This window comes from Cryptomeria japonica, chromosome 1 (genome assembly GCF_030272615.1).
Source record: "Cryptomeria japonica chromosome 1, Sugi_1.0, whole genome shotgun sequence".
Lineage (NCBI taxonomy): Eukaryota > Viridiplantae > Streptophyta > Pinopsida > Cupressales > Cupressaceae > Cryptomeria > Cryptomeria japonica.
Window position 1 is genome coordinate 46,559,385 of NC_081405.1, and position 72,089 is coordinate 46,631,473.

At 37.2% G+C, this 72,089-nt stretch overlaps 1 pseudogene; it reads right to left on the reverse strand.

The window, feature by feature from the left end:
* Positions 1-36,671: 36,671 nt before the first annotated feature.
* Positions 36,672-48,859, reverse strand: LOC131027372 (putative pectate lyase 21; annotated as a pseudogene).
* Between the last annotated feature and the right edge of the window lie 23,230 nt (positions 48,860-72,089).

The following is a 72,089-nucleotide window of genomic DNA, read 5'->3' on the forward strand; positions in this document are numbered from 1 at the left end:
AAGATGTCATCATTAGTCACTTTGTAGTATAATTTGTTTTCAGCATTACCTTTAGTGTAACCAAGCTTCAAAAGATATTTGTCCAATCTAGCATACCAATCTCTAGGAGCTCACTTCAATCCATATAAAGCTTTCCTTAACCTGCAAACCATATCTTTGTCATCTATCAAAGAAAATCCATCAGGTTGTTCAATGTAAACTTCCTCTTCAAGATCACCATTCGGAAATGCACATTTAACATCCATTTGATATACTTTATAGTTCTTGTGTGTTGCAAATGCTAGAAATAATCTGACTGCCTCAATTATAGCTACCAGTGCAAAGGTTTCATTGTAATCAATTCCTTCTTTCTGTGAATATCCCTTACACACTAATCTTGCTTTGTTTCTGATTACCTTACCATCTTCATTAAGTTTATTTCTGAATACCCATCTAGTTCCAATAACATTTTTGTTTTTAGGCCGGGAAACCAATGTCCATGTGTTATTCTTTTCAATTTGTTATAGTTCATCTTCCATAGCCTTAATCCAATGTTTATCTTCACATGCCTCATTAATAGTTGCTGGTTCAATTTAAGAAATTAGACATACATCTTCATTTGCCAGTCTTCCTCTAGTCATTACACCTTGATACTTATTTCCAATTATCCGACTTTCAGAGTGGTTCAATCTTACATACCTGGGTGTATTCACTTGCTGATGTTCTTCAGTCATTGTGGAATTCTCAGTTGATGTTGGTGTGACTGGATCAACATTCTATACCAGTATACTCATTGTAGGTTCATTTGTGATTATCTCAACTACCGGTTCAGAGTCCATAGACCTTGAATTACCTCTAAACCGTTCATCAATCTTCACATTTGCACTCTCAATGATTTTCTGCAATCTCTTATTAAAACATCTATATGCCTTGCTCTTAGATGAATAACCAAGAAATATTCATTCATCACTTCTAGGATCAAATTTGCCAATATAATCATCTCTCCTAATATAACATTTGCTTCCAACTATTCTGAAATATTTAAGAGTAGGAGTATTAGCAAACCATAATTCATGAGGGGTCTTATCGGTTTCACCTTTGATGTGAACTTCGTTGAATGTGTAAGTAGTTGTATTCACTGCTTCTCTCCAATACACGAGGTAGGTTTTCTTCTGATATCATTCTTCTAGCTACATCTAGAGTAGTTATGTTCTTCCTTTCCACAACTCCATTATGTTGGGGTGTCCAAGGTGCTGATAATTGTCTTCTGATTCCATTCACTTCACAGAATGTATTAAATTCCTTAGATGTCAATTCTCCTCCTTGATCTGGTCTCAAACATTTGATTTTCTTACCGGTTTCATTCTCTACCATTACCTTAAATAGTTTGAATTTCCCAAAAGCTTCTGATTTCTCCCTGAGAAAAGTAACCCAACACATTCTAGAATAATCATCAATGATTAGCATAAAATATCTATCTCCTTGTAAACTTATAGTTCTTGCTGGTCCACATAAATCAGTATGAATTCAATCAAGAACATTATTGGATTTTTCTGGAATACTCTTGAAAGTTGCCCTAACTTGCTTTCTGATAGGGAGGTAGGGCAAGGGGGTTGCCCAATAGGCTTGTATTTTTTTTTACTAAGTGATAGGTCCTTTGCTAGTTTCAAGGTGTAGTCACCAAAATCAGAGTGCAAAAGGTTTATAGGCAACCTAGCAACTCTCCTTGATCCACCTCCCTAAGTCAAACACTCCCTGGTTGCTCAAGGGCTTTAACTCCATTGTTGTAGGCTTTCTGGTCTAACTCCTTACTCTCTTAGTTGGAATTAATTTCCTCTATCCCTGATCTATTCTTAGATTTCACAAGGTCTGCTTTTGATGAATTACAAGTTTGTGTCAAGTTTTACCCCCATGGGTGTCTTTGGTCTTCTATGGTTTGGAGCGTAGTGATCCTTCACAAGTGCTACAAACCGCGTTATGGAGTCTACCTCACCAAATGTGTTAAATACATGCAAGATCAACTTGTTTCAACTAGATTTGATGGGTTTTATGCTTTACAACCTTCCTTTGTGTACCCGATTTGACAAAAATCCAAATTTTAGGCCTAAAATGGGCTACAAGGAATTAGCCCTCCTTTTGGGGTTTTTTGCTCACCCTACTCCAACGATGGACTTCCAGACAAAAAGAACCTTATATTAAGATACCCTTTTGGAATTTATTGAGGATTTTCTAGGTTTTAGGGTCCATTAGGCCTCCTCCATGATTGTCCCAAAAATGGGTGCAAACAGAAGGGTTTGCAAGGGTTTTGGTGGCAAGAATCAACTATAGAGCAAGAAAACTTCAATGTGAGTCATGCAACCTTAATTATACCATGCCACATACTGTTTAGGCCAAAATGAAGTAGTTTTACACCTTCAAAGGTTAGAGAACAAGATTTTACAAAAGATGCTCATAAGGAGTGTGCAACATTGACAACTTTTCCATTCTTGCTTTCTACAAACACATCATGTGCATGAGTACCAATTACATTCAAATCATGTAAACATGTCTATCATTAGAGAAAAAAGAGAACCACATTAGCCCTACACAAAAGGGCATTAGGAAATTACAAAACAATGAGTCATTCACTGTCAAAACTAATTATCACTGCACTTTGCCCTTTCACTGCTTTTTCACTTTACCCTGCATTTACCACTGTCAAAACTCCTTTTCAAAGGTCTGATTGGTGCTTTTTATCAATTATCTATCTTTTGATTTTTGTTTTCCTTCATACCTTCTATTTGCAAGAGGAAGATTGCAAAAACAAATCAACCAAAAATGCAAAAATCAGTCATAATTGACTGTGACAGCCAGCTGGGCGTTACAACTTTGCCTAAAGGATCATTAATTGATCTTGGCAATCTCAAAACCCATGGGAAGGGTCAAAAACCACTCATTTTTCTTTTTTTCAAACAAATAGAAGGAGGTACAAGGCTTTACAAACTCCAATATATGGTGGAGAGTAAGCAAATGAATGGAAACCAACACTAAAACAGTGACTCACTATTTTTTACACCATTTTCACAAACTGAAAATGCAATCATTCGTATCATGGCTTAGAAAGCCTCTTTGCCTTTACATACAACCTTAAAACATCAAAACAATTCTATCCATCTGATGAATGCATTTTTTATAGAAGAGCGAAGCATCAAACTTCTTCAAAGACCCTAGCCGAATGGCACACTTGCCTAGGGCTCCATGGCCACAAAACTTCTTGCACCTGCATTCTTGAAATAAAAACATGTATTTACATATATTACAAGTTGACAAACTGGTTCTTGGGAAGCCATGAACATTTAGGGCTTCAAGAAGCCAAGTTGGTCAAGCATCCTTGCCAATTTCCTTGACAAGGCAGTGAAACTGTCAAAACCAAATAATTTTGCTCAAAACTCAAAACTTAATGAAATTTGATGCCACCAAAGGGAAAAGCTTCAGGAAGCATAAGATAATCTGAAAATGTAAAAATAGTATGGCCACGTACAACAAGTGTACGGACTGCTGCTCACATGGAGCTAAAACATAGAGAAAAACAAGGTAAAATTAGTGCAAACTTTCAAAATGCTTGATATCTCCAAATGATCAACCCTTACAATGGTTCAAACAGGAGAATAAATACCTCTACAAGTCAGTTATCCTCCTGTACGGATAGGTACATGTCCAAGAGCACTCAAATTTGACATTTCCATGTCTAAAATGACAACTTTTAATGCCTAGATGATGCAAGGTTGATCTCAAAGACTACCAATCACCTAAAAACACTACTCACACCTAAAAACCAAACACAAAACATGTCTAAAAACTTTTCAAAAAAAAAACACATTGAAAACTCACTTTTTCCAACATTTTGCCAAGCAACTCCAAACTGGCAACTTTGAGCAAAAAGATGAAAACAGGAAACATGACCACACAATGAGTTCAAAACTCATCCAAACAACTTAGAACAACTCAAAAACATCTTAGACAAACTTTCCAACTCAAGACTAATAAAAATCAAACTTGGTATCAAACCTGTGATGAAATGAAGCTAGGTGCTCCTGCACCACTTTCCAAATTGACATTCCTTACATACTGGATTGTGAGGTTTTATAATCTTAGGTAAATCCCTTACTGCCTTAGTAGTACTGATTTTCACAATGCAATCAAAATTTACATGACAAAGTCTTTTATGCCATAACCAACTTTCATCAATATGTGCAATCGAGCATGTCTTCTCATTGTTATTCAAATGAAAGATATTACCTCTAGTCTGATTACCGGTTGCAATTTCCAAACCGGTTCTATTCATGATTTTGCATTTACCATTCTTGAATTGTAACTGAAATCCCTTTTCAACTAATTGACCAACACTGAAAAGATTATGCTTCAAATCTTCAACATAATATACGTTGTCAATATTGTGCTTACCATCAAAAGATATAGTGCCTTTACTTCTGATCAAACAAGCTTTATCATCCCCAAATCTTACTAGACCTTCATTGTATTCCTAAAAGGTTAAGAATTTACTTTTATCACCAATCATATGATGTGAACATCCAGAATCAATGATCCATTCATCCTTTTCTTCAATTTTAGCTGCTAGGGCATGCTCTACTGGTTGAACAGTATGTGTCAATTGATCTTTTGTTATTGCAACAAAATCCCGTCCATTGTCTACCGGTTCCTCACCAAAATCATCAGTAACTCCTTCATCAATATAGTAACATGATTTGTCTCTATTCTTCTTAAATCTGTATCTCTGATATTTAAGGTTAGGCTTAAATGTTCTTTTAGCTTCTTCTTTCAATCTTGGATGTCTATCAGGACACCTAGATGCCATATGACCAATTTTATTGCAGTTAAAACATTTAAATTGTGCTTTACCTTCATACTTACTTCCAACTAGACCTTTAGGCATTTTCCTTGCAAATAGTGCTTCAAGCTCTTCAAGTTCTTCATTCTATCTTCTGATTTCTTCAAGTTCTCTAGCATAGAATGCTTTCCAATCAGATTTTTCAAATGATGACGATGATGTTGCGGATGATGAAGCTTTGAAAGCCAAATCTGTCTTAATTGTAGCAACAGGACCAAATTCCTCAAGTTCAAAAGCTGAAAGTTTTCCAACCAAAGTATCTCTAGATACTGATGTATTAGCCATTGTTCTCAATTCATTAATAGCAGTTACTTTCATTTTGTGTGTTGGTGGAAATGCTCTTAAAACTTTAGAAACAATTTCATCTTCACTTAAGGATCCTCCACAACATTGTATACCCAAAACAATTTCATTAACTCTTTCCATAAAAGCATAAATCCTTTCATCTTCTTCCATTTTTAGATTTTCATACCTGACCCAGAAGCATTCCAGTTTTGAAATTTTGACAGTGGTATCACCTTCATTCAATGTCTCCAATTTATCCCAAATAGCTTTAGCAGTAGATCAATATGATAATCCCATGATTTGTTGATCTGACAATGTGCTCAAAAGTGCTTCTCTTGCTTTGCAATCATTCTCCTGATCTTTAGCCAAGGTAGGTGGATTAGGTTGACTCTGTGTAGGACCAACATAGCCATTCTTTGTAACATCTCATATATCTTTTCTAATGCAATTCAGATGTGTCTCCATTTTGATCTTCCATATACCATAGTTAGCTCCATCAAGCTTCGGACTATCCTTCTTGAAATAGTTAGTTGCCAAAGAATCTCCTCAAGTTGTTAAACTTCTGCAAAAGAGGACTTAGCTCTGATACCAATTGTTAGGACCTGGAGGCAATTGAGAGGGGAGGGGGTGAACCAGTTGTCTATTAATTTCAACCCAAATATAACTTAACCAAACTTAATGCATAATATTGGTAAACCAAACTTAATGTCAGTTGACAATTTAACAGTTAATAATAGTACCGGTAAAGTTTAATGCATGAAACAGAAAGACAAATAACATCCACAACACATGACACATATATTTGTACATGGAAACCCTATAAGGGGAAAAACCATGATGGGAAACCTTACCCACAATCAGATGATACTATTGCAGATAGTATGTGTGTACAAATGGGGTCTGCACATCCAGAAAGGCCAACTTCCTAGAGCTCACTGCTCAATCACAAAATGGGAGTCACAATGACTACAATTGGATGGTTAGATCGAATGATAATGTACTGCTCAAAATAGCATCTTCATATGTTGAATTCAGTACCGGTTAAGCTCTGATTGTCTTCTTTATACCTTCCTTGAATCTTCAAATGACGTCTATGTGTATATCTCTTCTTATATTTGCATATACCTTATTACAATCCTCTACCACACCTTACACATAATCTCACAAATGAGATCTTACATATATACCAAAACCTAAGACCAAATGTGTAGGTCAGCTCACTAAGAATATTACAATTAAATCAATTACAAATGAATCAATATGTGATGCATCATGTCGGATCAATGCATTTACAATAATAACCAATCAATAAGACATCTCCATAATGTGTCGTGTTGATCTGGAATAGATAACGCTTGTCGGTCCATAACCTAGACCTATTTGCCGGTAACAGCAAATATGCAAACTCAATTAGACCAATAACCAAATCACCAAAACCAAGTGTCCAAACAATGTCTTCGACATAACCAAGTAATCTCCAGATGATAACATATCATCCTCAGTGCCAGTGAACAATATAACCTGCCAGTGAACCAGATACCGGTGACTGTGCATAATTCACTGAACATGTCAGTGAACATAACAAAAGATCTTTGGTGCTGATAAGTGTTCACAATTGTTGATAAGTGTTGATATTAATGACAAAACCAATACAACACATCCATAATACCAACAAAAATCACTTTGACCGATTTAATTCATTGTAAACAAGGTGTTAAAGAAAAAGTGGTTGATTTCATTGGTAGATATAAGAATTTGTGTGCTCAAATTTATTTTCATGTACCTGATAATGATATTCAAAGAATTTTTATTTCTAATTTACAAAAAGATATTAGAGAAAAGCTTCTTTTGTCTGAGTTTACTTCCTTTCCGCAGTTGTGCGCAATACTCCATAATTATCAACTGGTTATGAGTCAAATGGAGCAATCCACTCCTATGGTCCAAGTGATAAGGGGGAGAGTGTTCAACAACCGTTTGTGAAGTTAAAACCAACAAAAATCTTCATCAAGTTCAATGATACAATCAACAACCACAATGTGAATGCTACAACATGTGTGCCTTCTATTTCTAAATTTTTCCAAAGAGAAAGACAGTTTAATTCCTTGAATGAATATTTACATAGTATTATGTCTCAGTTATTGCACAAAAATGTTATCAAAATCCCTCCTATAAAAAAAATTTATCCTTCTAAACTTGCATCACCTTATTTTGAAAACAATTCTTTTTGCCAGTTTCATCGTCAACCAGGTCATGATACCAAAAAATGTTTTGCATTGAAGAATAAGATTCAAGACTTTATTGATAATAATACTATATTTGTGGCAAGTGTGAATGATAAGGGGAATAAATTAGTGGCTCCTCCTAATCAAAATCTTAAGATTTTCACTGATCCCTTGCCTTCTCATACCTCTAACGTTATTAAGATTGTGCCTAATACTCTCTCTTCTGTAGAATTCACCTCTATGGCTCAAAACTTGGTTAATATGGTAGAAACACAAGATTCACCTAAGGATCCTTGTATTACATTTGACCCTAGCGAGACCATTAGAGAACCTGATGGCCCTTTATACATAGTTGCAAAGGTTAAGGATATCCCTTGTTGTGGCTCCTTGATTGATCCCTCTTGCATAGTTAATGTCATAACTGAAGAGTATCTTTTTACTTTACGATTGCATAAACCAATATATGATGCTTCTAATGTGGTTGTGAAGTTATTTGATGGCTTCTCTTGGCCTACCACTGGCTCTATCACCCTTCCTGTTGAAGTTCATACTAAATCCATGGATGTTGACTTTGTTATCATACCTTCTTCTGAGTAATTCCGTGTGAAGTTGGTTTATCCTTGGCTATCTTCCATGAAGTCTATTGCTTCTCCAATCCATAAGTGTTTAAAATTTCCTCACACTAGAGAAATCATAACCATGAACCATAGTTTATTTTGTCCATCCAAAAGAAGCCCTAGTGTTCCTATTGATTTCTTTTGGCCTGGACAATTTTAATATCTTCCATCAAGGAACGATGCTCTTTTTGAATCTTATCAAAAATGGAAGAATGATATGATATTATCCTTAAGTCAACCTAGATATCCAACACTTGATATTCTTATTATTCTTCAAGATGAGGTTCTTCCCCTCATGGATAGAACTAATCTCCCTCCTAAGGAGGATCATCAACCTATACCTATGGATGTGACTTTACCTTCTCTTAAGGAGAACAACAATATTCCTCCTAAGGTTAGACCTATGCCTCCTCATCATGATGGACCTCATCTACTTCCTACACCTAATATTTCTCCTTTCTATGGCATAGTTCCACCTCCTTCCTCTTATCAAGAGAAAAGGTATGCTTCTCCACTTGTTCTACCAAAAATACCTCAACCTAAACCTTCAAGTATCAAGGAGAGAAACATTCCTACTTTTTCAAGTGTTCCTCCTCCTTCTCAGCCTTCCACTAAGACTCTATGGAATCATTGTGCAATAGAATGCTGACAAAGACACCATGTTTGAGCTTGTGAAGCTATCCCTCAAAATACTCAATCTCCTCAGACTCCAATAGTTGACTTGATTCACTTTTCTCCTAAGCAAGATGTTCAACCAACATCTCCAAATCATAAGTGACACAAAACATGTGATGGTTTTACTCCTATTCATGTTCTTGCTCCTCTTTCTCTAAACTTTTATGAAGAAATGGGTGAAAATGTTATTCATAATGGCAATACAACTCCTAATGCTTCTGATAGTGAGTATGAGTATGTTGATGTGGACAAGCATTTATCAACTGAATTTTCACAAACCCTAATCCTAGCTCCTAGAATTGAACAAAGTGACTTACAACATGAGCATAGTCCTTGTTTGGATCTTGTGCTCCATCTGCTATGCTCGATGTCTCTCCTTTGGTGTGTTTCTCGCCTTCCCGAAATAGTTCATTTTCAGGTTGGTCATTTTTATTTTGAACAAATGAATCCACTTCGTTCTCCTTTAAGATCATGTGGATTCTGAACTTCCAGGCTGAAAAATCATCGCCACCTCCGAGTCTGTCTTCAAATCTGATAGTGCTGGCCATTGGAGAAATGTGATGTAGTATATAACCTTGTTCTTAAATTGTTCACAAAATTGAATAGTCTCAAGTTCGATCAACTTGGCTTTGATACCATGTAAATGTTATTGCAATTTCCAATTCAATGAACAAGTTATATGCTAGATTGTGTATTTTCAATTTTAGTATTATTACTATGACAATAATATTATTGTATTTCTTTTCTGCAGGTCTGAAGGATGAACATGTATCGATTTCAATATTCTTCATTTTCTTTTGAATGATGTATATATAGCAAGGCAGTCACGATCAAGTGGCACCTTGATCGAACATGTCTTTTAGACATGTCCGACCAAGATCGATTCACTTTGGTGTTTATGATAACAACTCGGTGCCATTTGTATATGTTAACAGTTTGATATAAACATACCTGATAATGAATCGGTGTCAAAGCAAAGTATGATATAAATGCACCCGATAATGAATCGGTGTCAAAGCAGATTATGATATAAGCACACCCGATAATGAATCGGTGTTAAAGTAAACAATAACAATAACTAATAGCATTATATGCTATCGGGTTAATACCCTGATAGTATATTAATGCCGATTCATAAATGAATCGACATTAATATGCTATCGGGTTACTAGTTCGATGGCATTTAGATCGTCGCTTAACTATGTTAAGCAGGTCGTCGATCTAATCCATCTTTATCCAATATCAATATCATAATCAAGATCAAAGTTACAGTCTGATAAACATATTCAGTTCAGATAATCTAATAGCATAGATGAGTAAACCAGAATAGAGGAGATTAATGAGTTAGGAAAATATTATCTTGTAGAAGCTACTAATGCATTAACACTCCCTCTTAGCTTTGGAAGATAGATAAATTAACCTGCATCACATTTCTTTTTCCATAATGTCAGTCTCCAAGAATATATATCATCAATACATATGATATGAAGTATCATCAGGACATAATATACAAATATAAAAACATCACTCTAAGCATGTGACATAGAGTATCACCTAACCATGTGATATAAAAGGTTCATCATTTTATTATGATAAGATATCACCTAAACATGTGATATCAGTATTTCCTAAACACGCAATAGTAAGGATAAACATATGAGGATGTTTAGATTCTCATCATATCCAGGTTGTGATATGTGCACAAACATTTTATACAAATATTTTATCACAACACCATCATGGCACATCCATGACATACCAGAGATCCAACCTGATAACTGGTTTAGAGAATCATAAGATCGTCACCTTATGATGTCTACATACAAGTGTTCATAATTTGAGAGATCATCACCTCTTAGATATGAACATAGGGGGTAAAATCCAGAATGTCCCAACATGACAAAAGAAGTTTACACATTAAACATCTTGTTTAAAAAGTAGATTACCTTTCTATCATACCTAAACCTTTTCTGAAGTCATCAACCTTCACTCTGGAAAGTGGTTTGGTCAGAATATTTGCAGTCTGATCTCCTGTGCTAACATATTCCAATTTGATCACATTTTTTTCTACCATGTCTCGCACATAATGGTATGGAATCTCAATATGCTTGGATCTGTCATGAAATACTAGATTTATAGAAAGCTTTATGTAGCTCTGGTTGTCACAATGAATGACAGTGGGTTTCATAGGTTCACCAAATAGTCCCACAAGCAACTTCCTAAGCCACACTACTTCTCGGGCAGCCATGGAGGCTGCAATGTATTCAGCCTCAGTGGAACTTTGCACTACAGAAGATTGCTTTTTGCTGATCCAGGATATCATGGCTGATCCCAAACTGAAGCAACACCCAGAGGTACTTTTTTAGTCAGTCACACTTCCAGCCCAATCTGAATCTGTGAATCTGTGTAGATTAAGATCAACTTTCTCATACTTGAGACCAAGACTTAAGGTGCCTTGTAAATATCTCATAATGTGTTTTACTGCAACCAGGTGTATCTCCTTTGGCTCACACATAAACTGACTCAAAGCATTTACTGCATAGTAGATATCTAGCCTTGTATTTACCATGTACATAAGAGACCCAATCATCTGCCTGTATAGAGTGGGGTTAGTAGAAGGTGATTTTGCTGCTGCTTCTTTAAGTTTATGAAGATTGGTTTCCATGGGAGCAATCATGGGTCTGCAGTTTAGCATTCCAAATCTCTTCAGGATGTCTAAGGTATACTTGCCTTGGTTTAGAACAATGTTATCAAAATTCTGCCATACTTCCAACCCTAGGAAATAATGAAGGAATCCCAAGTCCTTCATATCAAATTCTTTGGATAGCTCTTTCTTGCATTGATCTATAAGGTGATCTTCTCCTATGATTAATAAGTCATCAACATATAAAATCAATATAAGCATATCACCTTTATTCTGTTTGTAGTAGAGATTAGGATCTGCATCATTTTTAGAGAAGCCCAGCTCTGATAGATATGTGTCAATTCTTTCATACCAGGCCCTGGGGACCTATTTAAGCCCGTATAGAGCTTTCTTGAGTCTACACACATGAGACTCTGCATGATGAATCTCAAACCCTTCAGGTTTCTCTAGGTATACTTCTTCAGATATCTCTCCATTAAGAAACACTGTCTTTACATCCATTTGATGTACCTTCCATCCCTTTGCTGCTGCAATGGCTAGCACAGTCCTTACTGAGGTATATCTGGCTACTAGAGCAAATGTTTCTTCATAGTCTATTCCTTCCTTTTGAGAGAACCCTCTGGCTACAAATCTAGCCTTATGTTTTTCAATACTACCATCTGTAGCATGTTTGATCTTAAAAAGCCATTTAGAAGAAACAACAGATTTCTTAGTTGGCCTAGGAACAATCTCCCATACATCATTTTTCATTATGGATTGATACTCTTCAAACATAGCATCCTTCCATACTTGATGTTTAAGGGCATTTGTTACATTATTAGGTTCGTTTTTAGATAGATCATTCATAAGAGCAACATAGCTAGTGAATTTATTAGGCCTTTTGCTTTCTCTGAAGGTTCCTGAAGGAGCAGCAAACCTTTGAGCTTCTACTATTTTGGTGGCCCATAGTGGTCTTTTCTTGATATTTCTAGGTGAGTGTTCATTTTCATTTTCAGTTTCATCTAGATTCTCCCTCTGAAACTCAGGAGCAGGATCTTCATCTAAGTTAGAAGTAGGGACATAAATTTCAGGTTCTATGAAGCTTTGAGCTCTTTTGAAGGCTAAGTCCTCCTCAAAGATTGCATCCCTACTTAGTTCAATATTTCTTTGGCCAGGTACATAGATTCTGTAGGCTTTGGAGGTTTCACTATATCCTACAAGCAATCCTCTTTTTTCAGAAGGCTCTAGTTTTAGTCTTTTTTCTTTAGGTACATGGATATAGATAGGACACCCAAATATCCTAAGGTGGCTAATATCTGGTTTAATTTTAGTGAATACTTCCTCAAGAGTTTTGTCTTCAAGATGGGAGTGAGGGCATTTGTTCTGTATATATACAACGGTGCTGGATGCTTCTACCCAAAGATTTGAGTTAAGGTTTTGATCTAGAATCATGGCCTTGGAAGCTTTGACTATAGTCCTATTTTTCCTTTCAGCTACCCCATTTTGTTAGGGGTTATAAGGTATAGTAAGCTCCCTCTTAATCCCATTATCTCTACAAAATTCTTTAAATGAATTTGATGTGTATTCTCCCCCATTGTCAGTTCTTAGGGTTTTAACTTTGTTTCCTGAGTGGTTTTTAGTTAGTGATTTAAATTCTTTAAACCTAGAGAGGATCTCTTCTGATTCTTTACTTTTTAGAAAGTAGATCCAAGTCTTCCTAGAGTAGTCATCAACAAATATTACATAATCCAAGAATCCCCCTAGAGAGGATACGAACATAGGTCTGCATACATCAGAATGAACTAACTCTAGAATTTTACTAGTTTTCCTAGTACTATTTTGGAATGCACCCTTGGTATTTTTACCTAGGGCGCATCCTTTGCATGCCCCTGAATGATCTTGCTTGAACTTGGGTAAACCTGTGACAAGGTTTCCCATTGAAGATAAAGCCTAAAATTTAGATGGCCTAATCTTCTATGCCAAACTTCATTTGCATTAGTGGCTTCATGGATTAAGGCTAGGTTGGGTTATGTGCACAACTCATACAAATAGCCCTATCTCTGTCCAATGGTCTTTGCCTTCTTGATGGAAGAGTTCTTTGGCCAAGCCAATACTCTGTTGTCCATGAATGTCACTTTGTATCCGTTATCTTCCAATGCCGATATAGAGACTAGATTCCTTTTGATGTCGGGGACATATACTACTCCTTTGAGCTGCAAGGATATGCCTGTCTTCAATTTAATGGTGCAGATTCCCATTCCTTTGACTGGATGTGTGGAGTCATCTCCGATGGTTACTTCCTCATTACTCTCCTCTGTCATGGAGTCAAGTACTTCTCTAAACCCTGTGATGTGCCTGGATGAGCCATTGTCAATCACCCATGAGTTGATCTTGTTAGAAGCTTGGCTTGTGAGTGATGAGTAGAATACATATTTTCCGGAGTCATCTTCCCCTTTAGTCTTTCCTGCTTTGGCAAATGTAGCATGTTTCTTGGTTCTTTCCGGGCACTTTGCAACATAGTGTCCGAATTGATCACATCTATAACATTGGATGTGAGATAAGTCCTTCTTTGAAGTATTCTTGCCTTAACGGCCTTTTCTCCTTCTAAACTGCCTTTTCTCGTTTTGCTTGGTGGAGTTAGTGTTTAGGACTTGTAGGTCTTCATCTATATTCTTATGTTTTATTCCTATTTTGTTTAATCTTGATTCTTCTTGTAGACAATTGTCCCTTAATCTTTCAAACTAAGGATATTTGGACCTTGCACTGATGCCTTGGATGAATGTACTCCATCCACTAGGCAACCCATCTAGAGCAATGAGTGTTAACTCTTTGCTTTTGATCTCGTAATCCAGAGTAGCTAGTTCATCTCTTAGAGTTGATATCCGCATAAAGTAGGCGTTGATTGTCTCCCCCTTGTTCATGGTGATATGATTTATTTCTTGTTTTAATGCCAGAGTTCGACTTGCATTCGAAATCTCAAATGTGCTTTCAAGTGCTTTGAACATTTTATAGGTTGTCGGATGTTTTCCTATGATGGGAATTATGTTTTTTGTCACCCCATAAACTATTATTTTGATGGCTTTTTCATTTCCTTCAATCCATGCCATTTTGTCAAGTTCATTTTTAGGTTGGTCATTTTTAGTTTGAACAAATGAATCCACTTTGTTCTCCTTTAAGATCATGTGGATTCTGAACTTCCAGGCTGAAAAATCATCGCCACCTCCGAGTCTGTCTTCGAATCTGATAGTGTTGGCCATTGGAGAAATGTGATGTAGTATATAACCTTGTTCTTAAATTGTTCATGAAATTGAATAGCCTCAAGTTCAATCAACTTGGCTCTGATACCATGTAAATGTTATTGCAATTTCCAATTCAATGAACAAGTTATATGCTAGATTGTGTATTTTCAATTTTGGTATTATTACTATGACAATAATATTATTGTATTTCTTTTCTATAGGTCTGAAGGATGAACATGTATCGATTTCAATATTCTTCCTTTTTTTTTGAATGATGTTTATATAGCAAGGCAGTCACGATCAAGTGGCACCTTGATCGGACATGTCTTTTAGACATGTCCAACCAAGATGTCACTTGGTCGTGATTGTCTACCGATTCACTTCGGTGTTTATGATAACAACTCGGTGCCATTTGTATATGTTAACAGTTCGATATAAACATACCCGATAATGAATTGGTGTCAAAGAAGAGTATGATATAAATGCACCCGATAATGAATCAATGTCAAAGCAGATTATGATATAAGCACACCCAATAATGAATCAGTGTTAAAGTAAACAATAACAATAACTAGTAGCATTATATGCTATCGGGTTAATACCTCGATAGTATATTAATGTCGATTCATAAATAAATCGACATTAATATGCTATCGGGTTACTAGCCTGATAGCATCTAGGTCAACGCTTAACTATGTTAAGCAGGTCGTCAATCTTATCCATCTTTATCCAATATCAATATCATAATCAAGATCAAAGTTACAGTCTGATAAACATGTTCAGTTTAGATAATCTAATAGCATAGATGAGTAAACTAGGATAGAGGAGATTAATGAGTTAGGAAAATTTTATCTTGCAGAAGCTACTAATGCATTAACACCTCATGTTGTGTTCATTATCCTTGGATTTATTCCTTGATTGGGGGATAAATCCTTGTGATAATGTGTTCCCTTTGTTCTCTCTCTCACTTGGGTGTATTCAACCTTAAATAAATTGCTCCCGATAAAGAGCGCGCGATCACTTTAACGTGGGGGCATACATTTCGCTCATATTTTCCTTCTTTTATACTTAGAATTACTTAGTGAACTTTGTTTTTCTTTGTAATATTTGGTATCCTTTCTTTCATGACTCATAGTGAAGGGAAATTCGCTACTTGCAATCATGGTTGCCTCCTTGACATGGTAAAAGTCGTTCAATCTTGTTTCCTTGTACTTTACCGACAGTATTGGCGTACGCTTATACTCCCGCTAAAGTGGGGGCTAAATGTAGGGTCATGAAATTGTGACCCTAGCAATTTTTGACTGCATTAGGGTCCTCACGCATGCAAGTTTGAATCCTCTAGCGTGATCGAAGACTAGAGATTTCTCAGCCCTCAAAAATAGCTTCTCTCTTGGCCTCTGCATCACCCCGTCCGCATTTTGCCTTGGAGAAAGGGGTAGGATAGGGGTGTGGCACCATTGTCCCCTCTTGGATAGGGGCGTGGCTCCCTTTTCTTCCAAGGACAAGGGTGTAGCACCCCTATCCCTATCCTATTTTGGGGCAGGACCCTTCCTAGGGTTGCATTGTTGGTTGTGCATTAGGCAGGAAACTCCCCTGATGTCAGCCTGTGACAAAAATCAAATCCACTAATATGTATTTAAGGGGCATTTGTCCTCTCATTTTCATAAGCTAAATAGGTTGAAGTTAGATAAACTCAAGTTGCATAAGCAATCAAGCATTCAAGAGCATTCAAGCATTCAAGGACTCTTTTCCAGCATTGAGCATTCTCAAGTCTCCCTTCAAGGCTAGGTGTTGCATTCAAGTCAAGGATTCAACAATTGGAGAGGAGATTGATTCTGACATTCAATTCCACACAAGCACTTCTATCAACATCACTATCAAAACCTCCCCTAAGGTGATTTACAATTCAGTCTTTCATTTACAACTACTTGCAAGTACGTTCTTCCATTACTTGGTTAATTCCAAAATTGGGGTTTGACCTAAATACAAACCCCCAATCCCAACCCATTTTCTTCTCTTTTATGTGTGTAGGTTACAGGTGCATAGCTGTACTTTTGGATTGGGGCTCTATTTGTAGAGGCAGAAAAACTCTTTTCATTTCGCAGATTTTTTGGAGGACCGTGTATGTTCCCGCCATGGTCTGGGCAACTTTTCCTCAAATTTGCAAGGAGAATTTGTCTCGACATATTACTGCCAGATCCAGGTGCACAGATTCATCCCATATCTCGATCTGAAGTTATAATCAATTCTTTGTCACTTTTGCACTACATAATTCAATCAATTCCTTTCCATTTCAAACAAGGAAGAGGGGATCAACTTATCATTCCCATTTCATTCAGAATTCAATCTATCATCTTCTTGTAGAGAGATTGACTATAGTGAATTCTTCTCTCCTCTTCCAAATGTAACATGGTGAAAAGTGTTTGAAGGGTAATCAATAGTGAAACACTCATCTCTCTTTGAGGAAAAGGGTAGTTTTCCTCTTGATCTATCATTCACCATTTTTCCACCATTACAGCAACAACAAAAACATGTCCTGACTGTAGAAGATCTGAAAGATGGTCATACTCAGCTAAACTTTCCATGTCATCATTTGGTATGGATATTGTTTGATGTATTTTGGTGATACATAATGTTCACTTGGTTCAACATTTTCACCTTCAATGTCAATTCCAAAATTTTCACCTTCAACATTAATTCCAACATTTTCGCCTTCAATATAAAAAATCCCAACATTTTGACTTTCAATTCCCACATTTTCATTTCTAAATTCAATATCACGTTGAACATTTTGAATATCAGTTTCAACATTTTCATTCCCAATTTGAATATCATGTTCAACATTTCCAATATCAATATCTACATTTTCATTTTCATTGTCAATATCATGCTCAACATTTGCATATTCAATTTCCTCTTCACTTCAAATAAAATTTGCAGAGGCTTCACCAATATTCAACATACCTTGTCATGTCTTCCTATGACTTTATCTATCTTTTTGTCTATGTGCTTCAATTTTCTCTTTTGAAAGTTTTCTTTTACGTTTTTTCTTTCAATGACTGCTGCTCCCTACCATACCTTCACAAAGATGCTAAAAAATGATTACTAATGACAAATTTGTGTAAAAGGTTCTCAAAAAAGAAAAAGTTTTATCTTTGTTTGTCTAAAAACCCATATTTGTCGCCTACAAAAAGAATGTAGGGATTGAAATGGTCAAAATGACCCACTATCCTCTTTTGTGTGGCCCACATATCATATATCAGATAATATCTTATATTTGATCATATTGGATATCAAATATTATCCGATATTAAATCTTATCAAATATCGGATATTATTCGATATCCTATATTTGATCATATTGGATATTATACATTATCTGATATCCGATATCTTGACATATGGGCACCAACAATTTTATTGGTACCCTTTCTCATAGGTATCAGACATCCGATTATATCTGATATCCTATACCTTGTTTAGAATAGGGAGAGTGGGAGAGAAGGGGAAAGGGAGAGAGAGAGAGGGAGAAGGAGAGAAGGAGAAAGGTATTGAGTCTTGAAGGGGTGTGCAAGGGGGAGAGAGAGAGAGAGAGAGAGAGAGAGAGTAGGGGGAGGGGGAGAGGGAAAAAGATGGAAGTATCAAAAAAGAGAGGGAGAGAAAGAGAAAGGGAGAGTGGTTGTGAAATGGATGAGAGAGAGAGAGGGGGGGTGGGCAAGGGAGAGAAGGGGATAGAGAGAGAAAGAGATAGAGAGAGAATGGGAGAGGAAGAGGGGTTTGGAAAAAGAGGGGGAGAGAGAATTTCATGATGGGAAGGGGATCAAGGGAGAGAGAGAGAGAGAGAGAGAGAGAGAGGCGGGGGGGAGAGAGAAGTCCAAAAGGGGAAAGGGAGATAGAAGGATAAGGAGAGAAGGGGAAAAGGCTCAAGGGGGTGGTAAAGGAAGAGAACAGGAGAGAGAGAGAGAGAGAGAGAGAGAGAGAGAGAGATGGGGGGGAGAGAGAGAGAGAGAGAGAGAGAGAGATGGGGGAGAGAGAGAGAGAGAGAGAGAGAGAGAGATGGGGGGTGGGAAACTAGGGATGGGGGAGAGAGGAGTCCGGAAGGGGAAAGGGAGAGGGAGAGATAGGTACAGAAGGAGGGAAAGAGATCTAGAGAGAGACAGAGAGATAAGGAGAGAGGGAGAGAAATTGGGCAAGAGAGGGTGAAGAGAGGAGTCCAGAAGGGTAAAGGGAGAGATGGGGAGAGAAAGGGGAAAGGGATCTAGAGAGAGAAAGAGAGAGAGAGAGAGAGAGAGAGAGAGGGAGAGGGGAGAGATGGAAGTATCAACAAAGGGAGAGGGAGAGAGAGAGATAGAGGGTTTGGACAAGGGAGGGGGAAGAGAGGAGTCCAAAATGGGAAAGGGAGAGATAGTGAGAGAAAGGGGAAAGGGATCTAGGTAGAGAGAGAGAGGGAGAGGGGGTCAGCAAGGGATAGGGGACCTTTCCCTTTTTCAACTCCCCTCTCCCACTATTGGTGTTCAAATAAACAAGTTCCTATACTCTAGAGAAATAGCCACTGACTCGTGATTAAGCAATAGGATTGGATTTGGCCAATGAACAAAGTGTAGTACCTTGACTACAACTTTCTACTCTTTAGGATCTGTAAAACCTAGGTGGGTATCCCTGTGACAGTGTTACTTTGATATTCTCAATCTTTTGACAAGACGTACGTTAAGAAGATGTTCCAATGAAAGAATGAAAAAACTTGTACTCTTGGCTCAGACCTTAGCTTATGTCATCTTTTGGTACATTAAAACTGGTTCTAATGTATGCTACTCCTAAACTAATCCTACTACTAAAAGAAAATAGATTTTATTGATTGATTCTAAAACTTAGAAAACATGAGCAGTGCTTATCTCTTAGGGAATACAGAGTCAGAACAAGATCACTACACTCACAACAATGTGCATTTTAGCTTTTAAGACAGAATTTTTAACACAAATGCCTTACATAAATATTCAACCTGAGAAACACACTCTTAACTCATCTCAAACTAATTCACACTATGCTACTATACTCTTGATTCTAATTTAATTCATTTGCTGCAAATGAAACCCATCAAAACATACACATTCTCTTTTAGAAAAGACAAGCTTAAAACATTCTTAGTATTTAAAACTCATGTAACACATGAATCAACAGAATTAGACTAGAACAGAGAATGTATTCTTTATTGATCTTCAAAATAAAACAAGTACATTCACAAAATTGTAGTGCAAGTTTTTGCAATAAATCTATACTTCTATTATTATTAAGCTCTTCTCCTAGTACATATGATCACAACAATTTCAGAACCTATACTCAAGGCCCTAAATTCCCTTTTATAACACAAGGGAGAAAAACAAGCTTCACGCTAATTAGTACACAAGATGAAACCCTAATCAAAAAGTGTCTTTGCAAGCATGCCCTTCTCTCTTTGAGTCATTCGTTCTTTTCTACTTAGAAGTCCTTGTCCGACGTTGCAGGCCTGCAGATGTGTAGTGTCATAAATTGTACACCCTTCCTAGGGTGGTACAATTCCACACTTAATTTAGCACCTACCTTAGTGTGTTTGCATCTTGCATTGTAATTTCCCTTTAAGCATTTAATTAATTAATTTAATTAAATCTAAAGTCATGTTTCATCACTCCCCACATTATTAAATTGGGCCCTTTACCCTAAGTGTGACCCTTTTTATTTTATTCCTCCAATAATTCATTTAATCATAAACCCTAATTATGTCCTATTGTGACCTTTAAGGCCCGATTTCTCATATCAAAACATCTCAAAATCGGCTATAACTTTGAGATTCTCTATAATATCATCATATCTAACAGGCCTGAAAAATTTGGTGAAAAGTTGGTCAAACCGTGGTGGGAATGCACATGGTCCTCGGCTTTTTTCTCGAAATTTTGGGAGCACAATTCTATGATATTATAATGTTTAAACCCAAAATATTGGCCAGAAATTCAATTCCTAGGTCGGCCTAAATGCAGAATTAAGTCGAAATTAAGATCTAGGGTTTCATACATAAGAGCTCTCTTTCTTCATTTGAAGGGATGGGATTGGATATAGAAAAAAGTTGTTGGAGCGAGCACGAGGAGCCTTCTATGTAGTGAAAGAGAAGCCTATGTGGACTCTTCAACAACATTTCATCAATTAGGAGCCTTGAAGACATTGAAGAGTAATAGGGGATCTTGTGGCAATATCTCTCCCTTGGGATTGGTATGATTTCAGGTTATTTTCATGTCTTTGTATGAGCTTCTTTACATCAACTTTCATATTTATATTCATGCTTTACATCATTTTGCATCATTAATTTAGAGCATTTACTTTGTCAATTACAAGCATTTAGGGTTTACTCTTTAGGGTTGCTCTAGATTGTTTGCTTTCATTTTAGGATCTTGCATTTACACAAAGTTCTAGCACACACATTTTCAATACATTATCGGTTATTTGTGGAGGTCGAAATCACCAACATAGGGGTTTGACTAAGGTAAAACCCTATATAGCCACTGAAAACCCTATTTTGAGTTGCAGGTACAGGATCCGATCATTGCTGCAATTTTTAGGTTCGGCAAAGCACTCAGACACAATCCCGAAGATCTAATTTGAGCAAAAATCACTAGGATAGGGGCGTGGCGCTCTGGTCCTGCCCAAGATAGGGGTATGGTACCTAGTCCTTTCTAGATGTCCTGGTCCTCTCTAAGCACCCTGGTCCTGCACCTTGGTCCTTTTTGGGTGCCCTGGTCCTTTCTAGGTGCCCTAGTCCTATGCCCTGGTCTATCTAGTTTCAGGTGAAATTTGGCAAGGTGGAAGCTCGGAACATCAGAATTGCATCCTCCCAGTTGCAGTTTTTAGTCAGATCATCAAGGACAATGGTGTGGCACCTTGGTCCTGGTTAGTTTGGCTTAGTTTTCAGCATCAGGTACACATCCAGAATCCTCCCCCTTTCATGTTTTCAGTATCTCAGTTTTAGATCTACAAGTTTGTTCAGTTTCAAGTTCATTTGTGCCTCATTCTGTATCTCCTAGTCTAGGTGATCATTCAAACCCTATTTTTTCTCATGATTTGCAACAAGAGGAATAGAAACCCTAAGAGGTAATCCTTGGCTCTCTCTTTCTCACAAGAAGTATCCAAAGTGAGCTATCTCCCTAGGCTCTTTCGTATTCCCAATGTGTTGGAAAAAGTTGGATTAGGTCAATCTCACTTTTCCCGCCATCACAAGATGATTACTCCTAATGGTCCTTGTGCATTATATCTTGTCAAGTCCAAAAAGTGGGCTGAGGGTGCTAGCTGTTGTTGTCTTGGAAACTGGGATGATGACAGGTGAGAGTCGTTAGAAGCCTTCTAAAAATGACATTGTCATTCCAAAATTGTAGGGGGACAAAACGGTAAAAGCAATGACTAGCCTTGTTTGAGGACAACACAAAACCTGTTGTACCATTCATCCATCTTGCTAATAGGCCAATCAAATGTCTTTAAACCCTACAACCTATTCATTATAGTCTTAGCCACCTGAGGTGGGATCCCTACTGCATCCACAACATACTTATGATAGAGCCCTTCTACATCCATCATTGTGTCCAAAATTGTACTATAGGAGGCCTCCTGAGCTGGATCAGATTCCAATGCTTCAAGGACTCGTTCTATAGCTTTTTCAAATTCTGCACGCTAGGAGTTCAGATCCTTAATGTGTTGCATTGGTGTCAAAATTGATGGGATTTCCCACCATTGTAACCCCTTGAATGATTCAAACCTATCACTCATTACTTTCTTCTCCTTCTCAATGATAGGGAGCTCCTTAATCAATTGATTATAGTTTTTCCATGTTACTTCAATTTCCTTTGCTTCACTCACTTTATTCTGAGATGATACTAGGAGAATCTCCTTAAATTATTTCCCTTTTGGAAACCAAGTAGCCCTAATAGGCAAAAAGAATAAAAGAATGGAATCCAATTCACTGCCAATCTTGGTTAGAGAAGAATAATTAGCATGGACCTCCTCTAATTTGTCCATGACTCTGTCGGCTACCTTCAAAATTGAAGCCTTTCTGATCTCACAGTAATTCTTTGAAGCTTCCTCTTTGACTTCTTGTAGCTCCCTTGTGGCCCTCTCTAACTCTTCAGGCCCTATTCCTCCTTAGGTCCCTGTCTCATCTTTAATCAATTTTTCTTTCAATTTGCAATTTTCAATTTATAATAAATGAGAACTATGATTAAGATGGGCCAAATTGTCCCTGAGAACAATGTGCTTTGCTTCTAAATCCTGTACCACTATCAAGCAAACTGGGCCACATGGGAAGTCAGAGAAACAACCTCTCCTTCAGTGGTATCACTAATTGTCATCAAAATTGCTTCCCCCCTCTATTGTTCTAATCCAAATAGATCAATTGGCCGGTTGACACTTGATCCTCTAGCCCAAACTGTAAAGACTTTGATATCCACATTTATCCCAGACCCATAGTTTTCATATTCTCTAACATACCTTGGGTCATTTTGCCAGACTACTTCCAGTCTAACAAAAATATTTTTCTATGGTCTCATCCTGGGAATAGAAGCATGCCACTTTTGGCAACCATTTATCTTGCCTCCTCAGGGCTACATTGAATATTATTGGGGTCTACATTTACTTCTTCCCCCTCAGTCGCATTTCTCAATTTCTCCTTGAGCCAAAAAGATTTAAATTTAGGGGAGCTCACAAAATTTTCATTAGACATGAACTCCCTTGAGGAAGCCACTCTTTCATTATCCACCTCACGTATAGGGATGAGACTAGGAACCAAAGCTCTGTACATATCATCCAGCTGCTTTTTTGCTTCATCCTCATTGAAAAAATCTCTAGGAGGGGAAGGAGGAGGCACATTGGGGTCATTAGTCTCAAGGATGTCTACAAAATCTGAGATCTTTGTTTTTCCTTTCTCCACTCTTCTTATTTATCCCATCACTGGTTTTTTATCTTTGGTTGTTGATTTAGAGGACTCGGGTTGTCCCTCTTCTATGGTAGCCACCCCTTTTTTAGAGAATGTGGGGTTATCAACAACAAGTTGCTCCTGAAATTTCTCTCCCTTATCCTTTGCCTTCATTAGGCTCTCATATAACTTGGTTTGGAAAATTGTAGAAAAGTCAAAACTTTCATTGGTGGCTAGGTGTTGAATGGATACTTCCATCATCATATAATCTACTGCCAACAAGGTAAGCCCACAATCTTCTCCTAAGACCTGGCACAGGGCATAGTATGTCCTTATAAAATAAGGCTCAAACTTATCCAGTGCAAAAGGCTTAGTCTCGGAGGGCAAGATATAGCTTGGGGAAATCCTGGAGAGCTTTCTTAAAAACATAGGTAGATACTCCATCCTAATTCTCCCCTTGTTCTTCTCAAATATCCTCAACAAGGCCTGCTTGTTGATCCCCTTAATGGCTAACCCATCCACCCCAAAGCATTCAATGATAGCCTTCTAAGAGATATCCAAAATAACTTTTCCTTGAAGGTTTCTGATAGTAAGGCTTGGGGGGTCAAATTTATTATCCAATTCTCTTATTAACATGGGTTCAATAAATACATTTGGAACCACTATCCTTCCTAAGTTCAACTTCTAGGGTTGGATACTAGGCTAGGTTGGTCCCTCTTTCCATAAAAGGCATGGAAGACATTCCATCCCCTATATCCCATAATGGCATCCCTACCTCTAGCCTCTGTGTCTCCCCACCTTATCCTGGTTGAGTCCATTGAGCTTGAGCCGGGGAATAGGTATAGAAAATCTTGGCTCAGGACCCGGGTTTCTCTATTCTGCCTCCTAGCTAATTCTTCCAATTTAATCACTATTTCCCTCTCCACTTCAGCAGGTTTCTTGGGAGGTTGAGATGGTGATATCGATTCTTCCTGAGGTTGTGGGGTTTCCTCTGTAATAGAGGTAGATTCAACCTTCCTTTTGGGAGGGGTTCTCTTCTTTACAAATCCTTCCTTTTCAATCACTGGAGGGGTCTGTTGAGCAGGTGTTTCTTCAGTGGAAGCTCCAGCCTCTCCATCCTTTTGTGATTTCCTTTTCTTAGGAATGGGCCTCCTTTCTTTTGGGGTTGGGGCTTCCTCATCTATCTCCTCCTCTGAAATCATAATTGCAAGCTTCATTGCTTCCCTCTTCCTCTTTTCTTTCTTGGGGGGAGCATTGGCTTTAACCTCCTCAACTTGTGTAGGAGCTGGCTCAGGGTTTGGCTCAATAGCGGGGGCACCCTGTAATTCTTGCAATGGGGATATCATTCTCAAAGGGATGGCATGGGTAACACTAGGGACACTTGAGCTGGTTCCAACCTCTTGGGTTTTCTCAGCAGTAGGGCTTGTGGTTTTCTCAATGGAGGAGGCCATAGCTAACTTATGGAGAGAAAGAAATAAAAAACTTAGGGCTCCGAAAATACCAAATTAACACAAAGGGTGCTTATATTTTACTTACTGGTTTGCTTCTTATGTTTGGACACCTTAAGACTACTTTAATTCACTTTATTTTTGCTCTACAACTTCTCTTTGATCGCCTGAATGCTTGGTGAAGACAAATGTAGCAGATTTTTTTCTTTTATTGCTACGCCATTAATTCCTTCGTGCAAAAAAGAGTTGTTGTTGGCTTCAAAAATTTGAATTTTCACTGTAGATGATCAACTGAACGGCCATGATCAATCCTTGACTTCCATTGACCGCTGAGTTGGTGCCCTTGTATTTTCTCTTTGGCCACCTTTTCTTTTTATGTTATATCAATCACCACGTGGGGCAATAAATACCATGAATTCTCTATATTCTCTTTCACTAGGAGTCCTATTATAACTTTACTTACCGCTCTAGGACAAATTTTTACCATCTTCGGCTTTGTTTCTTATTTCGGGGCCCATTTCTCTTATTATTTTATCTCTGGGATAAGAATTACTTTTAATTTCACGGCTTTCTTATCTTGGAGCAAAGCTTTATCCTTCTTTATTTATTCTCACTGAAATCAAGCCGCCACTATACATTGTTTTTCCATGGGATAATATTTTCACTGTCTTCCCTTTCTATTTTTATCCTAGAGCTTCGAATGATGCACCTCCCAGCCCCCCGGGATAAGCCTTCTATTATATTTCTTTTTCCTTTTTATCCTAGGCCTCTTTTCTTTGACCTTCGTGACCCTCCAGGATAAAGATTTCATTGCTCATTTACTAATTTTCTTATTTTGGTGCCCAAGTATCTATGTGCATATTCTCATTGAAACCCAAAGTATTGCTCTTTATATGCCCTCTATCCCTCCGAGATAACTTTTTCTTTGTTTCATCCTACTTCCTTATCCCGGGACCACAAGAAATGCTTTGCCAACCACCACGGGATAATATTTTTTATGTCCACGGCCTTATATTCTTATCTTGGGACCCAACCTTTATTCTTGATAAGTCGCCTGGGGCAAAGAAAACCCTCTCTATTTCTTTATAAAATTATCCCAGGGGCTTTCAAAAAGCTAATTCGAAACCTCCCAGAGGCAACTTTTCTATAGTGATTTTACTATTCAAAAGTTACCCCGGGATAAAACTTTATCCCCTTGCAACTCTTTGTTAGGAGTTATCCCTAGCGGTCTTTGGGTCCTGCCTTCTGCTCCCTGGGATAACTTTTCTTCCTTTGTTTCTATAGTTTTTGTTATCCCGCTTGATTCTTTAATGACCCTCATGATGCTGCGGGGAAATTTTTTGTGACTACCCTCTTTGAAATTTTATCCCAGGGAATATTTCTCCACCCTCTTTTCGCCCACGAGGTAAAATTCCCTTCACTGATGATTTTTTATCCCAGAGCACAGACTAGAAAAGTTGCTTCACTTAAGACTCAAAATAAGCACATGGGGAAACCTTGAGGGTTTAAGATCGTGGTGTGGGGCCACTCCTTAGGACCCCGTGAATACTTAGACAATAATAAAATGCCATAACCAAGACAAAGGGCTTTCAAGGGAAACTAGCCCAACAAAAGGTTCTAACACTCGGGGCTGGTAAAAGAATGACATAGACCCCTTAACATGTCAACTCAAAAATCAAGAATTGCCAGCAGTCGGTCAACTTAAAATTAAAATAGCTCCCAAAGGGAAAACAAAGACTTTCAAACAAGGAAAAAATCATTTCCTTAAACCCTAAACCCTAGGACTTTCAGAGTTATTATAGGCTATCAAAGAAGGGAAAAACCCATTCCAACACCCCCCTCCCTTGCCCAACCCCTCTCCCCTTCTCTCTCTCTCGCTCTCCCTATCGCCTTCTCTCTCTCTCTTTCTCTCCCTCTCCCTATCCCCTTCTCTCCCTCTCAATCTCTCTCTCTCCCTATCCTAAACAAGGTATCGAATATCAGACATTATCTGATAACTAATACATCCAGGGAAAAAGCACAATGTTATGTCATATAAGGTCCATTTGGTCTAGGTTGAACCCACAATAGTGGGCTACATTTTTTTTCCAACTTTGACACTGCAATATTCATTTTTAGAAAAAACTTCAGATTTGGATACCTATTACTGCTAAGATGTAAGGAGTTTTTAGATGATGAGAACTAGTGATTTGTGTCATTTTGTATTTAAATTCTAAAAATATTTTTTTGATAATTTTCGGAATCAATTTTATTCCATTTTTCTATCTCCCTCGAAAACTAGTTGTTTTCAAAAAATAACATTTTTAAAGAGTGATACTCACTCTATATAGCATAATTTTTTTTCTATAATAGATATGAATGTGATTCTTTCAAATTTGGTTTTGTAACATCTATATATAGTGTTTCCAATTTGTTTTGTAACATTATCTTCAATATTTCATATTTTATTAAGATTTGAAGTCAAGTTAACTGTAATTTTGACATATGTCCATTTGATATTACATAACTTCTTGTATATGTAATGAAAATCATTTTTTTTTGTTGGAAAGAGGACTTCAATACCTACTGTGTAAATAATTTGCAGAATTTTTTTTCACTTGTTTACTATTTTTCCATAAGTGTTGAACTCAAAAGTTGATGTTTGGTGTGAAACCTATGTTCAATTAACCTAAGAAAAAAAAAACTTAATAAACTCAATATATATTAAAATAATAATCATTGGAAATCTCGCTTCGAGTACTACTATCATAAATTTGTCTTTGTCAAAATTCATCCATTTGAGCGCCCAATTTGAGCTTCGAAGGCCAAATATGTGCAGAAACTATGAGAGTTTCGGGGGGGGGGGCAAATCTCTAGCAAGCAGGTTTAATAGAACATATGTTCTATCAAAGGGGGTTCTATCAAACCCCTTTGAGATTTTTTTTTTAAATTACCACCTTCGTTTTAAAAAACCATTAAAAAAGGGGATTCGATCGAACCCCCTTTTTAATATTTTTATATTCAATTGAACGTATTTAGAATAATGCGTTCAATCGAATCAATTTTTGGGTTCAATCAAACATGGCATTCCATCGAAAGTGGTAAAAATTATGTTTTGGACATATGAGTGCAATTTCTTCATCCAAAAAAGTGTAACCCACTATTGTGGGTTCACCCAGATAGTTTGTCCGTATTATCAAAAAGATGTAAAAAATTTTGATTAGGATAAACCGATTTTGAGGGGACCTGAAACCCCTTACAACAAGTTTTGAAAAGACCTGAAACCCTCAGATTTTACCAGGATCCCAAACCCAAACAAATAGCTGCAAAAGATACATCAAAGATAATTGACAGCCTAAGACCAACCTAGTAGCAAAGTGAAATCAATGAAACCTAGCTGGAAAGGTAGAAGGCCAAAGCCTTTCACTAGCACATGGGTTTTTTCAAGGCTCCCTTAACCTTCAATAGATACCAAGGGTTTTTCCGGGCACCCATAACTTGATTAATGGGTTTTATAAGGCTCCCACAACCTGATAACAGAAGCTCCTGGCTACAAAATACCAAATAGTTAATACCTAACCAAAAACAAACAATGGGCAGATTGGGCCCTTGGAAACTACTAGCAACTAGCCAGTCCCAGAAGAAAACTAAAAATATAGGATTTTTCCAAGCTCCCTCAACCTTGAAAGTGGGTTTTACAAGGCTCCCACAACCTTATAAGGCCTAAAAAAATAGCAGCACTACCTATATGAACTATTTGGCCAAGAGGATTTTTACAGGCTCCCACAACCAACAAACCATTATGGGTCATAGTGATAAAACTGTGAACCCATAACCAACTGCAAATACCACCATGAGGGTTGAGACCAACTCCATCAACCAGGAGCATGAACTACAACAACCAACATGCTCCTCCACACCTACTATCCACCTCAACAGGAGAAAGGACCACTTCAATAGAATAAGAAGGGACACAGGTCGATAAGCAAGTGGGTTTTACAAGGCTCCCACAACCTCTTGAGGCCTAGAAAATAATATTTTGTCCTAAAAGTGCAATCTGGCCAAGAGGATTTTTACAGGCTCCCACAACCAAAAAACCATTGTGGGAAACAGGGGAAAAACTGTAAACCCAAAACCATCTGTGAAGAAAACCATGAGGGTTTTAACCAGCTCCCTCAACCAACAACACAAACAACAACAACTGAGAAACTCTCCCACACCTACTCTCCACCTAAATAGGACAAGAAAGAGAGCAACTAGATTGCCCAGATAGCTCAAACACAGCCCAGAATCCATTTCGTCACTCCACCTCCATAAGAGAGAAAAACACCTCATACAAAGATCAATGAGAACTGACATGAAGAGCATAAAAAACCCTCACCAAGGAAAAAACAAGGAGAGAACAGAGGGTTCACACAAAAAAACTAATGAATAGAAACAATAGGTCATCCAAAACAACCAAACCACCCACAAGAGTGGAAGCCCCACAATACCTGATTAGAGAGAAACCCGTAGTAGACCAACAACAAATATAGAAAACCCAAACCCCAAAAGACTGGGGCGTCTATCTCTAAAGTTGCAAAGCATTTAGCTCACACCCAAAGCCAAGAGCACCCACCAACATAGCTGCACATTCCTATAACTAGATATAGCCCTACCTCCAACACCCAAAAATAGCTTGTAGTCCCCAACCCTTACCAAGGAGATCAGAGGAAAACAGGAGGAAAGGATCACCTCCTTCCCCACCGTAGACAACCCAGATCTTTAGAAAACTGCAACCAAAGGAAAAATCGATGCGCAAGGCTAAACAACAAGCACAAGCTGAAAGGAAAAGACCTTCTCCCAACCCATTTGCATTGTCTTCCTCATCCTCTTCACCTGAGTCTTCACCCACAAAAACCCTAGCTCTTCCATTCCCATCAGCTTGCCCGTTCCCGCCCATCTACATTTTTTTTCAAAAAGATGTAAAAGTTGCAATGTTATTTTATGTTTTTATGATATATTTGGGAGAACCAACGGTCATACATTCAAAAATTAGTTATTAACATTGGGTACCAAGTTGGTTTGATGCAAAACATATATGTATCTTTTCCTCAGACTCGAGGTGGTTGTTGTTGAAGAGATTTGGAGAAGAAATAAAAAAAACAAGCTCTATTTCTTGCACTTGTTCCTGTTTTTTCTTTGTTGCAACATGAAACATGTGCCTACACGAACGAGTTGCATTCTTAGACCAGATTTATTTCAAACTTCTCTGAGTCTTCTTTCATTTGGCATCGGTTTCTTTCAGTTTCATAAGTTTTGAGCATTTTATAAATATTTTTCTGAAAATTGTTTAGAAACCCCTAGTTCAAAGGGTTTGAAGGGGAAAATGCGAATAAATCCTCCATTCCACCATTGTGAATTTCCCAAATTAGTGGAATGGAAGGGATAGGGGTACTACAAATGGGTTTTGGAGAAATTTTGAGGCAAAATTACCCTAACATCTTTATGTGTTAAGCCAAGTGAGCATAGGTAGAAGTGAGGGTTTGGTGTTTCACACTTGGATGGTGAAAAGAGATATTTTAATATATAAATTTCTACCCTATGTGGTTTTTCTCAACTTGTGGAGTTGAGATTTTAAGTTTGGCACTTGATTTAAAAAAGTGGCTTAATTAGGTCTAGCTGGCAAATTACCAGTCAAAAACAAAGGGGTACTTTCTGAAACAACCCTAGAGCCAAGTTTACATGTTGTGGATGAGCCAAAAGGGTACTCATAAATTCCCTTTTTCTATCCTGAAACCATCCGTACAAATAGTTATGCCTTGGAAACCCTCTGAGTAAGGCCACTAGGAGATTAGTCTGGTTGTTAAGAAACTCATCAAGGAATGTGTTAGAGGCTCATACCAATGCATGGAAGATATTTTTTTGAATGCCCTAAGATTTTTTATAATTCTTCCCTTTAATTATTAATTCATTTGGTAACCTACATCAAGTGTGTGCATAAATTGGTCTCTGTTTAAGAGACCTAGTGAGGAAGATAGTTGAGCTGGGAGAAAAGATCTCCATTTAAGGGTCACATGCGCCTTTCTAGGTGAATAATACAATTTTTTTTGTGAAAAACTAAAAGATTCCAGAATAAAGTACTCATCATATGATTTGGAACTTTATGCATTATTTTAGACCCTAAGGAATTGGAGGCACTATCTCTTGCCAATGGAGTTCATTGTCTTCACAAATAATCATGCATTAAGTTTTTTGAATAGCCAAGACAAGTTAATTCATAGGCACATGAAATGGGTGGAATACTTGTAGGCATATACCTTCATACTCAAGCATAAGAAGGGTCAAGAAAACAAGTTTGTTGATGCTCTGAGTAGGAGAGTCATGTTAGTACAATAGATACAACTCCAAAGTGTAGGGGTGGAAGCATTGAAAGGTACGTATCAATATGATGATGACTTTAGAGATGCTTTTGTTATTTGCAATAAATTACAAGGTTCTTTTCACAATGAGTATTCTGATTTTGTGTTGCAAGATGGTTTGTTATTCAAGGGTTCTCAGTTGTGTGTGCCAAAATGCTATATGAGAGCAAATATGATCATAGAGAATCATTATGGGAGTCTAGGTGGACATTTTGGACATGATAAGACCTTGGAGTAGGTCAAGAGATTTTATCATTGGAGAAAATCTAATCAGAGAGAAGCATTGTGGGAGTCAAGAGAGTTGTTTGTGCCAAAATGCTCTTTAGGAGTGTATACAATAGTAGATAATTCTAGAGAATATTTTGCACATAAACACTTCGTAGAAGAGATCCAAGATATTATACAAAATACACAAAGAAGCCACATATTTATAGAGCTCAACACAAGAGGAAAGAGCCCATGGTTTCCAAAACCAAATCTAACGCTAAATAAGTATGTGGTGTCATAAAAAACAATTTTCTACACCCATGACATGTTGCACAAAGAAACTTCCAATGCAACAATGCATAACTCATCCATAATAGTCACCTTTCCATATGCAGTTCATCTACCTCACACTTGTCGAAAGAGAACTCCACCATCAATTGTCAAATAATTATTCTCCATGAGTCTTCTACCAAACTAGAAACCGGCATAATCATAATAAAAATTGTCATGCACTCAACATAGTAACCTTTGACACTACTTCCATAAATTGTAAGACTTCCAAAGTGGTTGTAATAAAATAAATAATTAAATAAGCAAGTTTGGACTCTGTTATTGAGACACCTCAAACCCAACAATTTTGAGACATGATAAGTTACTCCGGGGTACTTGGGATTATTTCCAGCAATAAACGAGGATATTTTGTTTGGCATGGGAGGGGAGGACGTAGGTGCAACTCTAATGATTTTTACTACAATCTCCTTTGGCATTCGAGACTCACCCAAACCTAGAGACTATTGGCATCTTAGTGGAATTAATCTTTGCATCGACCCATTGCGACTTAAGAGATATGTTTTTGTTCATTAATCTCTCATTTGAATGCAATCATAATTATTTTTTATCCTTAGAAAATATGTAAACATGCTTGATGCTAGAGATCTATTGCAATTTTGTGCCAAGTTTTCCTTTATATCTGAGGAACCATTAGATGTGCTTATTTTTTAATAGGTAGGTAACCTAGGAAGTAGGATTAGGCTTGCGAGTTTGAATATATGTAGAGTCCATCAAATTTAGATCATTACGTGATTTGTAAACCAAGTATAGCACATCTAAGAGGCAGTTCATCTATACATAAAATACTTGCTAGGGGAAGAGCACCAGTAGGTGAGCATGTATGAATAGTTGTGAGGGTTGTTGATACTTTTTGGTCCAATAATAGTACAAATAAAAACTATTGTTGGAAACATAAAATATCAATTTTTGTGTGTTTATATATTAATAATTACAATACATTGCACCAATAGTTGTGACTTTAAAGTTATTATTGCTATGAAATGTACCATTAGTTGTAAAAAGCAACCAATCATGTGATGCCACATCAGTTGCACAAGTATAGGGGTCTCTTTTGCACGACTATTGGTCTCATTTTTGGGGGGCTGTTTTGGACACATTGACAAAAAACATGTTGATTTGGCACCATACTTGATGATGTGGCCCTGAAACCTTAGTTATAAGTGGGGGACTTGCCAAGTAAGCTGCTGTAAACAATTGGGAGTGATTTAAAATTTCAACGTATGAATTTGAGAAACGTGAAATTAAGATGCATAACTATTGGATCCTCTTCCCTAAATCATTTTTGTGTTTTACTTTTTTATATACTCTAAATGATATTGACTGTAATCACCTGCGCAAAGTCTATTTGATCGATCAAGAATACCATAGCGGTTTAATTTTATTTAGTTACTTAATATTCCTTTCTATGCATAATTCATCCTCTAGATTTGAGTAGTCGATTAGGAAGAAAGGGTGAACAGTTGAGCAGAATAAAAGAGAGGCCATCAAATCGATCATTGTTAGGGATCTCTTCATTGTTTTCGCATTCATCTTCACGTTTTCCGCTTGTTCGAATATAATGTAAGATTCTTTCTTGTAGACTATTGTTATAGTACAGGTAGAAAATCATCTTACAAGCTCCGTATTCGCTCAAGATGGAGCCCTCGACCTTTTCTCAAACTTTTTTCTTGTGATATGTTAGTTTTTGATACTTGTTTGTGACCTTTCATTCAGTTTTTTTTTCTGAGCTGCCATCTCTCTTCTTACCAAAATACCAGTGCGTGAGAAATTGTTGTATTTGAGCTTATATTTTTATATTTTTTTTCTTAATACATAGAAAAAGGATAATGATGGAGATTCGATCTTCCATTCTTTCTTGAAATTTTTTTATTCTTCCTCATACCTCTTTTGAGTTGTTGTCACACTCTTAGATAATGGATTGTTACGCCCTTGTTTTACCGGCCTACTCCTTGAGCTTGCCATTTTCCAACAGATCACAAGACTATCATAGACCTCCTAGTCACATTATAGTGGTTTATTAGCATTAAATGGAATAATTTTTCTTATTTAGAATTAAAACAAATAATTTATCTAGTTACTAAGAAAACCGTAGTAGATCCCTTTATTAACAAAAGACTCTAAGTATGTCTATTTAATAAAATATGGGTGAGAAGTTAATGGGTCTTCACAAACTAATAGATAATTCTACTATTCTCATGCATTAGTATTCTTTGAATTTAGTTCTTTTCAAAAATGTCTTTTAATTATAGAAAAATCTACGAGATATTCATGCATTAGTATTCTTTGAATTTAGTTCATTTCAAAAATGTCTTTTAATTATAGAAAAATCTACGAGATATTTAGATACTTTTGTTTTTTAGTAATTTATGGTGTATTCTCTTCTTTTTGTTTTATTTAAGATTATATTTAATAAGATATCACAAAGGTTAAATCTATCTAAAATAGTGTTGGATATGAATTATTTCTTTGTAATAATTAGGTTTTTATGTATTACTTATATAGTATATATTTGATACATAAGCCTAGTTGTGCTTTCTAATCTCTATTGGAGAGTATTACATTATGATTGTGTTGATCTTAGATTATTAGATGTTGATAAATTGTAATTTGATAGTACTTGATCAATTTGAAATTAATATCTTATTTATATAATATAGTTTGACCTTAAATACTTTAATGTTAAGAAAGTAATTTGAATGTTCCATTAAATAAAAAAATAGGATTGCATCATGTTAAATATCCTTTCACGATTTAAATTAGAAAGGTATTGTTCTCCTTTGAAATGAAATATAGGATGTATTTGGACAAACTTTAAGGAAACCTAAGAAATGGTTATGATAAGAGATTAATAGGATGTTAATAATTGACCTACAGGAGATCATTTATAATGAGATTTTCTATGAAAATAGACTGATTATTTTAAAGGTCTATTAGTTTTGATTCTATTATATATTTCTAAGAGAAATGAGCAATTTATTAGATCTCTAAAAAGGAAAAATCTAAGTATCGATTTCTACTGGGCAACTCTAAAAATGAGCTTTAAGGAAACCTAAGAAGTGGGGATATTGGGAAATAGCAAAACAAAAGAATGTGCATCACGGTGTACATAAATTGGTTTCAGGATTCCACCCAACACATGCCTCATTGCAGGTGAGGATATTGTCATGTTCTCAACAATCTTTACATCAACTATATATAAATAATTTTGTGTGCTTTTTTCCTAGTGAGTTTTTCTTCTTCAACCATTTGATAAGAATATTTGACATATACTCAATCCCTTGATTATCTTTTCATTTTGTAGGTGTAACGATTTAAATTTTTATTGTTCATGGAGACCTAGCCCATCACTTTTATATTCTATTTTTTTAAACCAAAAATTAATATATTGGGCCATACACACTATCAAAGTACTACAATAGATGTGTCACTCTCAACAAGAGCATGACAAAATAATTAGACTTTTTCCCCTTGAGTATCACTATTTGTAGGGGGTAGTGGACATCCATATATGTATATACATTCATAAAGCGTAATAAAAAATAATATTTCCTTGTGTTCATCTAGGTCAATAGATTGCATACACATAGACATGAAACAACATGGAGTAATTTAATTTTGGCCATGGCACTAGTAATTAATTTTCTCTCTCTCTCTCTCTCTCTCTCTCTCTCTCTCTCTCTCTCTCTCTCTCTCTCTCTCTCTCTCTCTCACACACACACACACACACACACACACACACTCACACACACACACACACTCTCTCTCTCTCTCACACACACACACAGTTCTTAGTTCTAGAAATAAGGTCATTAAGTAATTGTAATGTAAGACATATTCTAATTTTCTATGTAGGAAAACTAGTATGCTCTCTTTGTGTGTTGCCTAAAATTTTGTGCATAAAATTACAAATTTCATAAAGTTGATTATCTAGATCTATGTTACTTTGTATATTTGAGTATAATTAGTAGCCCACATATTTGATTTTATTAATCAAATTTGTTGGAGAATATCAAACATATAGGAATGAGCGGATGTGAAGGTTTGAGTAATGATGCCAACTCAAAACAAGTTTGTGTCATTTATCAATATGTAATTTTCTTATGGCATTTTCTCAAAGTGAGCACAAAACTAAAGAGGGATACCTATTAATATTTAAATTTCACCATTACCTTTGAAGTGCAAAGTGGGAAGAAAAAGAAAACTCCTCAATCTTTTAGATTTTTTTCACATTTGATATCTTTAGGATTAAAAATTTGGTATGAAAATGTCTATTTTTTATGTATTTCAATATAAATCTAATTTGCATAAACTATGTGTTTAAATTAAATCACTCGTAGATCATACAAGTTAGAATTTTTTTGACATGTTCATTATGAAAATAATACTATCATACACATAAAATTTGGATTCCAATAAAATTCAAATTATTAGTTCTAGAAATAACATTGTTAAGTAATTCTAATATAATGCATATTCTAGGTCACTTTGTATGTGTGAGCTCAATAGATAGCCCACATACCTATTCAATGCTAATTAAATTTGTTGGAGAATATCAAATATATAAAAATGAGTAGATCAGAAGGTTTGAGGAAATGATGTCCACTCCAAGCAAAATTTTGTCATTTATCAATATGTAATTGCATTAAGACCTTTTCCCCGAATGAACACAAACCTAAATTAAAATCTCTATGAATATGCAAATTTCACCATTACACCATTATAATCTTAGAAGAGAAAGCAAACCCTCAATCTTTTAGATTTTTTTCACATTTGATATTTAGCAATTGATATGATTGCAGAAAATGGTTACAATGCTATTTGAAAAAGAGAATTCAAATATCTTCAGTAATTGGTGGGATTCCAGAAAATGGTTGCAATGCCATCTTATGCCAGGCTTAGAGTCAGTTGAGGAGAAGAGGAAATCAGGGAAGAAGACACGCCCGGGCTTGGGAGGGATTGAGTGCTCCTGCGTAGCGTCGCAGCGGGGAAGAGAGTTGTTGAGGTGGCAAGACGTGAGGGGGCTTTACTTTGCGAGTGGGAGAAACAGATGCCGCTGCCGTTTTGACAAATTGATGGAAAGTAGCCCCATTGAAGAGCAGATCTCCTTTGGACTCGATGTGGGGAGTCTGGTCCAATGTTCCAGCTAAACTAAGATCCCAGGGGGTTATCTCTTTTTTGGAGCCCGCCTCAAAGACATTGGCTTCGGACTGGATGGTGGCGTGAGTGCGGGCACCAATGGCGTAGTAACCCCAGTTGGTGTAGAGATTGTTGAGGACATGGCAATATCCCCACCTGCAATGAGGCATGCGTTGGGTGGAATCCTTAACCAATTTTTGTACACCGTGACGCGCATGCTTTTGTCCCGCTGTTTCTCATCGGAGTTGCCCAGCAGAACGCTGAAATTTGTGTTGGCGAGAATGGAGTTGGAAATGGTGACGTTTGTTGATCAGAAGAAAATTTCAAATAGTTGAAAAATATTTTCATATTTTTTAAGTTTTTCTATATGTTAGTAAATAGTATTTTTGAAGGCCTTCAGGGCATTTTAGCTCTTGAAAGCGGCATGGCTAGGCATGCTCTTTCAAATCTTTTCCTACAATTCTTGGAGACCTTTCCAATGAGTTAAACGGCTCGTAATTTCGAATCTTGTGCAGAAAGTTATGCCTAGTTAAAGTTAGTACAAATTTTATATAGTTTTTTTGAAAAATTACATAACTTTAGATTTTATTATGTAAATAAACTTGATATGACTGTTGGTTTTTTGACTCTCAAGGAGTTGTCGGTGACCCTTGGAATCCCTTGGACTGCTATATGTTGGATTTTTTAATTGAATACAATACTTTTTGGCTTGTTTCAATTCTATGCTTTCTTGTTCTTATAACCAGAATTTACAATACTGCAGGTTCTCACTCAAGTGTTGTCATCCGAATCCATAATTCGGATCACTGGTATCAGAGCAAGTTCTCTCTTGTATGTCATATCACACGCGATCAACATATCAAAGATTGGGGTTGGAAACAAGGAATCCTTCAGACTACCTTCCATTGAGACGCACACAATCGTAGATAGCTAAGTTGCAAACCGATGATGACATTAAAGCATTAGTTGCAGATGCACTAATAAAGCAACGCGAAGAAATAATGGAGCAGTTCAAGCAAATGCTGGAAAGTCGTAGGTCACAAGCAAACCCACCATTCATAGGGTATACGCCATTCAAGGTGCAAGTCAATTTTGATATACCCACATTTCAAGGAAAGATCAATGTAGATGTTGTTGATGATTGGGTTTCAAAACTAGAAAGATATTTCTTTGTCAATCAGTTTTCAGATGAAGAGAAGATAAATTTCGCTCTCCTCAAAGCTGAAAATCATGTGAAAGATTCGTGGGAAGAGAAGTTAACATCCAAGGCAGCACTTTTATTTTTGATCAAAAACCCACATGGGGAGAATTCATGGAGCACATAAAGGAAGAATATTTTCCTATTGATACATATGAACAAAAGTATATGCAGTGGCAATTGCTTCGACAGAAGAAGGACCAAACTGTTCAAGAATATACTAATATGTTTCAAGCCTTAGCAGCCAAGCTTGGCATCAAAGATTGTAAGAAGCATCGAGTTTGAAATATCAGAGTGGACTCCACAGGTACATCCAAATCGAAATGGAATTCCTGAACATAGAGACTTTACCTAGTGCATATAAATTTGCTACCAAAATTAAGGAGAAATTCAAATAGAAAGGAAGGAAGGATAATTTTGCAAACAACAAATGGAAGAGTGAAGGTGGCAAAACTACATGGAAACAAACCTCTAAGGAACCCTCTCCCAATTCACCAACAAAAAAGACATGGAGTATGAAGAAGACAGAAGAGAACAGTATGTGGTGTGAATTCCATAAGAGTCCCTCTCATAATACAAAAGATTGCAAAACCATAAAAAGCTTAATGATGGAGACGCATGAAGACAAGTCATAATCTAAGGTGGCAAAAACTTGCACAGAAGGAAGTCATGAACAAGTTATTGAGGCTGATCCATATGCCACGGTAGCTACTACAAGGATATTGCCATGAGAGGATGAGGAGAGATTGTTCCATTCACAGATGTGGGTCAGAGGAAAAGCCCTACACTTTATCATTGATAGCGGAAGTCAAAAGAACCTAATATCAACAGAGACTGAATCTGAAAACAACAACCCACCCGCAACCCTATTCAATGGGATGGGTTAGTCAAGGGAGAGATATCTAGGTGCACAGCAGTGTCACCTTTCATACTCCATAAAACCTTTCAAAGATGAAGTAATTTGTGATGTGCTCCCTTAGATGTTTGTGATGTTCTGTTGGGACAACCATATATGTACCGACGACATCGTGGTTATGAGTCCCGACCTCGCATCATGACCATTAGATTAGGTGAGAAGAAATACTGAATACCAAAGATAAGCCCTGCATACACTACCTCTTTGATTAGTGCCAAGCAATGTAAGAGGTTGGTTGCCAAAACAGAAACATTCATTTTATTGATGATTCATTCTGAAGAAGAAAGGAAATCAGTTTATAATTCCCATACCATCACACTACAAAAAAAAAATCAATCCAAATCAAATTTTGATGAAATATGAGAATTTTTGTAAGTTACCAATTGGGGTACCTACACACTGCCAAGTGAGACACACTCTTGATTTGATACCAGGAACTTCATTACCTAATGAACCAGTCTACCGTAGGTCAATATTAGAGAATAATGAGATTAAGAGGCAAATACAAGAATTGATTGAGAAAGGACATATTCGTCCAAGTGCATCACCCAGTGGCAGCCCCATTATTCTAGCAAAGAAAAAGGATGGAACCTGGAGACTTTGTATTGACTATAGGGCCTTGAAAAAAAATTTAGTCAAAAATGGGTATCCACTTCCTCGCATAGATGACCTCTTGGACCAGCTTAGAGGGGCCTAGTTCTTCACCAAAATTGATTTGAAATCAGGGTACCATCAAGTACCAATAGAATCAACCGATGTGTGGAAGACAAATTTCAAATCTAAAGAGGGATTGTTTGAATGGCTAGTGATGCCTTTTGGTCTAACAAATGCTCCAGTGACATTCATGAGAATGATTAATGATATACTTAGACCATTCACTGATTCCTTCGTGGTGGTATATCTTGATGACATACTCATCTTCAGCAAAACTTGAGAGGAACATTTGCAACATGTGGAAAAAATTATCTGAACGTTACAAGATCATGGGGTTTATGCAAATAAAGAAAAGTGCTCCTTTAGTATGCAGAGTATTAGCTACTTAGGATATGTTATTGATAGTGAGGGTGTCCATGTTGATCCAAAAAAGATACCAGTGGTTAAGGACTAGCCGTCTCCTTGGAATCTCACAGAGTTACGAAGTTTCCTCGAGTTGGCAAACTTTATCGTAGGTTTGTGTTGGGATTTTCCCATTTGTCTTGGCCTCTAAATCAGTCATTGAGGGGGGGACACAAGCAAAGTTTAAATGGACAAGTGCTCAACAAGAAGCATTTGAGGGGCTAAAACGAAGTTTATGTTTTGCACTATTTTTATCTCTTCCTGACCTACAACAGTCATTTGAAATACAAACAGATGCATCAGAATATTCTCTAGGGGAAGTCCTCATGCAACATGGTCATCCAGTCACATATCACTGTCAAACTTTTTCTGATACAGTGTGTCGATATGCCACTTACAACAAGGAACTGTATGCTATTTCTCAAGCCTATAAGTAGTGGAAACATTACATTTTGAGTAAGGAGATTGTCATCCACACAGATCACAAACCCCTTCAATTTTTGCAAACACAAGGGAAGTTGCAGAATTATCAACGTCAACGATGGTCAGCATATCTTCAACAATTTCACCTTAATATTCGTCACAAGAAGGGAAGTACTAATAAAGTAGCGAACTATTTGAGGAGGCCTCCAATTGTAGCCATAAGTATGGTTTTGAACTCATGTGGTCATCAAACTGAAGCCTGGGCTTGCTTATATGAGAATGATGTTGAATTTGTAGATGTTTATAATCAACTGGTGAAGGGACATCAAGTGAATGACTTCTATTTGCAAGATGAAATGCTTTGTCACCTTGGCCGAATATGTGTCCAATGCAGAATGATAAAAGTTAATATGAGAAGCTCACTATAGTAAGGTTGATGGTCATTTTGGTATAGGTAAGACTACTATTATACTTCAGAGATATTTCTATTGGCCAAAATTGCGAAATGATGTTATTTAATATATTCAAGCGTGTACCGCATGTGCTATTTCTATGGCTCTCAATCATAAACTTGGGTTGTATTCACCACTTCCTGTTACTGAAAAACCTTGGCATTCAGTTTCTATGGACTTTGGCCTTCCCACCACCAAAATAGGCCATGATTGTGTGTATGTTGTTGTAGATAGGTTTTCAAAAATGGCAGTAATAGTGGCATGTAAAAAAATAATTTATGTAGAGGACATTGCAAAGCTCTTCTTTGAATACATCTGGGTTCATTTTGGTCTGCCAAATACCATTATCTCGAGTACGGACAACAGGTTTCTTAGTAAGTTCTGGTCTACACTATGGGAAAAGATGGACAAAAAATAACAAAGTCTACTACTTTCCACCCTCAAACAGATGGTGAAACAGAGGTAGTGAATCAGATGATCATACACATCCTACGAATGTACCACTCAAAACATCCCCGCACATAGGATTAAAGTCTTTCATATGTTCAACATAGCTACAATAGGGCAATTCACAGTTCAACTGGCCACAACCCATTTGAGGTTTGTCTTGGTTATTAGCCACTTGCACCCATCGATGTTTCCATACCACTTATTCAACCTAATCTAGTTCCACATTTTGGTAAGGAGGAAGATAAGTCAGCTCGGTTCATTGATAGAATTCATCATTTGCAACAACAAGTTCATGAAATCTTGGAACACACCAATAAGAAATATAAGGACATACATGATGAGTATTGCAGTCCTCATAGTTTTCAAGTCGGGGACAAGGTATGATTGGATATCCAGAAGGAATGATTGTAGGGTGCCAATAGGAAGTTTTGCCCTCTGCGTTACGGGCCATACACAATCATCAAGCAAGTTGGTGATAATGCTTTTGAGCTTAATTTACCTCCATTTTTGGGTCTTCATCTAGTCTACAATGTGAAACTCTTGAAGCCATATTTTCCTCCATTATTAGATGTTGCAGATGTGGCAGAAATAATCTCCACTACAAAATTGAATCCAAATGCAGCTACTCCATTCCAATGTGATCAGATTATGGACGGCATGGTGAAAACACTCAAAACACCAGCAGATTTATTTGTATAAAGTGGTTCGAGCAGGGCAGATTGTTCAACAAGGAAAGTGGTTTACCAAGGAGCAGCTTCAAGAATGTTTTCCTCATCTCATTCAGAGTGTTGATGCAATGGGTCCCATTTCTTTCCAAGGGGGAAGTAATGATCATAAGAAAATTTGAAATCTTCGCCTACAACTCTTGGAGACCTTTCCAACGAGTTAAACGGCTCGTAATTTCGAGTTCTGTGCAGAAAGTTATGCCTAGTTAAAGTTAGGACAAATTTTATATAGTTTTTTGAAAAATTACATAGTTTTAGATTTTATTATGTAAATAAACCTGATATGACTATTGGTTTTTTTATTCTCAAGGAGTTGTTGGTGACCCTTGGAATCCCTTGGACTACTATATGTTGGATTTTTGAATTGAATACAATACTTTTTGGCTTGCTTCAATTCTATGCTTTCATGTTCTTGTAAACAGAATTTACAATACTGCGGGTTCTCACTCAGGTGTTGTCATCTGAATCCATAATTAGGATCAGTGGTATCATAGCAAGTTCACTCCTATATTTCATATCATACACGATCAACACATCAAAGATTGGGGTTGGAAACAAGGAATCCTTCAGACTACCTTCCTTTGAGATGCACATGATCGCAGATGGCTAAGTTGCAAACCAACGATGACATTAAAGCATTAGTTGCAGATGCACTAACAAAGCAACGCGAAGAAATGCTGGAAAGTTGTGGGTCACAAGCAAACCCACCATTCACAGGGTATATGCCATTCAAGGTGCAAGTTAATTTTGATATACTGACATTTCAAAGAAAGATCGATGCAGATGTTGTTGATTATTGCGTTTCAAAACTGGAAAGATATTTCTCTATCAATCAGTTTTCAGATGAAGAGAAGATAACTTTCACTCTCCTCAAAGCTGAAAATCATGTGAAAGATTCATGGGATGCGAAGTTAACATCCAAGGCAGCAGAAAATGGCAGCACTTTTATTTTTTATCAAAAACCCACATGGGGAGAATTCATGGAGCACATAAAGGATGAATATTTTCCTATTGATACATATGAACAAAAATATATGGAGTGGCAATTGCTTCGACAGAAGAAGGACCAAACTGTTCAGGAATATACTAGTATATTTCATTCCTTAGCAGCCAAGCTTGGCATCAAAGATTGTGAGAAGCACCAAGTTTTGAAATATCAGAGTGGACTCCATAGGTACATCCAAACCGAAATGGAATTCCTGAACATAGAGACTCAACCTAGTGCATATAAATTTGCTACCAAAATTGAGGAGAAATTCAAACAAAAAAGGAGGGATAATTTTGCAAACAACAGATGGAAAAGTGAAGGTGGCAAAACTACATGGAAACAAACCTCTAAGGAACCCTCTCTTAATTCACCAACAAAAAAGACATGGAGTATGAAGAAGACACAAGAGAATGGTATGTGGTGTGAATTCCATAAGAGTCCCTCTCATAATACAAAAGATTGCAGAACCATAAAAAGCTTAATGATGGAGATGCATGAAGACAAGGCAAAATCTAAGGTGGCAGAAACTTGCACAAAAGGAAGTCATGAACAGGTCATTGAGGTTGATCCATATGCCACGGTAGCTAATACAAGGATATTGCTCTGGGAGGATGAGGAGAGATTGTTCCATTCATAGATGTGGGTCAGAGGAAAAGCTTTGCACTTTATCGTTGATAGCAAAAGTCAAAAGAACCTAATATCAGCAGAGACCATGAAGAGACTGAATCTAAATACAACAACTCACCCGCAACCCTATTCAATGGGATGGGTTAGTCAAGGGAGAGATATCTAGGTGCACCGGTAGTGTCGCCTTTCATACTCCATAAAACCTTTCAAAGATGAGGTAATCTGTGATGTGGCTCCCTTAGATGTTTGTGATGTTCTATTAGGACAATCATATATGTACCAGCGACATGGTGTTTATGAGTCCAGGCCTCACAGCGTGAACATTAGATTAGGTGAGCAGAAATACTAGATACCAGAGGTAAGCCCTGCATACACTACCTCTTTGATTAGTGCCAAGCAATGTAAGAGGTTGGTTGTCAAAACGGGAACATTCATTTTATTTATCATTAGTTCTGAAGAAGAAAGGAAATCAATTTATAATTCCCATACCATCACAAACACCACCACTATGCAGAAAAAAATCAATGGATCAGATTTTGATGAAATATGAGAATCTGTTTAAGTTACCAACTAGGGTACCTACACACTGCCAAGTGAGACACACTATTGATTTCATACCAAGAAATCCATTATCTAATGAACCAGTCTACTGTAGGTCAATATTAGAGAATAATGAGATTAAGAGGCAAATACAAGAATTGATTGACAAAGGACATATTCATCCAAGTGCATCACCCAGTGGCAGCCCCAATGTTCTAGCAAAGAAAAATGATGGAACCTGGAGACTTTGTATTGACTATAGGGCCTTGAATAAAATTTCAGTCAAAAATAGGTATCCACTTCCTCACATAGATGACCTCTTGGACCAGCTTAGAGGGGCCCGATTCTTCACCAAAATTGATTTGAAATCGGGGTACCATCAAGTACCAATTGAATCAGCCGATGTGTGGAAGACAACTTTAAAATCTAAAGAGGGATTGTTTGAATGGCTAGTGATGCCTTTCGGTCTAACAAATGCTCCAGCGACATTCATGAGAATGATGAATGATATACTTAGACCATTCACTGATTCCTTCGTGGTGGTATATCTTGATGACATACTCATCTTCAACAAAACTTGGGAGGAACATTTGCAATATGTGGAAAAAAATCTCTGAACGTTACAAGATCATGGGCTTTATGCAAATAAAGAAAAGTGTTGCTTTGGTATGCAGAGTATCAGATACTTAGGATATGTTATTGACAGTGAGGGTATCCATGTTGATCCGAAGAAGATACAAGTGATTAAGGATTGGTCATCTCCTAGAAATCTCATAGAGTTACGAAGTTTCCTCGAGTTGGCAAACTTTTATCGTGAATTTGTGTTGCGATTTTCTCATTTGTCTTGGCCTCTAAATCAGTCATTGAGGGGGGGGACACAAGCAAAGTTTAAATGGACAAGTGCTCAACAAGAAGCATTCGAGAGGCTAAAACGAAGGTTATGTTTTGTACCAGTTTTATCTCTTCCTGACCTGCAACACTCATTTGAAATACACACAGATGCATCAGAATATGCTCTAGGGGCAGTCCTCATGCAGCATGGTCATCAAGTTGCATATCACAGTCAGACTTTTTCTAATATAGTGTCGGTATGCCACTTATGACAAGGAACTATATGCTATTGTTCAAGCCCATAAGCAGTGAAAACATTACATTTTGAGTAAGGAGACTGTCATCCACATAGATCACAAACCCCTTCAATTTTTGCAAACACAAGGGAAGTTGCAGAATGATCGACATCAACGATGGTCAATATATCTTCAACAATTTCACCTCAATGTTCATCACATGAAGGGAAGTACTAACAAAGTACTGGACTGTTTGAGCAGGCCTTCAATTGCAGCCTTAAGTATAGTTTTGAACCCATGTGGTCATCAAACTAAATCTTGGGCTTGCTTGTATGAGAACGATGTTGAATTTGTAGATGTTTATAATAAATTGGTTAAGGGACATCAAGTGAATGACTTCTATTTGCAAGATGGAAGGCTTTGTCATCTTGGCCAAATCTATGTTTGCAATGCCAAATGCAAAAAGTTGATATGGGAAGCTTAGTACAGTAAGGTTGCTGGTCATTTTGGTATAGGTAAGACTACTACTATACTTCAGAGGTATTTCTATTGGCCAAAATTGTAAAATGATGTTATTTCATATATTCAAGCTTGTACCGCATGTGCTATTGCTAAGCCTGCCAATCGTAAACTTGGGTTGTATTCACCACTTCCTATTCCTGAAAAACCTTGGCATTCAGTTTCTATGGACTTTATGTCTAGCCTTCCCACCACCAAAAGAGGCCATGATTGTGTTTATGTTGTTGTAGATGGGCTCTCAAAAATGGTAGTAATAGTGGCATGTAAAAAAATAATTTATGCAGAGGATAGTGCAAAGCTCTTCTTTGAATACAACTGGGTTCATTTTGGTCCGTCGAATACCATTATCTCAGATAGGGACATCAAGTTTCTTAGTAAGTTTAGGTCTACACTATGGGAAAAGATGGACACAAAATTAACAGTCTACAGCATTCCACCCTCAAACAGATGGCCAAACAGAGGTAGTGAATCCGATGATCATACACATCTTATGAATGTACCACTCAAAACATCCCCGCACATGGGATGAAAATCTTCTCTATGTTTAGCATAGCTACAATAGGGCAATTCACAGTTCAACTGGCCACAACCCATTTGAGATTTGTCTTGGTTATCAACTACTTGCACCCATGGATGTTGCCATACCACTTATTCAACCTGATCTGGTTCCACGTGTTGGTAAGGAGGAAGATAAGGCAGCCTGGTTCATTGATAGAATTCATCATCTGCAACAACAAGTTCATGAAATCTTGGAACACACCAATAAGAAATATAAGGGCATACATGATGAGCATCGCAGTCCTCATAATTTTCAAGTCGGGGACAAGGTATGGTTGCATATCCAGAAGGAACGATTGCAGGGTGCCAATAAGAAGCTTCATCCTCTATGTTACGGGTCATACACAATCATCAAGCAAGTTGGTGATAATGTTTTCGAGCTTAATTTACCTCCATTTCTAGGTCTTCATCCAGTCTTCAATGTGGAACTCTTGAAGCCATATTTTCCTCCACTATTAGATGTTGCAGATGTCACAAAAACAATCCCCACTACAGAATTGAACCCAAATCTAGCTACTCCATTCCAATGCGATTAGATTGTGGACACCATGGTGAAAACACTCAAACAACAGCAGATTTACTTGTACAAAGTGGTTCGAGCAGGGCAGTTTGCTCAACAAGGAAAGTGGTTTACCAAGGAGAAGCTTCAAGAACGTTTTCCTCATCTCATTCAGAGTGTTGATGCTATGGGGCCCATTGCTTTGCAAGGGGGAAGTAATGATTAGAAGAAAATTTGAAATAGTTGAAAAATATTTTCATATAATTTAGTTTTTGTATATGTTAGTAAATGGCATTTTTGAAGGATTTCTGGGCATTTTTAATCCTTGAAAGTGGCATGTCTAGGCTTTCTCTTTCAAATCTTCACCTACAACTCTTTGAGACCTTTCCAACGAGTTAAACGGCTCGTAATTTCGAGTCCTGCGCAGAAAGTTATGCCTAGTTAAAGTTAGGACAAATTTTATATAATTTTTTGAAAAATTACATAGTTTTAGATTTTATTATGTAAATAAACCTGATATAACTGTTGGTTTTTCAATTCTCAAGGAGTTGTTGGTGACCCTTGGAATCCCTTGGACTGCTAGATGTTGGATTTTTGAATTGAATACAATACTTTTTTGTTTGCTTCAATTCTATGCTTTCCTGTTCTTGTAAACAGAATTTACAATACCGCAGGTTCTCACTCAGGTATTGTCATACAAATCCATAATTCGAATCATCCATGCTGACAGTGTTGACGGAGATGATCTTGCCAATGCATGTCATGCGAGTGGGATCTACAAATGTGAGATGATCCATCCAGATTAGGATGGAGTCATCGCTGACATGAATGGTGGTCTCGCTCTTGTCTACGGGGGCGTCAATCTGCAGGTTGTGGAGAATGACGTTGGAAACCCCTGGTAGGGCGAGCTGGGCGCCGCCAATGGTGACGGTGACACCCCGGCCATCAATGGTGGTGGAACTTGGAATCAACAGCTTGTCCTTGAGAAGGATCTTCATGCTCCGGGAGAAGGTGATCCACACGTTTCCCTTGCCAAGCCCGTATCTCAGACTTCCGGGCTGTAAGGACTGCGGGGAATCCTCAGAGCTCGTCACCACGTAAGATTGAGACTGCCCCCCGCGTTACGGTGGAAGTGAAGCCAAACGCGCAACGGGGCAGTGCGTTCCCCCCGTTACAGGCAGACAATGGGCACCGCGTTCCGTCTCCATCCTCAAGGCATTTATCATTCGCTGCTGCTCCAGCAAAAATTAGATCCAATACACATACACATAATCTACTCATTCTGAAAACCTCTTTACAGTAAGAATACCCACTGGATTTCAGGCCCAGCTGTTGCAACACCAAACAGTATGTACGTGTCGCAGTGTATCATGGTTGTCTTGGCCGGCCTCAATTTACAGTGTTGCATTCTGTGAGCCTCCTTCGACGAATGCAATGCTTTGAGCAGTTGTTTATTAAATGCAACGCCGCCAGAACTTAAGAACTCAAGTCTAAAAACATTCCATTCGAAGTCACTTGAGCTTATTATTAGTTCCTGCCCGCGGGAAACTATAGTGGAGGTCTCTTTTATTAACTGGTGATTAATGCAATGTCAATGAATCAATTACAAATTGCTTTTTTTTCGATATTTCTCATTTTATCTTATATGCACCTATGAAACCTACGTATATTTTACTGCAAATACTGATACCAAGATTTTTGGCACTTACCAATTGGAGTTGCAGGCGGCTTATGAAGGTCTACTCGATTCCCAACTAGAGAGAACGCACGCCTACCGTGATCTCTGTCAGTGACAGATTGTCACGAAAAACAATTACACACTGAACAAGGCTATATTGCAGAAGGGTGCAGGTGGTAGATGGCATTTGCAAAGCAGAACATGTGCATTGTCTTTGCTAAAACATTTTGCGTACATGCAGGAAGCTCAAGAAGAGATTTTGTAACTATGACTTCTAACAAAATTATTTGATGTTGTTCAGATGCCCATATCCTATTCCAAAACTCCATACAATGTCATTTTTTCATTCATTTCTTCTATGGCGTGGGCTGAGTTGGGATGGGGTGGAAACAATGGCTCCACTCTTACCGCGGGTGTTATTGTCAACAGAGAGTAAGGATTTTCACCCTTTTGCTTGTCAAATGTGGGTTTTGCTTTTGTTGTGTTATGTTGATGGTTGTTTCACCATGATAACCAAAAAATTTGAATTTGATTTGCAAGGGAATTTCTTGGGTAAAGAATGATAAAGCACAGCAGGCAACTTACTTTGGGTCTGTCACCTAAGCCTTCACTTGTAGAATGAGTTCTTATAATGGCAAAGATATTTATGCCTCTTTCAAGAGCCTCCTTCCCATGGTAAAATTCCAGTTTATGGGTTGGCGTTTTTGTTACTTTCTTTGTGCTTGTCAGTCCTAGGCAATCTGGTTTTTTATGAACTCAAATTGCAATGTTCTGATCTGGAAATGATTTGATTTCATTGCAAATCAATGTTTATTTGACTTTCATTGCAAATAATAGTGTGTTTCATGGCCGCCCTAAATTATGATTACCCTTGTTTCTCAGTGTCCCAATGTCTTATTCAAATGCCTATTTTATTTTCCACAAACAAGCTTTTTGTGCTATGAAATAGCGGGTATTGTCTTTTGTTCTTCCATTTAAAGTAATGTGGTTCTGAATTTCTCCATAATTCCAATGCCTAAAGACTTTGGATCATTTCTATCTTCATATTTGGCTCTAAAAGAATAATTGATTTTATTTCATTCAAACTTCCTATGATTTGTTTTAAACTAGGATCTACAAAGGGTTTGTTTGGGTTTCTATTTAGATTGAAGGCTCAAAAAAACTAAGAAATTTTACATACTTTTTTAATACCACTGATATGTTTTTGACTATTTTTGGGGGTGGACTATAATATGTTGTCGTTGGCCAATGTTTCTGATTTGGACTTGCATTTCAGGCAAGTACTCTTCAAAAATCTCAATGGCAAGTTTGACCCACCATTTCTTGCCAAGCCTATTTTACCTACTAGTACTCCCGAGTCAGGTGAGTATTTTTTCAATTTTTTAACCAATGGAAGAGATGATAAAATGTCAAGGCAAAGGCAAAAGACAAAATGTATAAGATCCATGTCATTGTCATAGAGTTCACTCAATTGTATTGTGAAAATTTGAAATTTGCCAAATTTTATAAAAGGTACAAAATTCTTTAGATTGAATCAAAATTCATATAGCCCAAAACCATAATTTTTTAAAATTTTGAGGCTTATGACTGTCCTTCCACCTCTAGCGATAAAGAATTTGGCTTTACATCTGCCTATTGTTTTTTCTTGTAAGTTTCTAAAGTCTTTCCAATGAATCTATTTTGTGCATTTGTTCGTTGGTTGGTTTATTCAACGATTGAGTGATTAAAGATGCCCTCAGATTTTGAAGATAGTTTTAAACACATCCTATTAGCTCTGTTGCATTTCAGCATCATGTTTAGGGCAATAAAAAACAATGCAATCTTTTGGTAACATTTAGTCATCTTTTCAATGTATCTTCAAGAGTTCTCCTGGATGAGAGCTTTATATGGTGAGGATTTCATTTTGATCAGGTATGTTTTTGAATCAGCCTTTTGTAACTTAAATGGAGTAGCACCCAGTAGAAAAAATTTGACAGTGTTCACTTGCTTCTATTTTTAAGTCAGTTTCTAGAGTTGCAAAGTTAAGAACTCAAACTACAAATGCAGATTACACAAGCAGCTCTGATATTCCTTAGACTCATTTCGTTTTCCCTTCAACTGCTGATTACAATTGCCTCTACGTAATTCTAACTTGGTGTCTTGTTCTTTTTAGTTCAAGGCACATCCTCATTCAGCTTAATACGTTTTAACAAGATCAATCATTTTGCAAACAACACCTTATTTTGATTTTTATATTTTTTAGTAAATCTTAATTTTAATGTTTCTTTTCATTGCGGTTTCCTAAAAGAATCCTGATACTATTAGTAGTTAGCTACATAAGTGTTGATCTTTGAGTAGAATGGCTAAAAATATAGCATGATGCAAAATGATGAATTCAGCTAATCTTCATTGCAATAATGCTTTTTGGGAGATAATGATATAATCTTGTTAAACATCATTTGCTTAATTTATATATTTTTTTCCATGATTCAAATTTCTTTTAGTGTGCAAGACTTGTATTTCTTGTAAGTTTTCTACAGTTGAATTTGATATTAAACCTCTAGCATGGTTTTGTCAGAAATCCTTCTAGAATCATTTTTCATAGAGGGAATTACAAGATATCACTTTTAACAAAGTGTTTCATCATATGGTTGATTGAGGAGTGGATAATGTATTCATAGACTAATTGTTTGTTCAGTAAAGGATGATCCTGAAAAGAGGGAGTTGTTGGGGACAATGGAGAACAAATTGGAATCTGATAATGGCTTGTAAGATTTAATCTATAATTATCAAGAAGTTACTTTTGAAAGTTGAGGATCATTATTATGACAGATTCATGCAGTTGATTTTCCGTGTAGATTCCATGCCAGGTTAACTGTGATCAAGTGGGAAATATATATTTCTTGAATGAATTTTATGGGCGATGTTTTTTGATTGTTTGCTCTCTTTCTAGAGACTCTAGATAAGGTTTGTAATAACACAATACCAATTGTTGATTATCAATGGATCTAAAGATTTGTTTCTATTTTATTAGATTAAGTGCAAGGGAATTAATTTGCAGTCTGAATGCTTCTCATGATATCCAAAATCAAACAGAGTCTTTTAACATGTATTTCTAATGCCAGGTCATATTTGGAGTCTAAAGATTGGTGTTCATTGGGTTTCTTTAGATTTAACTACGTTTCCTAGTTCTAAAAGACATGGCTCAGAATTTGGATAAAATTAAAAAGTATCCATTAAGTGCATCTGATTACAAAATTTATGAGGAAGTGGGACAAGGTCTCAGTGCAATAGTGCATCAAGCACTTTGTATTCCATTCAATGAGATTGTTGCCATTAAGGTTCTTGACTTGGAGAAATGCAATAGTAATTTGGTATGTTTTCTTGTCTCTATCTCTCATTTATTGTATGTCAAAACGGGTAAATGGTTACAAAGATTTTGGAAGAGCTCATGGAGGCAGCTTTTGTGTATGCAAAGCTGTTATAATATAAGTTCATTTTTAACAGTCATATTGTTGACTTTTCTATTTGTCCTTGATGACAAGGCTCTTCGGTGGTAGTGTGTGAGTTTTATTTGCCACGTCATGTTAATCGCTACATTCTTTTAACTCACGTATGTATTGTCAAGGTTGAGTTTGACTTGAGTCAGTTTACTCACGTGGCTAGCATCATGGTTTCATTCCAGATGTCAAAAGGAAATCTATTATGCTTTGGGATATTCCGGACTTCAAAGAAAGTGCCAATTTATTTTGTTGAAACCCTTGTTGTTTTTGTCGCTCTCAGCTGAACTTGCTCTGTGATTTGGAACTGGGAGAATACTCTGTTTGGTTATGTGTTTCTACTATTTCTTGCTCCCGTTTTTGCTCTGGACATTGATGGGTTTCTTGTTAAGGATACATTCTGTTTCAGGCAGATCTCTACACATGCTCAGTGCTGGTAATTTCATTGTTCTCTCTAATTACAGGTATGCACACAGTAAATTTATTTTGAGGAGAAATGATAAGTGTCGAAAGGAAATATGAAGCAAGTTTTTAATGGTTTAGTTGCAGATAACTATTTGTTCTTCCCTCATTTTCCGGCATTGTAAAAGCATCGTAACTATTTTTGTTTAAACGATTTGACAAAAGGTTAAGGGTTTTGTTACAGATTCAAAGGTAGTTATTGTAATCGTGCTGCAGATTATTGTTAACCCTTTATGGGTTTGTTACTATGATTATATCAAACGTTTTTTTTCAGGATGATTCAAAATTGTTAGAGTTTTATCAAAGCAGTTATAAAGACTGTTTTAGTTGGTTACCCTATACGAGGGTTACTTTCGAAGATCTTATTATTCACCCTCCAGTTTTTAAACAAGGTTTTTCAGTGATTTTGGGGGTACATATCAAGCATTTGTATTTTATGAAAGGGTTCTTTTTGGATAGGATTTATTGAGAAGTTGATATTAAAATAAAACCCTACATGGGTTGTGGTCTGATCAATTAAATCAAAATCAGTTTTTTTAAGGGTAGTGGTTAACTGTCTGGTTCAGTTAGTGCTTTGGATACATTTACATGTATGTATCAATTTCAAAAGAAGGGGATATATATATATATATATGTAAATGTAGGTGAAGCCGGAGTGTGTTTTTGTGGTGGAAAGAAAAGAAAAGCTGTATTATTTATTTTGAGATCTCTGTTGTTGGCGAATTTATTGGATATCATATTTTTGTTTTGTAATAAAGATTCATGATACAATAGATGTAGAACAGTTTGAAAATATATCATCATGAATCCACTCAGAAACTATTGAAAAGGATAGGGGTTGAAGCTCCTTGCAGCAGGGCTGCTAAATTGGATGTATTGGTTGGTGGTTAAGATTAATAAAAGGATTGGAGTGTTTTTTCCGTATGATGAAATCTAGTTGGATTTCGAGGGTTTTCACTCAGCACAAAAACTATGTCATGGTGTTGGTTTCTTAGTTATGTTTAGTACTCTGATACACTTATTCCAATTTTTAAGTTCTTTTCACAGTCACATGTTTATGCAAGCTTTTCAAATGAACTCTTAGTTTTCAATTTTTGTGGCCATCTTAGTATTGTTTTTTTTCAAATTTAAAGATTTAGTGTACTCTGATTCACCCCCTCCCCCTCTCAGAGTACTCGTTACTTCCAACAATTGGTATCAGAGCGTAGGGTCCTCATAGGTTTGTCCTAGGATTGATCCTGGTTATTTTGGAAGTTGTCATGTCACAAGCCGAAGGTGCCTCGCTCACTAGAGCTCCTTTATTTGATGGCACAGATTACATTTTTTGGCAAGTTAGAATGGAAGCATTTATTCATTCTCTGGATGTCAGAATGTGGGAAGTTGTATCTAACAAATATGATGTACCATCTACTGTACCTACTGATGCAGATGAAAGGAAAAAATATGAACTGGATAAGAGAGCTCACTTTGCAATTCTTTGTGGGTTATCCAAATAAGTATTTGTTAAAGTAATGTACTTCAAATCAGCCAATGAGGTATGGACAAATCTTGAATCCATTTATCAAGGTAATGAAAAGGTTAAAGAATCAAAATTGATTACGTTAAAAACTCAGTTTGATGACTTGAAAATGAATAATGATGAGACAGTGGCAAGTTATTTTCTTCGTATTGATGAAGTTGTAAATGCTCGAAAGGGTATTGGTGAAGAAATTGATGAACATGATGTGGTTGCAAAAGTAATTAGAACATTATTAGCAAAATTTGAAACTAAGATATCTGCTCTTGAAGAAAAGAAAAATTTCTCTAAAATGACTGTGCATCAACTTCAAAGTACACTTATTGCTTATGAAATGAGAATTGGTAATACCCCTTCTACCTCTAAGGAAACAGCTTTTAAAATTGAGTAACAGGAAGAGAGTGAGTCTGAATTATCTGATGTTTTTGAAACTTTACTAGTTAGGAAACTTAGGAAGAAGTTTCAAGGAAAGTTTAAATGTTTTGGCTGTGGTAAAACTGGACACTTTGCAGCAAAATGTCTGTATTTAGATCTAAGTAAAGATGAAGATAAATCTGAAAAATCGTTTAAAAAACCTTGGAATCCTAATAAACTTTAATAAATGCAAAATTTATAATCTGATAAATATATTTTAGCGCTGATTTATATAAAGTATAATCACATTGCGATAAATCATAAATGCTATAATAGAAAACTTTAATAAATGCAAAATTTATAAATTAACAACAAACTACACCTTAAAAATAATGCACATCTATTTATACATATAAATTGATGCATCACATATATTACAAATTGAAATAAAATGTAAATATACAAAATTAAAGCTCATCTAATAATTTAAATTAAATTATAAAATTGTAGTTTCACTTATAATGTTGTTTACTCCTGATAGGGTATGTCTTTAGCAACTAGGAATAAACAAAATGAAGTATAACACATAACAAGAATATAAATCACATAGAATATAAGACACACAAACATGTGGCCCAAAGATCAACTTTACTTCCAACATGTAATAACAATCTAGTACATGCTTGCTTCCTCGAATACAATATATAGATAAATGTCACCCTTCGATTGGTTAAGACCATCAACTATCGACAACTACCCACTAACTCTTGGAAGGTAAAAGGTTATTAAATTTTTTATTTATTGAACCTAACAAAAAAAATTATGTATTTAATTACTGATGACATATTTGTTGTCTACATAAGCCCCACCAAAAAAGAAGTCTTCTAGATGACAAACAAAAATGGGGTTGAGACTACAAAACTAGTGTGAGGGAGAGGGATGAGGAGATGTCCCTAGATCCATAGAAAGTGTTGGAATTGATGGTGTGTTGGATGCAGCCAATTGCTCCCAAAGTCATTGCACCTGTGTAGTATAGAGTTGCAAATCCCACTAAGCCACCAATTCTCGCTCTTTGCTTGTCTTCACAAACTAGATGATTGATTTCAATTATTTGTCTTGGATCTATGCATGAGCCTTCAACTCTTGTATCTTAGCCACCTATTGTTGTAGTTAGTCCTTAAGAGTGGCCTGATGCTCCCTCTCCAATTTGGTTCACTGGGTCTGCTGAGCAAGATGCTCTTCTATCGAGGCTAGTTTCACTATCAACTCTCTCCTCAAAGTTTCTTGAGAAGCCTCGGCCTGCTCAATCATCTCTACATAGACTACCCTAGCCTCCTACAATGTTGCCTAAGCACGACGCGTCATGTAGAACCTCTCTCTGAATTCTGCCTCCACAGTATGTCAGTCGGCCATAATCCTAGCATACTAGCCAATTGCTATTGGTGGTGCAGGTCACTAGGTCGATATCATCTCAAAATTCTTAATGCAAGACCAACCCTTGGTTGTGAAACATTCCTCAATTTCTCTCTCAATGTCCTCCTTGATGAATTTCCAAATCTTGGCTACTTCCTCCTTCACCATTGTATCTCCACCCATATCCATTTTGTCTGACAATTTGGCCACTTCTAGTATCACTATAGCCATGTCCCTCAACTAGGCCAAGTATCTCTTGACTGACCTATGTGCATCTGCTAGATCGAGCCTCAACACTTGAATGGTAATGTCTGACCATACAACTCTACCAAATTCTCCTCCTGCATTGAGTGGTTCCTCCATCCAATTAACTTCCCTTCGACCCATAGCTCCTTCATCCTAAGTAGGGTTCTCTTCGCCCGCATGGTGCTCTACTCCATTTTCAAGCTCGTTTTATACATGTATCTCCTAATGCTCATCTTCTGGTATTTCCATTTTTCGTTTCTTCAACGGAAGGGGTTACCATCGGTATGCCTTCACCAGTACCACTCCCTCCTCCAATGTCTCCACCAAAAACACTTCCTCCTCTAATTTTGTCCAAGTCCCTCAATAGAGATGGTGATGGTGGTGGAGTATTGGATACTGGAGCATGTTCGCTCAGTCAACTATCCATCTCTAGTTTGGTAGATTCTTCTATGTTCGTGACTCTCTGGATGGTCATGCTCGCAAGGATGGTGATGGTCAGCCTTGTTGTGGCCATGTTGGTACTTGTATTGCCTGTGAGAGGTACTATTGATGTTTTTATTGTTCTCCATCTTGTTAGGATGTTACTTAGGGCTTGCTACAAAGCATGAACTGTCGGTGCTAAAAGTACCAGTTGGGCTGGCGCAAATGAGAAGGGTACCAGGATGGGCCCTAGTGAACGCCATGATCTCTCTGTGGACCTTGGTTGTGTCTTTTCCACATGAGTTTCCCTTGGTTGTTCTCCTTCCAATGTCTCCCTAGAGAGTTCCCTTCCTTCATCGCTGATCACTTTAACTTTATTGTCATCATCATCCCCACCATGAGGAGCCAATTTGAAGGTGTCATCTTTGTTCTTGTTGTTTAACAAAGACATGTCCACTGTATCCTCTTCTTCTACATTATGTTCCTCTTTCGACCCTTTTAGGCTCTCCTCTAGTTCTCGTCAGACTCTCTTCGTTGTTGGTTGTGGCACATATTGATCTCCTCCAACCGTTAGTGTATCCATGTGCACCCAGTAGTACATTGGTAGCTTTGTCGGTTCAACTCTTCTCAATGGGTGCAAATTCCCTCACCTTTATGATGGTACCCATTGCTTCCATGCATCCAAAATAAGCTCAATGGCATGATGTGGCATATAGAATTCCCTATTTTGCAAATTGAGGGACTCATGGATTTTTCCTAACACTAATGTAGCCTAATTATATGCAGTCCCAATCATGAGCCCATTCATGTATGCAATCTCCCAAATAGTCATATAAGATGCTCAGTTGGTCCTGTAAGTCTTCTCTTCACCAGGTCCATGAGAGCTTTCTAGTCGGTCGCGGCTACATGTACTTTCTTGATCTCATAATTATTGTTGCTACAAATGCTCCCATGCTCTTTCTCTGTAAGGTCATTTTTTCATACTAGGCATATCAATAAGTCTCTTTCTCTAACATCTTCCCTGGTTCCTTGGCTACGTTTGGCCCCTATTGGGTATACCAAAAACTCTAGTAAACTCTTGCGACCAAAAATAAATAACCATTATGTGGCCATGCATTGTTATTGTTGACTTCTTGTTGTGTGAATCATAACCTGACACCAATGCCCTCAGAATGGGTTCATACTCCCAAAGATTAAAAACTGGAATATGGATAGCATGATCCACCTTTGCCTTCTTGAGGGATTGCTTTATAGGATAATCATCTGGGGTGTTGTACCACCACATTTTGTAGTTTGTACCACTAAGACTCTCAAATGTAATATTTTTTATTGTAATTATGTCCTCGTTTTGAATTCTAGTTTTCACTTTCTTTGTTTTGCTACTACTGGAACCCCTCCTTGCCATGCTTCTAACTAAATTGGCAGATTCCCAACTATAAGGTAGTTTTTATTTCTTGGAACCCCATCTACCTTATCTGTTGGCAATTTGGTGGAATTGATTTTGTGTTGCATTTATATTTTGTCTTTGATGCCAACACTAGCTATTAGGATGCATTAGTGGCACCCTTCTAGTCCCTGTAGGTTGAGTGGTTTCTAGTTAACTTGGATGTGGCATGATCCAGTAGGCTCTAGTATAGTTTGGTGATGAAATTGGCTTGTTCATGATACTCTTACTCATATTTGGTTAGTTGGTTATGGTCTAGTGATCGGATGCTATCCTGCTTTCTTAGAAGCTTAGTTTCTAGTTTTGGCAAGGGTTCCATCGACAGAGCATTTGGTGGAGATCTTTGATGAATTGCATAAGTGGTGTTGGTGCAGCTTCTAATGGAGATTCAGGATGTTGTTGGTGATCATGTTCGAGACTTGGTGGATGGAGATCATTGTTGTAGCGTGTGGACCTATACTTTCCAGGAATGCAGTAATCCTTTGATATGAAAACCTGAAGATGGAAGAAGATGAAAGGATTACTGCATTCCTGGAAAGGGTAAATGAGATTGTATAGAAATTCAATGTTGTGGTGGAACTCGGAGTGAAGATGAAATTGTTTCTAAAGTCTTGAGAGCCCTACCACCGACTCACAAAATGAAGGCTACTGCTATTAATAAGTTGAGAACAATGGCTAATACATCTGTCAATAGAGATACTTTGTTTGGAAAACTATGTGCTTTTGAGCTTGAAGAATTTGGACCTTCTGGAGTTGTGAAGACTGGACCTGCTTTTCATGCATCTACATCTAAAACCAGTAAGAAAGATTGGAAATCTTTATATGCAAATTAATTGGAAGATATGAAGAGAGAAGATGATGAGTTTGAGAAACTTCAAGCACTATTTTCTAGAAGAGACTAGTAGGAAGTAAGTATGAAGGAAAATCACCTTTTAAATGTTTTGCATGTAATAAGATTGGTCATTTTCCATCTAGATGTCCTGAAATAAATTCAAGATTTGAAGAAATAGTTAGAAGATCATTTAATCCTAACCTTGGATATCTGAACAAGTATAAATACAAGAAAAACAAAGACAAATCATGCTACATTGCAGATAAGGAAGGCATTATTGATTCAGATGATGAACTGGCAGAAGACTCTCCTAGTGGATCCCACAATGGGAAGTGTAAAGCGGAAAATCGTGATCGAACCCTAGTTGCACTCCCCTCTTCCAACTCCGAGGAGAGAGAAGGGAGGTTCGCTAGGGTTGATGGTTTTCACTTAGGGGAGAGACTTTACATTCAAAAGAGGGGTTGAAACCCACAAGATCCAATCCCACACAATGCAAGATTGGATGCTAAATGCGTTTCAAGGGTTATGATAGCAAGGCTACCCTCTTTTGTAAAGAATGTGCATAGAAGAATTAAGCTAGGAATGCATAGAAAGTGACAAATATTCGCTTATAAACTGAGATAGGGATATAGGATGAAGCTGCGGACCTGGAATTAGAAATAAAATGTCGATACGGCACTGTCCTGCAAATTTGAGAAAAAGTTGTCAGGACGATGGCGCCCGACGCCACGATCCTCAAAAAAATCCGCGAAACGAAGGGGGATCTGTTCGTCTCTGCACAAGGATTCCAGATCTTCAATTTCAGCCGCGTACCTGCAACCTACACACAGAAAAGCGAAGACGATTAGGGGGTTAGGGATTAGGGGTTTGCCTTTAGGTCAAACCCCAGTTTTGGAATTAACCAAGAAATGAGCAAGTGTTGTAAATGTAAATGACTGTAAAACAAGTACTAATACCTTGTTCTAAGGATGTTTGTATCCTTATGTGCGAAGGTATAGATGTTGTTGTTTGTTGTATGTTGTATGTTGTATGTAGCATGTAGTATGTGATCTCCTCTTCAATGGTTGAATCCTTGTCTTGAATGCAACACTTAGCCTTGAATGGAGACTTGAAATGATCAATTGCTTGAAGGAATGCTTGAATGTTTGAATGCTTGAGTATAGTTTCCACGCTTTTTCCATCATATCGAATGAAAGAGGAAAATGTAGTTTATATACTTGTCAATTAGGGCTGATAGACTAATTTTCCCGACCTTAGGCCGACCAGGAAAGTTTATTTTCCAAATTGCAAACAAAAAGACCCGAAGTCCAAAGGAGACCGGGCCCAAAATAGGACCCAGGGACCAGGGCGCTGGGCGCCATGGTCCTGGGGGACCAGGGCGCTGGGCGCCATGGTCCTGGGGGACCAGGGCGCTGGGCACCCTAGTCCTGAAGGACCAGGGCGCTAGGCGCTCTAGTCCCACCTCCCGGGACAGCAGGGTGCAAGGAGGTTCAGGCCAGGGTGCTTGAAAAATGCAGTTTTCAGTGTCGTAATCAGGTTTCGGGGTCTCCATTCAGGTTGCGTGTTGCGTCGCCATCGTGAAGACTAAAATTCAGTCAAAATTGCAAGTGTCACAATTTTAGGACACTACATTTAGCCCCCACTTTAGCGGGAGTATAAGCGTACGCCAATACTTCTGGTAAAGTACAAGGAAACAACATTGAAAAACTTTCACCACGTCAAGGAGGCAAGATACACCAAGCCCCCAGTGGACTGAGGATCTTACGACTTCGATTGAAAAAGTAAAAGGGAAGATCACGAGGGAGAACCATGACTGTCAGTAGTAAGGTTCCCTCACTATGAGTCATGCAAGAAAGATATCAAAAATTTTCAAGGCAAAGCTAGATTTGTCAAGAAATTTTCAAATATCTTGAAAAGATATGAACGGGATGTATGCCCCACTACATTAAAGCGATCACACATGCCTCACCGGGGGTGATTGCTTTAAGGTAGTGATACATATAAGAAAATGAAAAAGGGAAAGGAGCACGTTATCACAAGGATTTAGCCCCCAAGTGTGAGATAAGCCCAAGGATAATAGACACAAAACACAAAGCACGAAGTGACTTCACTTTCCTCAGGGTCAGTATGTTGTATGATAATTCATGTATATCATATGTATGTATGCATAATTGTTCTTCATTCCCTAATCAAGGAAGGTCACCTAGAAGAAGGGAACACATGTGTCTTTTGAGTCAACATGAGAGAGATCGAGAGATCTCAATGCTTTGCATCATCCTCAAGTAGACAACACTAAGGACAACAAATAGAAGAATGAGAATAACATATAGAAGAAGTAACAAAAGAGAGGGGGAGAGAATCTGCTATGCTAATGTAACTAGTCTAGCACGTCATCTACCCCCCGATCTTGCTGATCAATGTTTCGGGAAGGCAGGGAACACGCTAGAGAAGGAACATTCAACACAGCAGATGGAGCTATCACAAGATCCAAACAAGGGCTATGTTCATGTTCCAAGCCATGTTGTTCTTGTCTAGGAGCTAGGATAAGTGCTTTAGAAAATTCATTAGATAGATGGTTATCAATATCAAGAAGTTCATATTCACTGTCAGAAGCAAGAGGAGTAACATGTTCATCATGAATAACATTTTCATCAAGATCATCATCAAGACTTATAAAAATAGGATCTTTAACTCACACAGGATCAAGACCATCATGCATCTTATGTTTAGGAGATTTATGCTCAATTTCCGGCTGAGGAGAAAATGGAATAATGCTTGTTGAAGGTGTTTTTGGAGATTGTAAAGTTTGAGAAGCAGCTGCTTGAGCTCTAAGACGACGCTTTCATCGGCGTTCACGTGCAGAACGATTTCATCTAGTCTTAGTAGGAAGTGGAGAAGATTGAGGAGGAGGAATGTTCTCATCCTTATCACTTGGGTGTTTAGGTTGTGGTCTCTTAGGCTGGATAATAGGAGAAGAAGAAGGTCTCTTCTCTCTATAAAAGGAAGGAGGAAGAACTGCTCCATATAAAGGAGGAATCTTTGGTTTAGGAAGAAGACCAAGTCCATCATGACGAGGAGGTATAGGTCTACTCTTAGAAGGTTTATTAGGCATAGACATAGTCACATCCATGGGGATGGGTTGGGAATCTTCTTGAGGAAAGACATTAGTTTTATCTTTCAAAGGAAGAACTTCCTTCTCAAGAACGATAGGAATGTCAAGTTTAGGTGTTTTAGGTTCACTTAAAGATAGGATCATATCCGTTTTCCACTTTTGATAAGATTTGAAAAGATGATCACTTTGCGGAGGAAGGGATTGGAATTGTCTAGGCCAAAAGTAATCAATAGGAACGCTAGAAGTTCTTTCAGCTGGTTTAAAGAGACTATGATTGACAGTAACAACTTCACCATTATGGGGAAATTTCAAACACTTGTGAATAGGAGAAGCAATAGCCTTCATGGAAGATAGCCAAGGATAGCCAAGCTTCACACGAAATTGTTCGGATGAAGGAATAATAGCAAAGTTCACATCAAGGGATTTGTTATGGACCTCAATAGGCAATGTAATAGAACCAATTGCAGGAGAAGAAAATGCATCAAATAGTCTCACAATCACATCTGTTTTGTCATATATCACTTGATTCAATTGCAAAGTAAAAAGAAATTCTTCAGTAATAACATTAACCATGCACGAAGGATCAATAAGCACTCCACGGCAAGGTGTATTCTTGACTTTTGCAACTATGTATAAAGGACCATCGGGTGCCCTAATGGTTTCACTGGAATCAAATGTGATGGAAGGTTTTTTAGGGTTTTCTTGCTGCTCTACAAAGTTAATCACATTCGGAGTCATAGACACAAGACCATCAGATGATAAAGAAGAATCATTAGCCTCAATCGCATTAGAGGTATGGGAAGGTAATGGATCAGTAAAAATCTGAAGATTTTGGTTAGGAGGAGCTACAAATGTGTTGCCTTTATCATTCACTCCAGAAACAGAAATAGTATTATTGTCAATCAAATCTTGAATTTTACCCTTTAAAGAAAAACATTTTTCAGTATCATGCCCAGGCTGACGGTGAAAGTGACAAAAAGATTTATTATCAAAATAAGGTGAAGTAATCTTTGCAGGATCAATTTGTTGTACAGGAGGAAGAGTAAGCACATTTTGTTCCAATAACTTATTCATAATACTATGCAATGATTCATTCAAAGGAGTATACTTTCTTTCTTTCCTGAAAAATTTAGAAATAGGAGGCACACCTGATGCTGCATTCACATTGTTGTTGATGATGTTTTCATTGAATTTGATGGAATCTCTGTTCGGTTTAAACTTTCCAAATGGTTGTTGACTGCTATCACCCTTATCACTCGGAGCCATAGGATGTGATTGTTCCATTTGACTCACAGTCAGTTGATAATTGTGAAGAGTTGCACACAACTGTTGGAAAGAAGTAAACTCAGAAAACAGGAGTTTGTCTCGAATATCTTTTTGTAAATTAGAAATAAAGATTCTTTGAATATCATTGTCAGGCACTGGAAAAGAAATTTGAGCATACAAATGCTTATATCTACCAATGAAATCAGTCACTTTTTCTTTAACACGTTGTTTACAATGCATTAAATCAATCAAAGTACTTTTAGGACTTATATTGTTTTGAAATTGTTGAATGAAAGCATTTGCAAGTTGTTCGAAAGAAGTAATAGAATAGGAAGGCAACGAGCAATACCATTGTAGGGCTTTGTCTCTTAATGTTCTAGTAAACAGTTTTGCAAGCAACCTTTGGTCATAAGCAAAATTAGTACATATTGTTTGAAAAGTCTTAACATGTGTTAGAGGATCACCTTTACCATTATAAAGCTCCAAATGCGGGATTTCAACATGTTTAGGGGGGATAGCTTGAACAATGTCAAGAGAAAGTGGGCTCGCAACATCAAATGTGGGCACACTAAACTTAGATTGATTCATAGAGGCAATTTGTTGCTGTAAAGAAGAGACAGTTTGTGCAAGATTATTAATGGTAGCTTCAGTCGAGGAATTCATATTAGGTGTGTTAGATTGAGATGGAGGTGTTATGTTATTGAAAGAAGGTAAAGAGTAAGGTGGTGGGACCCTATGATAATTAGTCATAGGAGATGATTGGACAGGAGGAACACTACAAGGAGGAATAGAATGGTTAAATGAATTGCCCCCTTGCGTCATGTTCATTTATGGAGATGTAATAGGAACACTCATTGAAGGAATGTATGAAGAAGTTGGATTGAATGAAGGAATAGGGTTAATTGAAGAAGAGGGATTGCCCCCATGACTGGTGATCACAGGAGGAATGTCTTGTGTAGAAGTAGCCATTATGTTTGATGTAAAGGTAGGTATGCTAGCAATAGAAGTCATCAAAGGAATAGAATGATTGACTTGTGTAGGAGGTTGTGTATAACCTAAAGTTTCGGCACAACTCTTCATAGGCATCACATTCGAATCCACAATGTGTGCAATACCACGCAAAATATCAATTCCATTCTTATCACTTTGAAGCATATGTTTTAGACCCTCAATTAAAGGAAGAGCTTGACTATCAGGGTATTCTTGAGACATCCACTATCGAAAATCATCAAATTGGTTATCCAATTTTGAAAGTTGTTCTACAGAAACCTCATGGAGAGCTTCTTCATCATTAAGAGGATTAGAGGAATTACCCATGTCCTCGTTAAAAAGACCATTCAAATTAGGTTCCATCTCCTCAGTAATTAAACCTTGGAAAGACTTAATTCTAAGGCTTCGTCTAACGAGAATAGTGTAAGTAGGGCTTATTGTTGTAAGACTCATGCACTAGAAAGGAAGAGGAAATTTTGAATTTAGAGGTAGCAATTTTCAGTAAAATCAGCCAATCTTCTGGATTTAAGCTGTTAAATGCAATCACGACAATCTCCCGAAATTTCGGAAAAAATGTCCGGGACCATGGCGCTCGGAGTGCAACACGGTCCTTGCAACTTTTTTCGAAATTTGCAGGGATGAAAGGTATGATGATTTTAGAGCTAATCTGAAAAAATTGAGTGATTTTACGATCTGTAGATAGGCCAAATTAAAGTTGCAATCTCAAAATTGAACCCTACCAAGATTGTCGAAAAATGCAAAATTTGAATTTTGAAAAAGAGAGAGAAACTGAAATTTTGAATTTTATGATTTTAGAGGGAATGCCAAAAGCAATGCAAGTTTTGAAATTTAAAAAATTGACTCAATTTCACGCAAAATTCAATTTTGAAAGCGGAAATCAAAGTTGTTGTAATTAAGCACTTAATTTCAAAAGTCACAAATTGCAAGAATTTAAACAAAGCACTGAAATTTTTAATGAATGTTAACACACTTTTCAGATTTAGGACAGTAAGAACACAATTTTGACACAAAATTTCAGTTTCAATGATTTTTGAATGTTTAAAAGCCTCAATCAAAGCAATCACTAGACCAACTTTGACTGTAATTTTGAAGGTGTTAAAATTGATAAAATTAGCCAAAATTCTGGATTTTAGCAGGAAAATACAGTAAGATCTCGCTCCCGAAATTTCGGAAAAAATGTCGGGGACGATGGCGCTCGGAGTGCACACGGTCCTCGCAACTTTTTTCCAAATTTTCAGGGATGAAAGATATTGTGATTTTATTGCGGAATCCCAAGTTACAGCTGATTTGGAAATGTTTTGATCAGTGAAATTGTTGGACAAAGGTTGAATCAAGAGGGTTTTAAAAATTAGGGTTTTAACACTTAACCACTTAATTTTCAAAATTAAAGCACAAATATGAATTCATAATTTGTAATAGAAGGGTAGATCTGAAACAAGCATTAACATTTAGACATTTCACAAGCTTAATTACTAAAAAGAAAATTTAGGGTTTTTATGCAATTAACCTCTAAAATTTTGCAAAAGATCAACATGGAAATGTAATCAAGGAATCCAATTTTCGGATCTAACCATGAATAATCAGAAAGGATGTTCACGTCGGGTTCACCAAAATGTAATGCGGGGAATCGCGATCGAACCCTAGTTGCACTCCCCTCTTCCAACTCCGAGGAGAGAGAAGGGAGGTTCGCTAGGGTTGATGGTTTTCACTTAGGGGAGAGACTTTACATTCAAAAGAGGGGTTGAAACCCACAAGATCCAATCCCACACAATGCAAGATTGGATGCTAAATGTGTTTCAAGGGTTATGACAGCAAGGCTACCCTCTTTTGTAAAGAATGTGCATAGAAGAATTAAGCTAGGAATGCATAGAAAGTGACAAATATTCGCTTATAAACTGAGATAGGGATATAGGATGAAGCTGCGGACCTGGAATTAGCAATAAAATGTCGATACGGCGCTGTCCTGCAAATTTGAGCAAAAGTTGTCGGGACGATGGCACCCGGCGCCACGGTCCTCAGAAAAATCCGCAAAACGAAGGGGGATCTGTTCGTCTCTGCACAAGGATTCCAGATCTTCAATTTCAGCCACGTACCTGCAACCTACACACAGAAAAGCGAAGATGATTGGGGGGTTAGGGATTAGGGGTTTGCCTTTAGGTCAAACCCCGGTTTTGGAATTAACCAAGAAATGAGCAAGTGTTGTAAATGTAAATGACTGTAAAACAAGTACTAATACCTTGTTCTAAGGATGTTTGTATCCTTATGTGCGAAGGTATAGATGTTGTTGTTTGTTGTATGTTGTATGTTGTATGTAGCATGTAGTATGTGATCTCCTCTTCAATGGTTGAATCCTTGTCTTGAATGCAACACTTAGCCTTGAATGGAGACTTGAAATGATCAATTGCTTGAAGGAATGCTTGAATGTTTGAATGCTTGAGTATAGTTTCCACACTTTTTCCATCATGTCGAATGAAAGAGGAAAATCTAGTTTATATACTTGTCAATTAGGGCTGATAGACTGATTTTCCCGACCTTAGGCCGACCAGGAAAGTTTATTTTCCAAATTGCAAACAAAAAGACCCGAAGTCCAAAGGAGACCGGGCCCAAAATAGGACCCAGGGACCAGGGCGCTGGGCGCCATGGTCCTGGGGGACCAGGGCGTTGGGTGCCCTGGTCCTGAAGGACCAGGGCGCTGGGCGCTCTGGTCCCATCTCCCAGGACAACAGGGTGCAAGGAGGTTCAGGCCAGGGTGCTTGAAAAATGCAGTTTTCAGTGTCGTAATCAGGTTTCGGGGTCTCCATTCAGGTTGCGTGTTGCGTCGCCATCGTGAAGACCGAAATGCAGTCGAAAATGCAAGTGTCACAATTTTAGGACGCTACAGGAAGGAATGGGTGTTCCTAGCTATCAAGGAAGATGATCTGGCATTGGAAGAGAATGTACCTAAAGAGAAGGCACTTGCTACTAAAATTGAAGACAAGGAAGAATGGGTAATTGATAGTGGTTGTTCACATCATATGACTAGAGATAAAGGGAAGTTTTTATCTTTGCAAGAATTTGATGGTGGTCTATTTAGATTTGGAGATGACAAAGCATGTATGATCAAAGGAAAAGGAACTATATCTTGTGTTGAGGGTTTGAGGCATAATCTTTTGAGTGTAGGACAATTGGTAGATAAGGGATTTCAATTATAGTTCAAGGATGGAAAATGGAAAATCATTAATAGATCTGGTTTCGAGATTGCAACTGATACATAGACAAAAGGTAATATATTTCATTTGAACTCTGGTGAGAAGACATGTTTGATTAGACAGATTGATGAGAGTTGGCTATGGCATGAAAGGTTGTGTTGTGTGAATTTTGATTGCATTGTGAAGATCAGTTCAACTAAGGTAGTTAGGGATATACCTAAGATTATGAAGCTCTATAATCTGGTATGTAAATAATGTGAAATGGGTAAACAGGTCAGAACCTCTTTTAGGAGTATAAAAGATAAATCAAATGATATTCTTGATCTTATTCATACTGATTTGTGTGACCCTACTAGAGTTAACAGTTTTCAAGGTGATATATATTTCATGCTAATGATTGATGATTATTCTAGAATGATGTGGGTTACTTTTTTGAAACAAAAATCTAAAGCATTTGAAAAGTTTAAAATATTTAAGGCTAAAGTGGAAATTGAGATAGGATTGAAGATTAAATGTTTGAGATCAGATCATGGTGGAGAATTCACATCTAGTGAGTTTAATAATTTTTGTGACAAGCATGGGATAAGAAGACAATTTTCTACTCCTTAGACACCTCAACAAAATGGAGTAGTGGAAAGGAAGAACATAACTATCTTGGATTTTGCTAGAACAATAATGATGGAAGCTAGTCTACCTCATATCTACTAGAGAGAAATAGTGAGTACAGCGGTTTATATATTCAATAGAGTACATACCAAAGGAGAAACCGGTAAGACACTTTATGAATTATGGTTTGGCAATACACCTATAGTGAAGTATTTCATAATTTTTGGCAATAAATGTTATATTAGGAGAGATGATATTATTGGGAAATTTGATCCTAGATGTGATGAAGGCATATTTCTTGGTTATTCTAATGAAAGAAAAGCATATAGATGTTATAACAAGAGATTGCAGAGAATTGTGGAGAGTGCTAATGTCAAAGTAGATGAGATGAACAAAAGTCAAATCGGAGTTTATGATAAGGAACCAGTAGTGGAAATGATTATATATGAACCGGTAGTACCTTTTACCGAAACAGAAAGTTGAACTAGTAACTCCGGCAGTATCAGAGAATTCTATAATAACTGAAGAATAGGGAAGAGGAACAAAAAGTCAGAAGACTCCTAGGTATGTGAGGTTGAATCATTCAAAAGATCAAATCATTGGGGATAATAGCAATGGATTGATGACAAGAAGAAGACTGGCAACTAATGAGGTATTTTTAATTTCACAAGTTGAACCGGTATCAGTAATTGAGGAATGTAAAGATGAATATTGGTTGAAAGCTATGGAAGAAGAATTAGATCAGATTGAGAAAAATAACACATGGACCTTAGTTCCCCGGCCTAAAAATAAAAATTTTATTGGAACTAAATGGTTTTTAAGGAATAAATTGAATGAGGATGGTTAAGTTATAAGGAACAAGGCTAGATTGGTTTGTAAAGGATATTCTTAGAAGGAAGGAATTGGTTATGGAGAGACTTTTGCACCTATAGCTAGGATTGAAGTTGTAAGATTATTTCTTGCCTATGTTGCTTATAAAAACTACAAAGTTTATCAGATGGATGTTAAATTGAATTTTTGAATGGGGATCTTGATGAGGAAGTTTACATTGAGCAACTTGATGGTTTTTCACTATCAGATAATACAGAAATGGTTTGCAGGTTAAGGAAAGCTTTATATGGATTGAAACAAGCACCTACAGCTTGGTATGCAAGGTTGGATAAATATCTTTTGAAGCTTGGTTTACTAAGGGCAGTGCTGACAGTAATTTATGTTATAAGATCACTGATGATGATATACTAATTATTAAATTATTTTTTGATGACATTATTTTTCAAGGTGAAGATAAGTTATGCATTGAATTTTCTAAGAATACGGAGAAATAATTTGAGATGTCTATGATTGGTGAGATGAAAATTTTCTTAGGTTTGCAGATTACTTAGATTGACAAAGGTATTTTCATCTATCAAACTAAATATCCTAAGGAATTATTGAAGAAATTTGGTATGGGAGATTCTAAACTGGTAAGTATTCCTATGGTTACAAGTGAGAAATTAACAAGAAAATATGTTTCTGCACCAGTAAATCCTACAAGATACAAATCTATGATTGGAGGTCTACTTTATTTGACTCAGACTAGGCCTGACATTATGAATGTTGTTTGTATTGTTTCAAGATTTTAGAGTGATCCTAGAGAAAATCATGAGATGGCGGTTAAAAGGGTTTTTAGATACTTGCAAGGTACATCAGAATATGGCTTGTGGTACCCTAAGGATGATAACTTTCCCCAAGGAATCATTTGAGTACCTGAGAGACAGATTGGGAGTTTATGCCCCTCCGATGAGACTTGATTGATGTGGTTTCGCATCAATCTGACATGCATTATCAGAGATACTATTCATTATGGCATTGATGTGGTATGCTACTTCTCAGGGGGAGTAGTCAGGCTTATGATTCAGTGGTTCATGTTTTTGCTTTGATATTTTTGTCAAATTTATGGCATTTGTGTCAAAGGGGGAGTGATATTGACGTGAAAAAGAAAAAGAAAGTGAAAAATAAAAAGAAAGGGGAAGTGATATTGATGTGAAAAAAAAAAAAATTAGAGATTTACAGAGATATTATTTATAGGGGGAGATATTGATATTCAGAGCTATTTGTGGGAGACTTGTTTAGCATTTCTTTGTACTTAGATGTTTTTCACATCTAGTGTTGCCACCAATGCCAAGGGGGAGATCGTTATCCATTTGATGGAATTGATTATGTGTTGTATTGATGTTTTTTCACTGATTCCAACACTAGTTGTTTGGATGCTTTACCAGCACCCTTCTAGTTTCGGTAGGTTGAGTGGTTTCTGGTTAACTTGGATCCGGAATGATCTAGTAGGCTCCGGTATATTTTGGTGATGAAATTAGCTTGTTCACGACACTCTTACTCAAATTTGGTCAGTTGGTTTTGGTCTAGTGATCAGATGCTATCCTAATTGCTTAGAAGCTTAGTTTTTGGTTTCGGTAAGGGTTTCACCAGCAAAGCATTTGGTGGAGATCTTTGATGAATTGGATAAGTGGTGTTGGTGCAGCTTTTGATGGATTTTCAGGATGTTGTTGTTGATCATGTTTGAGACTTGGTGGATAGAGATCATTTATGTAGTGTGTGGACCTATACTTGGTCTCAGTTGATCTAGATTATGGACCGACTTTAATCTAACGTGTGGATAAGACCTATTGATGTATTTCTGGGATGTCTTATATGTTGATATTATTTGTTTGGTCTTAGGCTGACATGGTTTGTAATTATGTAATTGGTTTAATGTCTGGTGGTTGGCCTGATTGTTTATGGTCGAGGGTTTGTATATATAGATGTAAGATCTCATTGTAGATCATCATGGTTATTGTTAGAGGTCATTGTCAAGGAATGTAATGTGTGAATAATGTAATATCATTCAGGCAGAGGAGTTGGTCGATTATTGGAGATCTAATTGGGTTTATGTAAGAGGATTTAGTCCTCCAGTATTCAGCTTAACTAGAACTATACTCGGGCATAGGAGATGCTATCTTTTGCAGTTCAACACTTCTCCAGATTGTAGTCTAGATTTCTATGTAGTCAGTGAGGCTCCTTTTGTGATGATCAGTGTCCTCTAGGTTGTTGGCCTTCTTGCAAGTGCAGGACCCTCAATTTTAATTCACATACTTATTATAGAAGTATTATCTAACTATGGGTAGGCTTCCCACTGTATTTTTTCCCTTTACAAGGTTTTCCACATACAAATCTTGGTGTTATGTGGATGGCTTTTATTTTGTGATTACTGTTTATGCTTAATTGGTTTAACTTCTATTTCGATATTAATATTTTGGGTTCAGGTATTAAAGTTTAAATTGCTAATGGTTCTGGTAATCTATGACAACTAATTCACCCCCCCTCTCAGTTATCTTCCGGTTATTTGAACTGTCTAACATTGTCCACTTTTATCAAGGTTGTTGTCATTCCACATTCGCACCATTTAAAAAAAATTATTTCTCACACCTTATTTAATTTTCATATGGACTTCCTCCCAGCCAGTTATGAATACCTCCCGTCAATACAAACACCCCCACTGTATGGACTTATTATAATACCGCATGCATTTCTCCTCCTGCACGGTAGACTTGGCAATATGAAGGCAAGAATTTCCGATCACAATCTCCATACAGTCAATGGAAACCTAACGGTGATAATTTCCAATGGCAATCTCTGAATGGCCAATGGCAACCTAACGACAAGAATTTTTTATGACAATCTCTGTATGATCAATGGTGACCCGACAGCACGAATTTCTGATGACAGTCTTCACGTACGATTAATGGCAACCTGACAACAAGAATTTTTATGGGAATCTCTATATAGTCAATATCTCCAACCTTTGTATGGTCAATATATGTAATTTTCGTACAATCTAGTATGACACTCTCCTCGAGATATTGTGTAGTGTCATGAAATTGTGATCCTTGTAATTTTTGACCATATTAGGGTCCTAATGCACATAATTCGAATCCCTACGCTTGATCGGATACCGGAGACTTTCTTGGCACCTGAGAACTACATCTTGTTTTCCCTTCGCGCTGCCTAAACTGCATCCTATCCTCAAAAAAAGGG